The sequence below is a fragment of the Neofelis nebulosa genome, chromosome 14 (genome assembly GCF_028018385.1).
Source record: "Neofelis nebulosa isolate mNeoNeb1 chromosome 14, mNeoNeb1.pri, whole genome shotgun sequence".
Taxonomy (NCBI): domain Eukaryota; kingdom Metazoa; phylum Chordata; class Mammalia; order Carnivora; family Felidae; genus Neofelis; species Neofelis nebulosa.
Genome location: NC_080795.1, coordinates 5,811,633 through 5,883,721, shown reverse-complemented (window position 1 = coordinate 5,883,721; position 72,089 = coordinate 5,811,633). Strand labels below are relative to the sequence as shown.

Sequence of the window (72,089 nt, the reverse complement as noted above, 5' to 3'; positions counted from 1 at the left end):
AGGGAGCATTTAAGTTCCGAAACACCTTCCCTTTCAGATGTACCCAATTTGTGCGTCATTTTCTGGGAAGCCATGGCTCATGCATCCAAAGATTCTGCACTTATTTGCCACAAACAATCCTAGGCCAGGAACATGGTGCTGAAAGCATTTAATAAACAAGGGTGTTTACCCTAGCTGTTTCCATTAGTTTATTTTCTACAGCATCTCTTATGGCACGGTTACAAGTACTTAGATGGCCATCTGACTCCATATGACACAGGGGAGTCCTCCAAATCCTATAACTGAAGAGACATGAATTGCAGGCCAACTGCTTAACTTCTTCTATCCTGGATGTTAATGTCAGACAACATGAAATACAGGACAGAAAGAACTACATTAATGTTAGTAAGTTAAATTTCCAAGGAAAGCAGAATAGTGGTAAATAACAATGAATAACAGCGCATCAGAAATACGGAAGTAACATCCATGAAACAGAAATTACAAAAACACAAGGAGAAAAAGAAAGAAACACACTTGTGGCAGGGAAATTTAATTCACCTTTCACATAATACATCAGGATGATGGTGAAGAAATCAGAATATAAAAGACTAAAACCACACGGTTAGTTAAGTACCTCTGATTGACTTTTTAAAGCCTGTATTTTTAAATTGGAGAAATTTTTTTGTTTCGAAAGTTCGAGGAACATTCACATTTACCTTCCACTAAGTCACAGAAACAAATTACAATATATTCCAACAAGGAGAAAAAGGAAGAAAGAAGAAAAAGTTCAGACAACCCTTATTCAACGTTTCACATTTTAATGATGGCAATACGTAACAATTATTGAAGTAAGGAGTAAAATTTCTTTAAATTCCACCTTGATATGTGTCACTAAAAAATAAAATAAGTTTCTGGAGCAAAGTCATTTTACATAATACTTGTACATTCCTTAAATTTTATTCATAATATAACTAGGCAGATCCATTTAAGTTGGGCAAAGAGGAGGAGACAAAAGTGAATCCTACATTGCATGTTTTCTGGGATTCTTTTGGCAATCCTTTGGATGCAAGGAGACTATAGTTTTAAATTTAATTATTTTCTATTAAGGTAGAATTGACAAGTAAAATTTTAAGATATTTAAAATACAGTTGGATAATTTGATATACATAGACAGGGTGCCCGGTGGCTCAGTGGGGGTTAAGTGTCTGACTTTGGCTCAGGTCATGATCTCACAGTTCCTGAGTTTGAACCTTGCATCAGGCTCTGTGCCGGTAGCTCAGAGCCTGGATCTGGCTTTGGATTCTGTCTCCCTCTCTCTCTGCTCTCCCTCACCCCTTCCCCCCCCCCCCCCACACACACACTCTCTCTCTCTCTCTCTATCTCTCTCTCTCTCTCAAAAATAAGCATTAAAAAAATTGGGTATTGGGGTGCCCGGGTGGATCAGTCGGTTGAGTGTTCAAATTTGGCTCAGGTCATGATTTCGTGGCTCGTGGGTTCAAGCCCTGAGTCGGGCTCTGTGCTGACAGCTCGGAGCCTGGAGCCTGCTTCCGATTCTGTGTCTTCCTCTCTCTCTGTCCCTCCCCCGCTCACGCTCTGCCTCTCTCTCTTTCAAAAATAAATCAACGTTAAAAAAATAAAAAAAAAATTGGGTATACGCATACATTGTGCAAGGACCCCACCACATCGATTTAACACATCCATCACCTCCTTGTGTGTGAAAACATTTAAGTTCTCTCTTTGCAAGTTGCTGTTGTAAATTTCAGTTAACCGTATAGTCTTCACATTCCATCCTCAGATCTCATTCATCTCATAACTGAAAATGTGTACCTGTTGCCAAAACTCCCTACTTCCCCATCTCCCAGCATTTGGCAACTGCTTTTCTACTCTCTGTTTCCATGAAGTCAACTTTTTTTTTCTTCTAAACTTTACGCTTTAGTGTCACTATAGAGTGTTTGGCTTTTATGTCTGGCTTATTTCACTTAGCACCATGCTTCCACACTGTCATAAATGGCAGGGCTTCCTTCTTTCTTTAAAAAAAATTTTTTTTTAACGTTTATTTATTTTTGAGACAGAGAGAGACAGAGCATGAATGGGGGAGGGGCAGAGAGAGAGGGAGACAGAGAATCTGAAGCAGGCTCCAGGCTCCGAGCCGTCAGCACAGAGCCCGACGTGGGGCTCGAACCCACAGACCGTGAGATCATGACCTGAGCCGAAGTCGGGTGCTTAACCGACTGAGCCACCCAGGCGCCCCTAGGGCTTCTTTCTTTCTTAAGGCTGAATAATATTTCACATTTTCTGTATTCCTTTACCCACTAATGGACACTAAAAGTTATTTCTACTCTTTGCCTATTGCAAGTAATGCTGCCTTGAACTTAGCAGATGTACTCTATCTCTTCAAGATGATGGTTTTGTTTCTTTGGATATATACCCAGAACTGGGATTTCTGGATCATATGGAAGTTCTATTTTTAATTTCTTGAAGAACCTCCATACTGTTCACCACAGAGTTTACCAGAAACAAATTACTCTCGTTGTAGATATTTTTAAGTTTTGTCCTTTAAACTTCACACTAGAGTTATAAACCATTTACCTACCTCCAGTACAATATTAGAGGGCTCTGAATTTAACTATATATTTACCTTTATCATAAGTGAGATTTATACTTTCATAATATGTTTTCATAATACATCCTTGCATTTCAGCACGAAGAACTACCTTTAACAGTTTTTTGTGATGTTAATGAATTCTTTTAGCTTTCTTTGAAGCTAAAAGACTATTCCTTTTAGCTTAATTTTAATTTTAATTTTAATTTTAATTTGTCTTAATTTAAAAGACAATCCCTTCAGCAATTGAAGGACAACTTTACCAGGTGGAGCATTCTTGGATGGCAGGTTTTTTGGTTTTTGGGTTTTGGTTTTTGTTTTTTCCTTTCAGCACTTTGAATACATTATCCCACTTCTGCTGGTCTGCAAAGTTTCTGCTAAAAAAATCTTCTAGTCTTAGGGGCCTTCCCTTGTTTGTAAAAGTTGTGTTTTCTCTTGCTGCTTTTAAGATTCTCTCCTTGCCTTTAATTTTTGACAATTTAATTCTAATGTGTTTTGGTGTGAGTGTCTCCAGAGTCATCTTGTTTAAAATTTTCTGGAATTTCTTTAGCTGGATGCTTGTTCCCATCCCCAGGTTAGAAAAATTTTCTTCCATTATTTCTTTGAATAAGCTTTCTGCCCTTTTTCTCTCTTTTTGCCTTCTAGCACCCTTATAATGTGTATTTGACCACTTCATAGTATCCCTTTATCTTTATTCTTTTTTCATTTTTGCTCTTTTAATTGGATGAATTCCACTGCCCTGTCTTCATGTTGGCTGATCCTTTCTTCATTGGATCTAGTCTGATATTTATCCTCTATATTGCAGTTTTCAGTTTAATTGCTGTATTCTTTAGCTTTGTAGTTTTTGTTTGGTATGTTTTAATATTTTTTATCTCTTTGTTGAAATTCTCACTTTGTTCATGCCTTGTTCACACTCTGGGGTGTCTGCATAGCCTTTCTTGGGGCATCCAATGGTAAGGCAGAAAGCACCTGTTCAGAGATCAAAGAGCCCCTCAGTTCCTGGGAAACCAGTTATCTTCCAAAGTAACAGCTGGTCCATTCCTCAATGGACAGTGTCTTGGTAAATTTGCCCTCATATCCTTGCTTGCTAAATTGTGCATAATTAGTTACGGTTATCCTGAATTAAAAGCTCCTGGCCTTCTTGCTGTCCCTTGAAACAGAGGGGAGAAAGAGATAACATGGGCAGGAGCAAAACTTCTCAATACCTTTGTAAGTAGTTTGGACATTTGGTTCATATTACCAAAGCAAGTAACAATCTTTGTAAGCCAATAAAAAGAGATCTTTGTCTATCTTAAACTATAAATGATATTTTCTGCTTTTTAAACATTTACTTATTTGTTTTGAGAGAGAGAAGGGGTGCAGAAGGGGTAGAGAGAGAGAGAGAGAGAGAGAGAATCCCAGGCAGGCTCCTCACCGGCAGCACGGAGCCTGACACAAAGCTTGAACTCATGTGCCTTGAGATCATGACCTGAGCCAAAATCAAGAGCCAGTCACTTAACGGACTGAGCCACCCAGGCACCCCGATAAATGACATTTTCTTACTTACCACCTAAACTTGATACATCGCACTATATTTTTAACTATATTACTTCCACGTGTGTGATGTAATCCTGTTGTATCAATACTTTTCTTCAAATAAACATATCTGCAGTATTCACATAGTCAGTGTCTTTCATTGACTTTACTGTGGAATTGACCAGTCTTTCCTTCTACTTCCTTTAGTTGTCTAAATATACTTCTTTTTTAGGGGAGTTTAACATACTAACATTGATGAAATTTTTCAAAATAATTTCAGTCGTAACCATTTGCCTGTTTCACAATACATAACTAAGTAGCTCTTGCACAACAGACAACGAGGCCACAGTTCACGCTTCGATGTCAAGGCAAAGACTTGCCATTCTTCTCACATTTTAATTTTACTCCTACGACTCATCTCTGCTTTCATTCAAACCAAAACTTTTGTGCATCCTGAGAAGGTGAAAAGATCACTGGGTGGGATTCAAAAGAACGATTCTATTTCTGGTTCCTCTGCTTACTAAATGATCACAGTTATGTGGCTTAAACGCTCAGAGCTTGTGTTTTGATTATAAAACAGGGACAGGGTTATTCTGCATAAAGTACATGGAAGTTATCACAACCCGATGAAATATCATCGTGTGAAGTACTTTGACCAAATCAAAGCTTCGTGCAAATTTATGACACGGTTATTGCCATCAGTACAAGGAGATGCTTTGATATACTGCAAAGATTTTGAAATCCGCAAAAAAATAGGTCCTTTGAAGCAAAAACTAGGTTCCAATCTTGCAGTATTGTTGAAAATTTTTGTATGGGAATTCTATTTTTATTTACTTTTATCTTTTTACCCAAAGTACTATTTTATAGCACCTACTCCCTCTGCTGTTCAAATGTTTTTGTTTTTACTTTCTGTTAAACGGGGGTCGAGGGAACGGAGAAGAAGAAATCAGGAATAAAAGACAAAATTCACTGCTGTGTCACCTGAAATAGTATTGCAATTATCCCTTTCTTTCTTAGGGTATTCAAATATTCTGTACCTTCTTTTTGGTAGTTTGTAGAACTAGGCTTTGATCTTCTTGTTAAATGTCACTCTGTGAGTGTAGTCCGCAGCCTTTGAATTGAATGGCATGTGCTGTAAAAAATGCTAGAAAATGGAGATCTTTTTCTTAAAAGACAAAGGATTCAGTCAGGGATGGTATTATTAGATGTCATGAGTTATTGTGGCTTCCCCACTCAGGGGATTTTGTTTCTAGACTCTGAGCGCTAACTGAATAATTGTAAAACTCATTGCAAAATATGTGACATTTTTGGCAAGCACTGCCTTCAATTACAAAGCTAATGCTGCGTCTGAACCTTTTGGAGTCATGAACTTCTAAATTCTGTTAAGCTCAGTGAGTTTATTGATTTTTTTTTAATGTTTATTTATTTTTGAGACAGAGACAGAGCATGAACGGGGGAGGGGCAGAGAGAGAGGGAGACACAGAATCGGAAGCAGGCTCCAGGCTCTGAGCCATCAGCCCAGAGCCGACGCGGGGCTCCAACTCATGGACCGCGAGATCGTGACCTGAGCTGAAGTCCGACGCTCAACCGACTGAGCCACCCAGGCGCCCCATGATCTTAATAAATGTACACACGCTGCCTAAGATTCAAAGGAAGCTACCGGCTTGTTTTTTCCAAATTGATTAACCTTTGAGTTCTATCACTTTGCTCATAATTTTCCTTTAAGAAGTATGTAAGAAAAAGGGAGAGAAAATGCTATTATAGAAGGTAAATCAACTGTAACCGTTGTCTTGAGTTAACACATGCTACATGTTACCGTTCAAACACATGCTGAGATTATATCAACCCGTTTTCTGGTCTCAAGCCTATCCAACCACTTTTGTGTCTTCACTGTGAAATGTAACATGTAACCTGCCATTATTTATTTTAAATTTTTAATGTTTATTTATTTTTGAGAGAGAGAGAGAGAGAGAGAGAGAGAGAGAGAGAGAGCACGAGTAGGGGAGGGGCAGAGAGAGAGGGAGACACAGAATCCAAAGCAGGTTCCAGGCTCTGAGCCGGCAGCACAGAGCCCAATGCGGGGCTCAAACTCGTGGACTGCGAGATCATGACCTGAGCCGAAGTCCGACGCTTAACTGACTGAGCCACCCAGGCGCCCCAAACCTGCCACTCTCCTTAATTCTTGCAGTTAGTATATGTTTTTATAGATGCCAGACACTATTGGGAATGTGAGTACTAATATTATTACAAATATTTATTCAATCAAAATACTTTCCACTCTTTGCATATGGTAGTGAGTTTGGTGGGGTTGAGTGATCCGGATGAGTGGGGAGGAGGAGGGTTTGTGTTCGTGGCATGCCCTGGCTACACTCTGGGGTGTCTGTTCAGCTTCTCCTGAGCCATTCAAGGGGAAGGCAGAAAGCGGCTATTCTGGGATCAACGATTTCCTCAGTTCTTGGGAAACCAGTTATCTTTCAAACTAGTTGTTGGCCAATTCCTCAATCGACAGGCTTTTGTAAACCTGCTCTACATGTCCTTGCTTGCTACGTTGTGCATCAGTAGTTATGATTATCTCTAAATGAAAATCTCCTGACCTTGCTCTCCCTTGAAACTCATGTTTTTATGCATAAAGTGAAATCATACGATAATTGTACGAACCATGAACCGCACCAGTAATGTGCTCATGTTTTTAAAACGGCTCTTCCGAGTCAGCTCTCGGAAGTTTAAGATCTGAAGTGCCTTCAGCTATACTCCAGACCAGGGTTTTCAAGTAGAGAGGGGGCAGTAAAGGTGGAAGTGGAGGGACACCCTCCTCTTCTCTAGACCCATTTGGGGTAGATTGCATCAGAGATGAAGAGACAGTTCAGGAGATATCCATGAAAAGGGTCCCCTGCGAGGATTCCCTTTTTACTGTGTGCCTTCTAAGCCAAATGAGGAGCATGCAAACACTGAGCATAATTCCCAGAATAGCAGGCCTGGTGACAATTTTTTTTTTTAATGTTTTATTTATTTTTGAGACAGGGAGAGACAGAGCATGAACAGGGGAGGGTCAGAGAGAGGGAGACACAGAATCTGAAACAGGCTCCAGGCTCTGAGCTGTCAGCACAGAGACCGACGAGGGGCTCGAACTCACGGACCGCGAGATCATGACCTGAGCTGAAGTCAGACGCTTAACCGACTGAGCCACCCAGGCGCCCCAGGTGACAATTAATGTAAGGTGTTAATTGGGCGGTGCTGGAGATCGGCAATCCTATTAGTTTGACAGAAAACACACCGACCAAAGGAAGAAAAAAGAAAGAATCCCTTAAGTTCTAACATGTTTCTGTAAGAAGCTTGAGGCAAAATTATATGAGATATGATGTTACTGGGAACCACATAAAAATGTTCTAATTTCTCCAGATAATTCACATAGCGTCTAATCAGCTGAGCCACAATGTGGCTTCAACACGTGTGGCCCCATGGCCTGTCAGCGTTGGATCAGTTGGCCACGTCTCTCCACAACAGCCAGTGAGGACACCCTTTGGCCAACCCCCAGTTTGGTCGGGACCTACAGGGTGTGGAGCCGGACTATGTTTTAACCTCAATGGAAACATGTCCAATGTTGATGGTTAAAAGGGAGAGGAAATCTCTCGCTTGGGGTGCCTCCGTGTTGATGGTGTTTTGTGGTATTAATGCACTGGCTCTTCCATTCTAAGACAACTCAGAAGGTGAGCTCTTCCCAAGGAAGTCAAGGCTGGGCCAGACAGTATCTTTTCAGTTCCACGAGAGCCTGAGGGAAGACAGATCATCAAACACAAAAGTGTCATCTTCCAAAATGAGCTGAAAGAAAGGCAACCAACTCCTTCTCTCTGAGTGAGGGTGGGTCAAGTGTGACGGGGTGCCTCTGCCCAGCTCCTTGCAGCAGGGTGCCTGTGACCAGCAAAGGCCCTGCATGAATTAGGGCATGTGGGTCCTACGAGTTACCTTAAACTTAAGAACCGAGAGAATTTGTTTATTTATTTTTTGTTTTTGTTTGAATTCCATTTGGTTAACATACAGTGTTATATTAATTTCGGCTGTACGATACAGTCACTTAACACTTCCACACGTCACCCTGTGCTCACCACCACAAGTGCCCTCCCAACGAAAAGGTATCTATAAGGTGTGGAAAGAGCTGAGGGAACCGAGAGGAAGATGAATTGAGTACTTCAGTGGGAGAAGCAGGAGGGGGGGGCGGTTCTTCTACCTTTTGGCTAAAGCTGCAAAAAGAAGGAGGACTTCTTGCTAGGACTTCAGTTTCCACCCACCCTGTGATCTCTTACCGGGGTACCTTCCATACCTGGACTTGACCAGTACTTTCCGGACACAGAGCAGAGTGAGGAAGACAGAGAGTGGAGGTATGGGGCAAACAGAGGTTATCCACAAGGTTCTGGGAGACAGGAAGGCTGGTATTCTCGTGCCTCAGAGCTGGGTCCTCGACTCCTAAAGACCACCCAAGATGGCAGCCTGGGACCTCATCCAATACAGAGAGGGCAGCCCTCACCATGCAGTGTGCACAGTTCTCCCTCCTGGTGGCTGGCCCGGCAGGTGGGTCTTTCTGTGGCCACAGTGAGATACCAAGTGAGGAACGGCCGTGGGCAGGGCAGAGGCAGGTGCATTTTCCACGAGCCAGGTGACATAGTCCTCTTCTCCAGACTAAGCGTTCCTTCAACAGAGGACCCTAACATCAAGTGGCTCCTCAGACCGTCATTATGTCTTATTGTCTGTTCCCTTCCGTTCTAATGCACAGACAGCAAAGCGCAATTTTAATGACACATCATTGCCAGGCCCCCAGTGACTTTTTTTCTTTGGCAGGTATCTTATGTCACATTCTCTGTCGTGCGGACACTCATCACCTCTCCTTGAAGTGCTCCCTTCCCTAGATCTCCCTGACACTGTGTCTCTTTCTCCTCCTTCATTCATGCCCGTTTTATCAGTCCTCTTTGTGAGATCCCTGTGAAAGGGTGTGGCTTCTCGGCATTGTCTCATCAGCTCGACTTCCTTGCCATGTTACCCTTGGCACCCTTATTCCCTCCTTGGTTCTAACGGCCCTCCACCTCTCCAGCACTGACTCTCCCCAGCGTTAGAGACTCCCCCCTGCACCACATACGCAAATGCCTCCCTGGGGCCTCAAACGCAGCTTTGCCAACTCCGGGCTCATTACGTTCTCCTCCAAGCTTGCTGTGACTTCTTCTGTATTTCCTATTTCAGTTAATGGTGTCGTCCTCCACTTGGTCACCCAAGCATAAGCCTAAAGTAGTTCTAGGCTCTTCCTCCTCCCTAACTTCTATATTCATTCAAACTACAAGTCTTGCCAATTTAATTTCCTAAATGGTTCTCAAAACCATCATGTTCCCTATTTGCTCAGCAATTACCTTGCTGTAGGGTCGGATCCTCTCTCACCTCGACCATCGCAATAGTTTTACGGCTGCTTTCTCTCCAAACGCTCCCTCCTCAAACCCATCAGCCACCACCTCGACCTTGCGATCCACTCATAACCCCTCAGACTGTGCATTCTTCACTTAGGTCTCCCTCCATCCTCCACCCTACCCTCACTGCCGCACCCCTGCACCTCCTGCGAACACTGCAAACATGCCATAAAACGCCCTTTATTGCCTTGTGTTGCCCCAATCTCTCTCCCTCCCCATCCTAGTGCCCGTCATGGGACCAGCACTGAATTTTCAAAGCGGTGGACTCAAGTCAATCAAGTTGGTCAGGGTAAGAAGTTTCAGGCTTAAGCCTCAGCTCCAGGACCATGAGAAAGTCCTCCATTTACCCTTCATGTATATACCGTGCAGGCATGCATCACACTAAGATGACTTGTAGGGGCAACAGTACATGATGTGGATTCAATCAGGAGCTTCTCACATCTGCTCTTGTCTCTTCCAGTACGGCCTACAAATGAAAGATAAGCGAGGTTTCGAGAATCCCATGTCCGAGCGTGTTGTTCTGCCTGAGATTCTTCATGCGTCTTACACCGAGATGCAAAACCTTCACCATCTGTCTCTTAGGACTCAGTGTAATCTTGACCCTGACTGCCATTTTATCTTGGGCCACACTTCCCTGGGCCCCCAGGCTTGGGTTCCTTGGACTCCCCTTAGTTCCACAAATGTGCCCCACTCCTGCTCGTGTATGTTCTTTACATACGCTGTTCCCTGCCTGGAAGGGTCCCTTTTTCCCTTTTCACCTGGAGAACTACCACGGTCTTTAAGCGTCAGCTTCAATACCACTTGGCCCTGAGGGGCTTCTCTGATGCTTTTGTAGTAACTAAGGTTCCCTGACATCTGGGCTGAGGGCCCTCAAAACACACGCAGGTGCAGGTTGTACGCCTACAATAACTCACGGGATGCCTTCGCGACAGAGACACGAAAGGGGCTTAAATCTTTATTATGGCAACTTGCAGATAGGTGTTAGTCAAGTGTCTCGAAGAAGGGGGGCCCTTTTTTATTGTGCACAAACTTGTTGCCTTGGCTTCTGGCTACCTTGTTTCCTTAAACATGTTTCCTATAAAACCCCTGCCAGGGTTCACGGTACTTGTTATTAATTTTTCATAACGTTTGAAAAAACAATTAGATTCTCTCACACTAGATTGCGCAACCCGATCGGGAAAGGACTGCCTTTGTCTTGTTTACTGTTACTCCCTCAAGTCCGGCCTTCTTGCCTGCCACTTGGGGACACACGTGACGACATCCGATGCGTGAAGAGCGAAGTGACTCGGAGCATTCTGGCTCTTCATAGGCCGCCCTGGCCACACCCGGCGTCTTAGGCAAACGTAACTGTACCCTTCAGCTACACACTCATTGCAGGTTGTTAGAGCCACGAAAAAGCGAGCTGATCACAGGGTACCGGTGGGCTCCCCAGTCTACACAACAGAAGTGCCAAAGCACCCATCACCCAAGACATTCAGCCACAAGAATGCCTGAAAACCCATTTTCAGCCTTAAAAGGGCTTTCCGTGCGGTTGCAGGCACAGTGTTTGCATTGAGCAGAGTGGCGGGTAGGAGAAAGCGGTAGTCAGTTGAATAGCCCGGGCTGCATCTCAGTGCATAATAGTTTACAGCATTTGAGCAGTTTATTTTGTCCTCACTATTTTCTAAGCTCTTCTCCGAAGTTATGATAAAATCTCATAAGCCTGACAACCTGAGCACGCATAAGCAGCCTTCCCCACTGTATTCAGAGACACCGGCCACGTTCCCCCGGCAACCGCCGCTGCCTGAAGGTTTCTTAATGCTCGGCCCATTTTGGGTTCACTTTATTTGGGCCATTAGTTCGGTAAAAAAAAGGGCAAAAAAAACCACCATAGGACTATTCAAATGAAACAAAACTGCTTTTACCATAATTAGCAATCCTTTGCCTTCAAAACACTGTCCCAACTACCAGAGGTTTCTTATTAATGATCGGAATGAGAACATCATCTTATTAGAAGTCCCAGAATGAGTTGTGCTTTCATTTTAGAAGGGCCCAGCAAACCTCTCCACACACATAACTGTGTATATTTATGAGACACACGGGGAAGCCAAAAGTTCAAATCAGTGGAATTAATTGTATCACCTAAATCTTTTCAAGTAATAACCTTTCTTTTCCTTATTTTATTTATTTTATTTTTTTTTTTGGTCCTTGACAAATAACCCCTCCTCTATATGTTTTGTTTTGTCTTTTGGGAAAGAGTGGCTCCACATTTGCTCCCTTACATGAAGTCATTCTGTGTCATCAGCTTGTTTACACAGGGCCAGAAATACCTGTGTTTACAAGGGCCAGAAATACCTGTGTTTGAGCCCAACGCAGAAAAGTTACCAGTTGTGTGAGCCCCCTGTGTGCTAAATACAACAGCAAAAACTAACCAAGTGGTGGGTGCAAGAGGAAGATTAAGTATTGTAAATACCCTTTCAAAAGTATGTTGTACAGAGACAGTTGTATATATCTTTAATGCATGAAGTCATAGATAGATAGATGGATAGATAGATAGATAATTCTGCCTTTCCCAGCTAATTTTCCTTTAACATACCTCTTTTAATTTCTTTCTTACTTAGACACTGCTTACTTTTCAAACAAAACGTCTTCCTGGGTTGCTTTGGTGGTAGTCTGGGATCCCTGTGGCAAGAAGCGAGCCCCCAGACATCTGGAAAAGACCGTCTGCCATCTTCCTATCAGAGACGGACCCTCAGACACACGGAGAGCCCACGGTTCTGATGTTCTGTGAAAGCAAGTGTCATCTTTTAGTGACGATCTGCAACCAAACCCCAAAACACGTAAGATTTGGTAAATTTCAAAACTCCTATGGTGCCCGCCCGGGGTTGGAGGGATTCTGCTGGGCAAAAGAGAGCTTCCTTGTGCTTCTTTGAAGCACACTCCTCAAAGAGCTCTGCGTTTCCAGGCTGTGATGAGACTCTGGTGGTCAAATCCCTCTTTAGGGGTCACCGTATCTTGAACCAGGTTGCAGCTCTCTTCGGCTGTCAGCTGATGAATGGAATGACTGTATGCGCCATTATGGTGCTCTGAGCTGGGGGGAAGCCGTGGAGGGTCATGTTTGTCTCCAGAAGTCAGTCAGCCTTGGAGGAGGGATCTACTTAGGAAACTCAGGCACCCTGGTCTCCTGGCGTCCTGGCTCCCATATCCCGATGGGAAAGGGGAACTTCCCCACTCTTGCTTCGGGACCTTCACTTCGGAGCTGAGTCCTGGCTCCCTTGCTGCAGCCCACCCTAGTCTGCCTTCCTCTTCCTCACTGTGCCCGGGGTCCCATTGCCCGAGGGCCTCTTTCCCCCAGCAGAATCCGACCGCCATCCTTGGACTGGCAGCGTGATGCACGGAAATGATGATGACCGAATTTCCCTATGGGGGTTCAGGTTCTTGGGGGTTTCCTAGAGAAGGCACCCTAGTGATGGAAAGGTGAGGAGAATGTGATGGTTGCAGGGATTCATAAAAGAGGTAGAGACAGTTTGTCAACTCCTGGACCAACAGTGAGGCCTGCGTAAGGAGAGTTACTCATCCGCAGGTAAGTAACACCTGTCACGTGTCGTCCGTGTCATCTCAGAGAAGACTAGAAGGAACCGAATGCACAGAAATATTCTATTGATGTATTTTTTTTTTAACGTTTATTTATTTTTGAGACAGAGAGAGACAGAGCATGAACAGGGGAGGGGCAGAGAGAGGGAGACACAGAATCTGAAACAGGCTCGAGGCTCTGAGCTGTCAGCACAGAGCCCGACGCGGGGCTTGAACTCACGGACCGCGAGATCATGACTTGAGCTGAAGTCGGCCGTTCAACCGACTGAGCCACCCAGGCGCCCCTGTTTATTCCTTTTTGAGAGAGAGAGACAGAGAGTGTGAGCAGGGGAGGGGCAGAGTCAGAGGGAGACACAGAATCTGAAACAGGCTCCAGGCTCTGAGCTTTCAGCACAGGGCCCGACGCTGGGCTCGAACTCACGGACCGTGAGATCATGATCTGAGCCGAAGCCGACGCTCAACCCACTGAGCCACCCAGGCGCCCCTCTATTGATGTATTTTTAAGTCATCAGTATTTTACGATCTGGCCTAACTGGATTACTTTGCTATTTGGATGGGTCCTCCAAATACACAGAAGTACACTTTTTGTCCCCGGGAACGAAGGCGACAGTAGTTCGAGACTCTTCTGAATACTCCAGATGCGTACTCGCCCTGAGGGGGCAGCCCCTTCCTTACCACTAAAGCTCAGTGGCACAGCGGCTCTGTCCTAGGGGCATCCAAGAGCTGCTGAGACCCGGGGCGAGCCTCGGTGGTGGTGGGAAGGGGGGCCCGGGGCTGGGCCCGCCCCCGCCGAGTGGGCGGGGCCGGGGGCGGGGCGGAGCGCCCCCGCGCGCTCGGTGCGCCCCCGGGCCGGCAAGCCGGCCGAGTTCCGGGCCGCGTCCTCCCGGCTGAGCCGCCGCGCGTCGCGGGAGCCGCGGGGACGGCGCTGGGCTGAGCGCGGGGCTGCGGGTGCGCGGCGACCGCGAGCGCCGAGCCGGCCCCGGGAGCGCGCCGTGCCGCCCCGGCCAGGACCTGCCCCGGACCGCCGCGCGCGCCTCCGGGACCCGGGGGTGAGCTTTGGGCTTCCGACTTCCGAGGAGCGGGGCCGGCGAGCGCGGGCTGTGTGCTCCAGGGCTCTCTGGTCCCTAGGGGCCCAGAGCGGCCGGGTGGGGACCGTGCCGCCGCGACGGGGGTGGGGGGAGGGGGCGTGCCCAGGAAGGGTTGGGGGCGGGTTTCAGGAGCCGGGGACCGGGAGCGAGCGCGGGACGAGCGCCGGGGGCGGGGTGGGGGGCCTTCGGCGGGGCCCGGGCTCCCCGCGCTGGCCCGTGGGCGGCAAAGTTTGCCTCTCCGGGTCCAGCCGGTTCTCGCGCTCCCGCAGCCCCGCAGGTGCCGCCCCTCCTCGCCGCCAACCATGGAGCCCCCGGTCCAGATCTTCCGCGGGGAGCCGGGTCCCACCTGCCCCCCGAGCACCTGCCTGCCCCCCAACGGCAGCGGCTGGCCGCCGGGCTGGGCCGAGAGCGACGGCAACAGCAGCGGGGGCTCCGAGGGCGCGCCGCTGGAGCCCGCGCACATCTCTCCTGCCATCCCGGTCATCATCACCGCGGTCTACTCGGTGGTGTTCGTCGTGGGCTTGGTGGGCAACTCCCTGGTCATGTTCGTGATCATCCGGTGAGTGCGGGGTCTGGGCGCCGTCGCGGCTGGAGTGGGAGGCGGGGTGGGGGTGGGGGGAGTGAGGCTCCCGGGGGTGGGTGGGGGTGGTCCAGTCACCCGGACGCCGGGTGGGGCGCCAAGCGGGTGGCGGGGATTCTAACCCGTCCTTGCCGGGCTCCGGAGAGTCTCAGAGCGTGGCCTCCTTGAAGTAAGGGATTTCCTGGAAGAGTTTTTGGTGGGGGACTGCGAGGCTCGCACTGCGCAGATCGGGCCGCCAGCGGTGTTTTGAGGATTTGAGTGACAGTCCTCTTGCCCCCCAAGCCCTTGCTGAAAACTGTGGTCAGGGAAAGTACTAGGGTGCGCAGCAAGGTCAGCGTCTCCTGGAAAGGGAGCTAAATTCGTTTGCCTGGCCTTTTTGCCTGGTTGCCTGCCCCAGTTTGGAGCGCTTGGTTTTGTCCTCCGTGAATATTTCTTAAGGTAAGATTCAGGCCCATCGAATGCACTGGAGATACTTCAGAATTTCCTGTGACTCATCAGATTGGTGTTACGGTTTATGAAGCAAAAGCCAATATACTATTTAGGGTTGTTGGTATCCACACATGAGCCGTTTTAGTACTGAAATGTCATCTCATTTATTAAGAATATCAGTGATTTTTGTAAATAAGCCATCTGATATTTATCCTCTGAAGTGTGGGTTGTGGAGGTTTTCAAAAATTGCTTTGCTTTTTATTTTCCACCGAGGGAACCTGAAGGTTCTATTACATTGTTCTTTGGTAGAATTACATGGAAGTCGGTTTCTAGTAATGAATACCCAAATACCCACGTATATAGGCTAGTTTTCTGGTAAGTGAAATGATTCTTATTTTGGTCTCTTTCAACAAAGAAAACAAGAAAAGAAAAAAAAAATCTCAACTTTGGCCTGGAGGCCCTTTGAAATATGTGTGTTTTACTTTCTGGAAGATGTAATGCTTTGGAAATGCACCTTGGATAGTGGATAAGGGGTTTCCATTCCTTTGAGATAAAGGACAAAGTCACTCTTTTCAGGGATACTGAAGGATGAAGAAAAACTACTTTAAAAAAAATTCTCACTTTAGCTCCTTATTTATTATGAACCTTAAGAACATTATCTCTAGTAGCATGAGTCTTGAGATATAATCATCATAATAAAATGCCCATGTATTTATCTGTGTATCTAGTCTTCAGAGTTTCAGGTTTTTTATCTTCATCTGTGCTCCGGACCTAAAACTCATCATTTAAGCCTCCAAATATTATAAAGCTCATTTCACCTACAATTAGCGTTTGTACCTTGGTACCCTGGGTTTCCATAATTGTGTATTGTATTTTACAGGAATTCTATCAGTGAGGAGTAAAGGCTACAGAGGGAGGGGAGATTTGAAAAGCACATCGTTTTTTCAAGTCATTAGTAATTTCAGGGCTGTTCTCCATTAGAAAGACGATTATGGCAACTGAAAGCAAAGAAAAGACAGCTGTGTTCTCAATTTCAATTAAAATTTTTAGGAGATCTTTGGTTCAGAGGCTGTGGTTTTGTGAGAAAACACAAAACGAAGATGCTAGGAACAAAAGCAACTCTGTTCCTACTTATGTCAGATGTAAGTGCACCGGTAAAACAAAAACATCTTCTTGATATTTGAATGAGCACCTGAAGTTTTGAGTTTGAGAAGAGCTTCTTAGTTGCTTAACAACTATTTATATAGCCCTGCAGAGTAGGATAAAAAGGAATGAAGAATCTTACAATGTGTGCAAAGACAACTCCGTGGGAGAACAGTAGACAAGAAATAGAAGTAGAGATGAAACATAAATACATTTAACAATTACATGTAATCGTATATAATTAATAATTACCTTTATAAATAGTAATATAGTATACTTATTAATTATCCATATATTTATGTAACATATGTGATATGTAATTGTCTATATGTACGTGTGTGTGTGTGTGTGTGTGTGTGTGTGTGTGTGTATGTATACACATATCTCCAAAAGATATCCAGGAATAAAATTTGCTAGAAGGGAATACATCCAGCTAAACATACACAAAAAGTTAGCTGGTTCACCTAACACCATTCGTCTTCTCACCCCAGCCCCAGCTACTTGGAGATGAAGTATGAAAGGTGAGGGGTTATGCTATCGTCCTGGAATGCCAACGTACGGAAACATTGGTTTGCTTGCATCTATAGCTAAGAGGACTAAGGAGTGTTTAGAATCAGTTCAGACTGGGAGAGGGTCAAAGAATTGAAAAATAAAGCTTCAGAAGAGAAGTTGGTGGCCTCGGGTTTATTTCACTCCGAAGAAGCAGCTGAAGATTTGAAAGGGGGGCGCTGTGGTGTTCACATGGGAACTGAGAGCCCAGGCGGAGTGCAGGTTCAAACGCGGCTTTCATCTTCCGTGCTGAGGACTGAGCGACACTGTTTGAAAAGATTGAGGATCACTTTGGAGAACGACACTTTTAAAATATTATACATTGGAAAGGGTCATGGTTCAGTCACCTGGGACATCATTCTAGAGACAGGATTTAGATGCTTGGATGTCAGGACAGGTACGGGTCTGAAATGGCCAGCTCAGACCTGGGGAGAAAGTTAGGGTTGTGGAAAAAGGCTTGGATTATTTTTTAGACCCGTCTTACAAATAACTTTCCCACCTTGGGTACCTGAACTGTTGCCCAGTATCCTCTGAATGTATTGAAAGCTTCAAGGTTTTCGTCATGTCTTAGTACCAACTGCCTTAACTGCCTCGTGAGGGCACGGTAACTTGTCACCGTGAGCACCTTAAAACGAAGCACCCCAGCCTCCCTTCTCGCCAGGCTTTCTGGTTTGTGGCCCTGGGGTGGGAGGTTCTTACCTTGGCCCTGGATCTACGTCTTTGGCTCCTGCCGACACTTTGGGTGTGCCCACCCACACCCGGGTCTCGCCAGGCGGTCTCACCTGGGACATCTTAAACTTCCATCCTCCCACAACTTCCACACATACAGCTGTCTCCCCCGTAGCAGACAGGACCAAAACTTAAGGGTATCTTAAGCTATCTACTTCGTGTGCGTTACTTCGTTTAATCTTGATGAAATAAACTGACTGAAGTGGCACCTTGCTAACTGCGGAGCCAGCCTGAGCCAGGTCCTTCCTGTGCTTTAGTCCGCTGCTCAGCTCAGCTCCTGCTGTACCATTCTGGAAACCTGTGGATGCCTTCTTGCCCGGCAGCCCTTCGTTTTCTCCCAGACTCTCTTCTTCTGGCCTCACCCGGACCTTGTGAGGCATCAGTCCAACCTCTCTTGCCAATACACTCAACTGCCTTGCCTTCTTGTCCTGCCTCTGTCTTCCACCAGAGCTTCACCCTGGATCAAGCCACGACCTTGTCTTCCTGATTCCTCTACACAGCTAATTGAATTCTGCCGAATAAAGTCACTGTTATCTTTGCCAAGGCCAGGTCGCCGCCTTCCAAGTGTATCTGACCCCAAGTCTTCCTGGTTTTCTGTGTCTCTCTCCTATTTCCAGAAAGAGCCAATTCCTTTTCCCATGTCTCACTTAAAAACAAACAAACAAACAAACAAACAAACAAACAAACACCCAACCCTAATTTAATCAATACTAATGCCTAAGCCCTCTCCCCGACCATAATTCTTCATGGTCAGGGGAATGGTCTGATCCAGTTGTGCACTGTGACTCTAGAATCCAGCTTCTGGGAGCACTTTTCCTACGTATGTGTTTCGGCAGCTGCCCTCCCCTCATTCCTTGCCATCTCAGTGGAGATGTTTCCTTCTTTCTGTCCAGGGTAATTCCCTGCCCCTGTGAGCTGAATCTCCTCACCTGCTCTTCTGGAGTTTCTGCTGTGTCAGGGATCTCCTTCCTACGCTATCTGTAATCTCTTCACTGATTTTGTCTCGTAAGCATCGGGACATCCTCAAACCTCTGTCATCTTACAGGTAATCAATGTCCATGACCCTCCTACTTTTCTGGGTTCCCTTAGCTAATGGCTTCTCATCTTCCTGTGTGTTGTAGGTAAGCTTCTTGGAGGGATAATCCCTCTTGCTCATTTCTTTGTCTGCCATCCATTCCTCAGCCCAGGGCACTTGGGTTCCCTCCCTGATGCTCTTTTACCAAAGTTAGAGCATCATCATGTTTCCGATGCTCATTTTAGGCTGGCTGTCCCCTAACTTATGTGGAGTTTTTTTTTTTTTTTAAGTTTGTTTGTTTATTTGGAGAAAGAGAGAGGGAGAGAGAGAGTGAGGGCACGAGCACACCGGGGAGGGGCAGAGAGAAAGGGAGAGAGAGAATCCCAAGCAGGCTCTCTGCTGACAGCTGCGGGGCTCCATCCCATGAACGGTGAGATCATGACCTGAACTGAAATTGAGAGTCGGACACGTAACCAACTGAGCCACCCAGGCACGCCATTCTGGGGAGATTTGGCACGCTCGACCAATCCTATGCCCGTCGCGTTCTCAGAGAGCACCCTGTCCTTGACTCCCTGCCACGCCTTCTGGGTTTCTCTTGTCTGCATCACGGACCCCTCTTCCTCTCGTGTTTCTCGATTGGTCGTATTTTCCAGAGCCTTCTCGGAGCTTCTGTCCTCACTTTGCATGCTCTCTGTATTAGTCAGGAATCAACCAGAACAGCAGAACCAGTAGGAGATGTACACGTGAAGAGATTCGTTGTAAGGAATTGGGTTACGTGACTGTGGGGCTGGCTGAGCAAGTCTGGAACCCGTGGGGCAGGTGTCAGGAGAGGCAGGCTGCTGGCCCCAGGTGGAACTTCCTTCTCAGGGCGGCCGCTGCTCTGCCCTATGTTAGTGCACTAGGACCTTCATGACGAAGTGCCACCCATGACTGGGTGGTTTGAACAATAGAACTTGTTTTCTCACAGGGAGGACAAAGTCTGAGGTCAAGGTGCTGGCCGGGCTGGTTTCTTTGGAGACCTCTCTCCTTGGCGTGTAGATGGCCCTTTTCTCCCTGTGTCCTCACAGGGTCTTATGTCATGTGTATCTGTGTCCTAATCTCCTCTGATACAGACACCAGCCATATTGGATTAGTGCCCACCCTCACATCCCATTATACCTTGATTTTACCTCACTTTGCCTCTTTAAAGGCCCTGTCTTCAAATACAGTCACATTCTGAGGTACCGGGGTTAGGACTTGACTGCGTGTATCTTGAGGGAACACGATTCCGCTTAAACACTGCCTGTCCCCTCTCTGTGCCCCTTAAGAAAACACCTTCCTCAAGCTTCAATTTCTATGATAGTTTTGTATATACGTTCTCTTTTGTTGAATTTAAAGAAAAGTTTTACTCTTGCGAAGGTCTGCATCTTGTTGAGTAAAATGTAAGGATAAACAAGGGAAAAATTATTAGGGCAAAAATAGAAGGAATCAAAATTGCTTGTTCCTTGGTCTTAAGGTTTGCCTTTTTTTTTCTCATCAGTTTTCCTTGCTTCATTGCTACCACAATAAAGACCTGTAGGGTGTCAATCCTCTGCTATCTTTGCCCTGAGAGTAGAAGACTTTTGTGTCCCTACAGTTCAACCTGGGCAGTGTTGAAGTGTCCTAAAAGGACATTTGTAAGGGCTTGGGAAAACAAAACAAAACAGAAACCAAATCAAAACAACCAACCAAACAACAACAACCAACAACAACCAGAACCACAAAAATATTCTGGATATGGTTCTATTTCCTGAACTCAAATTTCTTCTCCAAAGGCAGCCAACCCACCCGAGCTTACTGGGCACACAGGTTGTTCTTTTTACAAAGGCACCTGTTTTCTTGCTCATAACTTGGGGGACATAGTGTTTCCTCCCCAAGCCCCTGACAGGAGTCCCACTGTGCCGAGACCGTCTTAGGTTACGTGGCATATGCTGACTCCGGTCACCGCTGAGTTCATCTGGGCCCCATGGTTGAACTTGGGTCAGTCCCAGAAAAGGGTGTGGCTGTCACCAAAGTGGGGAAGTATGAGAAGTGAGGCGACACAGAGTGCTGCCGTGCCTGCCTCTTTTCCATCCATCGCTGTAGTTATATGTACACATATTCCAGATTTTCTCAGATGTCACCGTAGCCTACCTTGGATAATATGGCCAGACTACACCTGGAGAGGCGTTGAAGACAAGGCAGAGACTTGTGGGTATAATTAACCTTGTGCTGCCCCCTATCTGACATCAGCCTTACCCCAGGCTTTGATTGAAAAATATGTTCTAGTTTATCCTGAGCCCTCTCTTGGAATCAGCATTAAACGTTTCCTTTCAAGTAAGCCTAGTAAAGATCGGTCCAGAAGTCATTTTCAAAAGTGCCCATCTTGCATTTCTCGGAGTAATTATTACTTGACAAACTCTTAAAAGAGAGAATCGGTTTCGTTGCAATTGGTGATATGGATTAGCAAAATGGAATTAGTTTCTTCCCTGTGGAACGTGATTGTAGCCGAAATCCAAATCCTTGTGGACGGCGGCAGAGATCAGAGACTAACCAGCTGCCCCTCCCCCTGAATACAAAAGAAAAAGAAAGAAAGAAAACCAAGCGGGTCATCAGCTATCCAGGTCCTAACGTTTAGCAGACTCCAGGCACAATTGTACTCTTCAAAATCACTTCCTGTTTCTGTTGACTTTATGAATCTTTACAATTTTCCGTGGTGACAGTCTTATAGTTGGTTTTAGGAGGGACTTCTTTCTGGCTGGGAGGTGTTTGCTCCTCTCCATTAATCACTCGGCTGTATCTCTCGAGCAGCAGTATCTTGGTGGGAACTGTGCAGCTAGCTGGCACCTTCTTCACTGCAGATTAACTTCCAGATGCACTCAATTCCTCTTGCCCCCAGGGGATGCGGGTGGGGGTCTCTGTCCTCAGTGCAAAATCATAACATTGTATGGCTGCAGGGCAGTCTTCTCTCCTTTTCTCTAAGGTTTGGCTTATGTGGTTTGAGTGGTGCAAATAATGCCAGCTCAAAACTGTATTAAAAGATTTATTTATCCCCCCACAGAAAATCAGCCAATTTCTGTTTCTTTCTTTGGAGGGGACGCCAGCTTATGTCTGAGGTAAAGAAAACTTACGTAAGAGAGTAGATTTTAGGAGTAGGGATAATATCGTAAAAGGCTTGTGTGTGTGTGTGTGTGTGTGTGTGTGTACGTGTGTGCATATTTTTATTTAAACGCTTACCTCCTTCCCTGGTCCAGCAGGCCAGACTTTAGATGAAAGAGGAGAAAAGCAGAAAGCATGTGATGACTATGTGATGAATTCAGAGATCCCAAAGGAACTGATCCAAAGGTGGGGAGGGGAAGCTTTCAGATTAACAATGGCTAGAGTTCTGAGCGAGCATTTTCTTTAACAATGGGAACGATTTTCTCAGTATTAACTCGTTTAACTTCACCAGGTGCTAAACTCTCTTCACCTAGTGAAGGGGGTGTTTCCTTCTGGTAGAGGACAGAGCGGGAGGGTTGTCTTCTCTCCTTTCTACCAGCATCCTGTGGCTTACTTTAGCTATGTCAGTTTTCTGTATAAAATTGGAAAAAGTCATTTGAGATATCTGTATACTTCTAAGTATCCAGAGAGCTGACGATTGGTACACGTCAGTCATCTGAGGTCTGTAGTTTTCTACTGGACATTGTTAGGCATGATAGTGCACAGCTGGATACACTAGACCATTCGTTCTGGGAGTCAAGGCCATGCCAACAGAGAATGAGCAGGTCCAGGACACCAGCTATTGTAGTGAAATCACCACTCTGCATTCTCCCACCACACGCATGGACAGCCTTGCCGGCCATGCAACATGACCCATGTCCACCATTCCAGCTGTATCTCACCGCCAGCGTGGTCACTGAGGTGGTGACAGTCGTGGGACGCAGGGACACAGTTTGCTCCACTGACTTCCTATAGCTTTTGCTCTTTGCACGTGGGTGAGTAATTCTGGGGAACTGAAGGGGCGTGACCATCTACATGAATCCGTGTGAGTCTATGAATTCACATAGCGAATTCACATAGTGACTATGTGAATATAGTGAGTATATTCAATTGCAGAGTCAGATCATCGGAGCAAGTGACTGAATTTCCCTTCCTTCCCTTAAATATCAATAAGCTGTTACCCCTGAGGAAAGAACCATAATTTCAATAGTAAATAATCCAAAAACGTGTCGGGTAGCCAATTAATTTCATCGGGATGAACTGAAAGTCATCTGGAGAATTCTCGGGGCAAACTCCTTGTGTTTTCAAATGAACCGTTCTGAAAAGTCACATTGGTAAAGCCATCATTTGTGATCATTTAAAACATAAAATCTGGAATGCTCTAAATCTGGAAAACGAATAAATCATGCTCGTTGGCCACATAGAGAAGAGAGTGTCAAAACACGTCTCTCATTGTGCTAGTCTTCCGCTGTTGGTTTCACAGGACTCTCCAGAGAAATGTCCTTCTCCTGAGCCTGGTGTGTTGGGGGTCTTGAGACCCTAGTGCCTACAGCCCCAGGGTTGTAATATGGCGGCCAGCTTCCTGTGGGTCAGGAGCCATTGGTTCACCAGACCAACAGCCATTCTTCAGGTGCATTCTGTTGGCCCTTAGGTGTCTGCTGTAGTAAAGGGATCCATTCAGAAAAATGACCACTCGGGTGTGTGTTTCATTCTGTTGGTGCTGTGGTTTCATGGCTACTCAGAAGGCTCAGCTCTTACTTCCCACTGTCTCACTCGTTTGTGGTCTGAGGCAAGCCATTTACATCCTCCTTACTGTTTCCTCACCCAAACAATGGGTATTGCTTGTGGAAAAACTCCCAACACGATAAAGTACCCGACGGCCTTTGTCCAGAGGGGGGCATGCTAATGTCCTATATTCCTGTCGCCTGAATCATGCCCCATTTGCTCATCTCAAAGGTTTTTTTTTTTTTTATTATTATTTTTACCCTCATGATGCTTACTTAACCACACTTACCAGAATGTTTTTCAATCTTGAGCTGCTGGAAGAAGCAGAATTCACAGAACCACATGATTTCTCTGATAAAATCTCTGCCTCCTGGAGAAACTTTGGAATGACAGCTCCGACTTCCTTTACTCGTGAGGTGTGCACTCCACGAACCCCTGAGAAACAGCGAAGCGCAAGATCCTGTCCAGGTCTTCTCTTCTTTAAAATGTGCCCCGATCTCTTCCCCACACACTGATCCTTCCCTTCCGTCTGTCCCTCTAGTTCCTGTGGTAATTTTTGACTCCACTGGTTGAAAAGCTCCCCGGGGGCTCGGTCTGTATATTGAGTCTTTCAGTCACGCTCAATGGCCAGTATGTTGCTGGGTATGGAGCACTTAAAAATGTGTTGAAATAATGAAACGATAAAGACAGGGGAGGAAGCTTGACTCTAACAGGAGAGAAGAGAGGGTGTGTGTATTGTCAGCGTGGGGGGCAATTGTAGGTAAGAGCTAAAAATGCCTGGAATCCACAAAATGGAAAACCTGTGTGTGTATTTAAAGATGGATGATGATTACCCATCAAGATCCTGGATGTATTATGCTGTCGCAAAGCTAAAAAAAGAGCTCCTGATTGAAGAAGCATCATTTAAATTTCAATTCAAACAGCACTTGGGCAGTGTACCTCAACAGGAAGGGATGCTGCTAACCCAAATATGGGCTCTTCTACCCGTATATTGTCAGGGCACAGGAGGCGCATGGGAAGGACGAGGAACCGTCTTATGACTGCTGAGTTGCAAGGTCAGTGTTCCTCCCGCTCGTGCCTCATTTTTCTCACGGCAGGTGCCCTGCTCTCCCAGAACCCCCGCCTGGTGACGCTGGTTCCTGATGGCTCAGCACAAAACCCTGTTCGTGTATGACTGCCAGTCTAAGAACACCTCCCCTCTCAATTCTCTGTAGGGAACTACAGTAGGAAGGTCTTGAGTTAATGTGTGCCGGGGAGCATTTCTTACTCCCGGAGACACGTTGTGCTTCTTTGCCAGGCGATGGCTTTCTTCATGGCCCGACCCGTGTCCCTTATCGTCATCTCCAGGTTTGTAACATTGGCAAGTGTCGCAGGGACAGCCCACAGACTTTGCTCTCTTCGTGCCATATGCTCCTGTGGGGCGTAAGCTAAAAAGTGCAACCACTCACTGCCAGCCCCCCTCCAGCTTCTCCAGACGAGCCAAAAACTTCCCACCCAGATGGTGCCATTTTACTTGAAATACTCGCAAATTTTTGTAAAGGAGTGTGGAGGAAATGGAACATAATTTCATATCTTCTCATAGTAAGAAAGCTTACTCCACTCCCCCCCCCCCGCCCCGCCCAGGGACATCTGATTGAAAGGACTAACTACTCTCTCCATTTGATGAAATACAAACAATCCCCGAGTCCTCAACCAGACCGCCTTTGACCAAGAGGGTCTTATCGTGCTGTCACAGGATCCAGTCGGGTAACGTGCCTGAAGGACCATCAGCAAATCCTCATTGAACTCGTAGTTTATTCACTACTCAGAATTATACCTGTCAGTTCTCCCTTTCGGTGTGGTAAATGAGATCATGACCTGAGCCAACATCAAGAGTCCTACAGCTCAACCAGCTGAGCCACCCAGGTGCCCCTTGCAGTCCCTTTTACAACCATATGACCTTGAGAAATGCACGGAAGTCTGGTGATTCTCAGTGGCCTCAGCTGTAGAATAGGGATACTGATGCCTGCCACGTGGAGCTGGGGTGAGGACTGGGTGGGGTGCATCTGTGGGACGTACAGCAGAGTCTGATGCAGGGAGTGTTTGAAATAAGTGGGTATCGAGACTGTCATTGTTAACATGGACCAGTTGGAAACCAGAGTGATATGGTGACATCAGCATGCTGGCAGATACGGGGTTGTCCATGGCAGGAGGGCACAGGACCATCTCTAGGTCTCTGGTAGGTGTCTCCGGCCCCTGGGGGTGACAGTGGTAGCTCCCACGTGAATGGTCTGAGAAAAGCTAGTTTCTCAGGGAGCAAGGACTTTTGCTTGGACGAGTCTAGTTAAAATTTTGTGTAATTTGTAGGCATTTCTGTTACAGGTGCTCATCTCTCTTCTTCTGAGATCTGCTGACCAGATCTGAATTCTTTATAAGCTCAAGGCTTAAGCAATTTCATACATTTGCTCGTTGAAAGTCTTTTTGGAAGGCTTAAGAGCAAATCACTCATCATTTTGTGATTGCTTAAAGGTGCACATTATATTTTATGTGTCAGCTTTTTGTTTACATTCTAGGTAGTTAGCATATAGTATAATGTTAGTTTCAGGAGCAGCATTTAGTGATTCATCGCTTATGTACATCACTCATTGCTCATCACAACAAGTGCCCTCTTTAATACCCACCACCCATCTAGCCCAACCCCCACCCACCTCGCCTCCAGCAGCCCTCAGTTTGTTCTCTATAGTTACGAGTCTCTTATGGTTTGCCCCCCTCTCATTTTTTTCCTCCGCCTGTATTCATCTGTTTTGTTTCTTAAATTCCACATATGAGTGGAATCATATGGCGTCTGTCTTTCTCTGACTTATCTCACTTAGCATAATGCGTTCTGGTTCCATCCATGTCAGTGCAAATGGCAGGGTTTCGTTCTTTTTGATGGCTGAGTAATATTCCATCGTGTATTCCGCTCCTTTATCCACTCATCAGTCAGTGGACATTTGGGTCCTTTCCATAATTTGGCGGTTACTGATAAGGACATGTTATATTTTTTCATAACTCCTTTTTCATTCCATTCATATTCTTCCAGCATATAAGGTCCCAGGCATCATTTTTACTATTATCTTTTGTATTCAAGCTAAACCATGGCTCTGACGAAAAACTAGGTTCCTCTCTTCTGGTCGTAACTGATGGCTTCCACATACGTAAAAGAGGGAGAGGAGGTGAAGACCATGGAGTAAATTAGACATATTCTCCGGAGCAGGGGCATTCCGTAGTTATCTCAGGAGCTCTTTAAGATAAGCATTATATTTCTCATTTTAGAGTTGAGAATCCAAAGCCCAGTTTTTAGTGACATGTCCAAAATCTAACAGTTGGAGGGAAACATAAGGACCAGAACCCAGGTCGACCCAACTGTGTAAGGCAGGGGACGTCCGTCTAACTTCATAAAGTAAGAGGAGAATATCAAGGTCACCAAATCCGAGAGCAGAAGTTAAAGGCACTGCTTGCTAAAATCTTTGTTAATATCAGGGATTTGTGGGGGAGAAAATGGAAAGAATAGGAGGTCGGCCTGTAAGATGCACTTTTCAAACATAAAACCGCATCTTAAAGAAGACAGTATTTGAACAGATACTATTTCCGTCTTGCTCCCTTGAAACGTTTGTTCTGTCTCAGCAAGTGGACCTTCCCTAGTTACCTGTGCCTTTATAAAGCCTAAGCCCTGAGCATTGGTCATACACATTTAATCACTTTCTAGAACTTACAGGCCACTTAGTAATATTTGAGTGAAAACTGTAAAGGGAAAATATGACATATTTTAAAGTAAACTCCTCGTTCTCCAGATTAAAGCACTGCTTAGATGGCAGAGCATGAAAATGGAAACCAACCGCTCCTGACTCTGTGGCCGTCTTGACCGTGCCTTCATCCAAGCACTGACAGGCCATTTCCTAGCAAGAAGAGGAGAGACCAGGGGAGGATTGGGGGGGTGGGGAGGGGTGGGACGATGAGAATGAAGTATGATCCTGTGTGTCACACATTTTGAGCCAGGTCATCTACTGCCTTTATGGCCATTTGATTTTATTATCTTTGTGTAACAGGAACTGAAACTCAGGAAAGTTTTACATTGAGCCCAGACGCAGGATGATCTGACTTCACAGAAGACCACTCTGCCTCCCAGGAGAGCCCCGGCTGTTCTGTCACTACACGTTAAAAGACATTTCTTATGTGGATATTTATGTATTGAGAGACACCCTGGCAGTGATCAATAATAACCACTGAGCTTGATTTTGTAGCCAAAGCAGTAGTTCTCCATAAGACATGTCCTTACAAATGCCCTTCAATGAAAGCCAAAGCCATAACATTAAGAAAGGACATGGGGCATGGCTGAATTACTTACGATAAGGTCTGCAAATGGGAGGTGTGTGGAAAGTAATTAACATGGATTTCCCCTACGTATCTTAGCATTTGGCCTCTGAAAACCTGCCGATAGCATTTGGAACATTTCCTGCCCTGTAGATCCCTGAGGGAGTGTTCTCTACGTAAAACAATCCTCTTAATTCCGTTTCAGTTGAAAATGGAATTGTTCTAAACTTCATGTTATGATGGAAAGAATCATTTGGGCTTAAAGGCAATCGTTCTTGACCTGCTTTGAAAATTACCATCCCCTCAGTTGGAAGAGGAAGCAACTTATGTGCTTTAAACATCTCTCAAGATGAGAGTAAAGAAAAACTGAGTTATTTCTCACCTACTGTGCTAGATTACATTGAGTGCCATGATGTGTATAAAGAAGAACTCAATCTGCTTTATGTACATAATGCATTTAAGACAAAAAAACTAGTGGCACACTGGCAAACAAAATCAACAGACTTAGTTGTGTTTTCCATTAAGATGGAAAGTATTTTATTTATTTATTTATTTATTTATTTATTTATTTATTTTATGATTTAAATCCAAGTTAGTTAATATATAGTGTAATAATGATTTCAGGAATAGAATTTAGTGATTCATCACTTACGTATAACTCAGTGCTCATCCCAAAATTGAATGTTATTTTCAAAGTGAAAACTGGAGAAGAGGGTACTGTTGGTGGGAACGCACACTGGTGCAGCTACTTTGGAAAACAGTGTGGAGGTTCCTCAAGAAACTAAAACTAGAACTACCCTACGATCCAGCAATTGCATAATTCAGTATCTACCCAAAGGATACAAAAATACAGATTGGAAGGAGTATGTGTACCCCAGTGTTTATAGCAACATTATCAACAGTAACCAAACTATGGAAAGAGCCCAAGTGTCCATCGACTGATGAATGGATAAAGAAGATGTGGTATGTGTGTGTGTGTGTGTGTGTGTGTGTGTGTGTGTGTGTATACATATATATACATGTATATATATGTACACACACATATATACATATATACATAAAATAGAATATATATAACTATATATATAAATTTTTATTTATATTTATATAAAATAGAATATATATATAAAATAGGATATATAATATACATAGTAGAATATTACTCAGCCATCAAAAAGAATGAAATCTTGCCATTTGCAGTGATGTGGATGGAGCTAGAATGTATTATGCTAGACGAAATAAGTCAATCAGAGGAAGACAAACACCATATATTTCACTCATATGTGGAATTTAAGAGACAAAACATACATGGGGGAAAAAGGGAAGAGAAGGAAACAAACCATAAGAGACTCTTAATGATAGATAGCAAACTATGGGTTGACAGAGGGAGGTGGGTGGGAGATGGGCTAGGTGGGTGAGGGGAGGGCACTTGGGATGAGCACTGGGTGTTGTATGTAAGTGATGAATCACTGAATTCTACAACTGAAACCACTATTGTATTGTATGTTAACTAAAATTTAAATAAACTAAAATTAAATTTAAAAAAGAAGACCATTTTGGATTTTCAAGAGACATAATCACAATGACGGAAGTTGAGTAAGTTTTATCTTTGTTTTATTCAGGGAAAGGGAAGAAATAAATTATGTAAAAAATGCTTAAGGCCAAGCAGCTCCAGGGTTAAAATGAATTGCCAGTCACAAAATAAAGACCTGTGTTATACACAAGTCTGTCCAAAAGATCTATATGTGTATTCACCTATTTATGTATGCTATCCTTTGCCTTTTTTAAATTTAATTATATTTTGAACACAGCACGAGAATAAAAGCTAGGTAGAGTCAGAGACTTTTGCCCATTGTCTTCTACTACTCCTAATGTCTAGAACAGTCCTTTTGCCTATTAGACGCCTAATACGGATTTGACCTGGAGATGAAGAGAAATGACCTTGTTTCTTGTCTTTTAGATACACAAAGATGAAGACAGCAACCAACATTTATATATTTAACCTGGCGTTGGCGGATGCTTTAGTTACTACAACCATGCCCTTCCAGAGCACCGTCTATCTGATGAATTCCTGGCCATTTGGGGACGTGCTGTGCAAGATTGTCATTTCCATTGACTACTATAACATGTTTACCAGCATATTCACCTTGACCATGATGAGTGTGGACCGATACATTGCTGTGTGCCACCCCGTCAAGGCTTTAGACTTTCGCACACCCATGAAAGCAAAGATCATCAACATCTGTATTTGGCTGTTATCGTCATCTGTCGGCATATCCGCGATAGTCCTTGGAGGGACCAAAGTCAGGGAAGGTAAGGACCATCACTGTCACCTCATTTGCAAAAACCTCACTTCTAATGATGTAAACTCCTGATGTGCAAGTGAGTAGGACACACAGCTAGGGGAAAAACCAAAAGCCAGTGGAAATACTATGCCTAAATCCACGGAAGATGAGAAACACAACCATTTGTGCTGTCCGTGTCTACACATAGGATAGGATAAAGACATTACCCAGATACAGATGCCCAGCCTATCTGCTATTCTGGAAGTGCTTATCAGAATCTGGAGGAGTGGGGATGAAACAGGGAACCACAGGCATGTGGATTTTTAGAATACAATTACATTGCATCCTGGCGATTCTAAGATACACCTACTCACTCCTCGTCTTTCTCCCCAAAAGAGGACCCTAAATCATTAGACATCTATGCTGGCTCTTTACTCTTTTTCTTTAGGCGTTAATCTTCGCGTCCCTATCGTAATAGCTTCATCTGGCTATAAGCCATTCAAAATCGGGTTCACAGATGGATGATAGTACACATCAGCAAAACTTAGATTTTGGACATTTTAGTTCTCACCCAATGCAAACAGGATACTTGATGTTTCCCCAGTATTTCTAAGATGGTGGTTCTAACACCTGGGTACTTTAGAAAATACAGTTGATCCTTGAGCCATGTTGGGAGGGCACCAGCACCATGCAGTTAAAAATCTACGTCTGACTTTTGGTTCCCCAAAACTTAACTACTACAAATAGTCTACTGTTGACCCAGAAGCCTTACTGATAACATAAATAGTCAACTAACATGTTTTGTATATGTTCCTATGCTATATTCTTAGGATAAAGTAAGGTAGAGGAAAGAAAATGTTATTAAGAAAATCATAAGGTAGAGAAAATACAATTATAGTACTGTACTGTATTTAGAAAAAAAAATCTGTGTATAAGTGCACCTGTGCATTTCAAACCCATGTTGTTCAAGGGTCATCTGAACTCACGCCCAGGTCTCACCTCTGGAGGGTCTCTGGGTTAATTGACCTGAGGTACCGTCTGGGGGTCAAGATTTTTTAGATGGCCCCAGATGACTCTGACCTGTAGCCTGGGTGAGAATTGCTGCTGGGGAAGTTTTGCTTAGAGATTCCTTGGGAAGAAGGGAGCAGAACCATCACTTTGGACTTTATAAATGCTATTTACTGCTGTAGCAGTTCTCTAAATGTTCTAGTTTATTAGGGAGGCTCATGATACCTGGGAATACAGATAGTTGAATACGTGTAGTGGGGGGCTTGCCAGATCAAAGAGAGGGCAGGTGCTAAAATCCTAGCTTACGTGGCATAGTCCACATTAAAAAATTTTTTTTTGAATGTTTATTTTTTGAGAGACAGAGAGAGAAAGAGCATGAGTGGGGGAGGGGCAGAGAGAGAGAGAGGGAGACACAGAATCCAAAGCAGGTTCCAGGCTCTGAGCTGTCAGCACAGAGCCTGTCGTGGGGCTTGAACTCACGAACCGTGAGATCGTGACCTGAGCCAAAGTCAGACATTCAACTGACCGAGCCCCCCAGACGCCCCTGGCACAGTCCACATTTTTGATGAAATACAATCTTTTCCCTCTTAAACAATAAAATGAACTTCCAACTTTGCCATGGTGGATGTTAAGCTATAATACTTGGGTAAATTTTAAGACCTGTCAAACTTCATCAGAGAAGCATTATAAAATATGATTAATTACACACAGGGTTTTGTTTCTTCCTGCATGCAACAAATGGAAATAAAGTTGCAGGAAACCGTTCTGAGCCTAGGGTGTTGATACATAATAATTGGATTCAAGAAGAGAGGCCATGTAGACACCACCAGGACTAGAAGAATGGGCTAGATAGTCAAAGAAGATGCTGATTTTCCCCATGGCAAATAAAGAACTGATTTTGATATTTCATGACATGCTTGCAGACTTAACCACTACACTCCTCTAATCACTGTCAGAAAATGACGTCCTAGAAGCAATGGATTTCAGTTTGGCTTTTGAAAGAGAAAAATGAAGGTAGATGTAGGTTTTCCAGGAAGGAGCTGCTGTGGATGAGTGTGTGCAGATGTGGTGGAAGAAGGGACCAACCAGTGTTGGGAGAAGATTAACTTGTGCAGGAAATAGAGGAGAAAATGGGAGAAAATTAACGTAGTCTCGTCGGAGGGCTCCGTTCTTTCTTCGTTTCTTTTCTTTTCTAAAGCAGATTTTTATGTGATGAAAGATTGTCTCTGGACTCATTTTGGAGTGCTGGTTGACACTCCATGTCAGGACTCTTGGATCACGAAGAGGACTGTTTTACACCATCTCTGTGCCCTGAATTAGAGCTGAATGGCATTGGTAGTTTATAGTGTTGTGTTTGTGGACAATGCTCACTGAAGGAAATCAGGCGTCAATTTCACGAGACCAGGCTCATCTGGACAAGAAATCTCAGCTAATGTTCTGGGTTTCTTCCTGGCCTCTTTTTTGGTTAAGAGCACAGATTCTGAAAGCAAATTGCCTGGAATCGAATCCTGATTTCCCCATTTATGGACAGTATCACTTTGGAGACATTACTCAGACTCCTGTACCTCAATGTCCTCATTTGCAAAATAGGGGTAGATAACAGTGTCTCCCTCCTAGAGTGTTTTCCAGATCCATAGAGTCCGTGCATGGAAAGCTGGAAAGCAGTGCCTGCGTCTGGGAAGCACTTGATCAATGGTAGCTAGCATCTGACCTGACGTAATGATTTTAACAGGTCCTGCCTTCCTGCTATGTTTACCAACATCCGACAGGGTATTCATTCAATATCGAAGGCTCTTGTGTACAGCAAAATTTTCACTTGCTGGGCATAAGATGTTAAATATAACATTTTACGTAGCATACATGTGCACACCATGTCTTTTGGGAATCATAGTCTGCCTAATATAACGACTAAATAACGAAGTTGTTGTAATGGCTACAAGCAGAAACAAAAATATTCTTAACAAACACCACAAAAGCTTTAGTTTAGATACTAGAACTAACTCTATAATTACGACAGCCTGGAGACGTTGGAACCCATACCAAAAAAGGAAGCCGCGGCCCTCTAATATAAATCTAAAAGCAAAAGAAAGACTATTTTGTAGAAAAATCACTTTATTACGGTTGACGTGCAAAGAGCTGTACGTATTTAATGTAAACAACCCAGTGCATTTGGAGATAGCTGTATACCTGTGAAACCGTTATCCCCTCAAGACCTCAGACCTTTGTCACCTCCCGAAGTTTCTTCTTGCCTTGTTTATTATGTTTCTTGTGTGATAAGAAAATTTAACCGAAGGTCTCCTCCCTCCTAGCAAATGTCAGGTATGTAGTTCAACATTGTCAGTTACAGAATCTATGCTACGTAGTAGATTCCCAGAGCTTACTTACTTGCTGACTGAAACTTTGTACCCTTCCTTTGTCTTATTGTCTCCCCTGTTCCTCCTGCCCCAAGCTCTTGGAAAGCACAATTCTTGTCTCTGCTTCTGTGAATTTGATTATTTTAGATTCCATATATAAGGGAGAGAGCATATAGGATTTGTATTTCTTTGTCTGGCTTATTTCACTTAGCACAGTGTTTACCGGGTCTATCCATGTCGCCACGATTGGCAAGATTTCTTTCTTTTAAAAGACTGAATAATATTCTGCTGTGTGTGTGTGTGTGTGTGTGTGTGTGTGTGTGTGTGTGTCACCAGTTTGCATTCCCACCAACAGGATCCCTTTTCTGCACATCTTTGCTGACACATCTTTTTTTTTTTTTTTTTTAAATAATAGCCACCCTAACAGGTTTGAGGTGATTTTGATTTGCATTGCCCTGTGCTGTTGAGCACCTTTTTATATACCTGTGGGCAATTTGTATGTCTTTTTTGGGGGAGACGTCTATTCAGGTTCTTTGCCCATTTTTAAATCAGATTATTTGCTTTTCCACTATTGAGTTGTATGATCTCCTATATATTTTAGATATTAGCCCCTTATCAGATGCATGATTTGCAGATATTTTCTTCCATTCCGCAGGCTGCCTTTTCAATTTGTTGATTGTGTCCTTGGCTGTGCAGAAGAGGGTTTTTTTTTTCTTCTTCTTTTTTTCTAGGTTGGATTAGTTTGATGCAATCTTGCTTGTTGATTTTTGGTTCTGTTACTTGTGCTTTGGTGTCGCATCCAAAAAAAAATCATTGCCAAGACCACTATCAAGAAGCTTTTCCCCTACGTTTTTTGTAAAAGTTTTATGGTTTTATTTACAGTTAAGTCTTTAATCCACTTTGAGTTGATTTTTGTGTATGGTATAAGGCCCCAAGTGCATTCTTTTGCACGTGGATACCCCATTTTCCCAGCACCATTTATTGAAGAGCCCATTCGTTACCCATTTTCTATTTTTGGCACCTTTATTGGGAGATTACTTGACTGTATAGGCGTGGGTTTATTTCGGGGCTCTCTAATCCATTCCAGTGGAATATGTGTCTGTTTTTTATGCCAGTACCAGACTATTTTGATTACTGTGGCTTTGTAATATAATTCATCATCAGGCAGCGTGATACCTCCAGATTTGTTCTTGCTCAAGATTGCTTTGACTGTTCAGGGTCTTTTGTAGTTCCGTAGGCATTTGAGGATTATTTTGGCTAAGGCTATGCAAAATGCCATTGGGTTTTGATAAAGGTTGCACTGAATTCAGAGATTGTTTTCTGTAGTGTAGACATTTTAACAATGTTAGTTCTTCCGATTCACGCACATAAGATATCTTTGCATTTATTTGTGTCTTCAATTTCTTTCATCAGTGTTTTATAGTAATCAGTATACAGATCTTTTAGGCTTATTTACAAATTTATTTGTGAGTCCTTTATTCTTTTTTGATGGTAACGTAAATGGGATTGTTGTATTTACTTTTCAGATAGCTTATTGTTAGTGTATCGAAATGCAACTCATTTTTCTCGTATGTTGATTTTTGAATTCTGCAACTTTACCGAAAGTGGTTTAGTCGAGTCTTTAGGGTTTTCTCCACGTAAGATTGTGTCCTCCCCAAACAATTTTACTTCTTTCTTTCTGATTTGGATGCCTTTTATTTCCTTTCTTGCCTAAATGCCCTGGCTAGAACTGTCAATACTATGTTGAATAAAAGTGGTGAGAGTGAGCGTCTTTGCCTTGTTCCTGATCTTACAGGAAAAGCGTTCAAATCCTTCACCATTGAATTTGATGTTAGCTGTGGGCTCGCTATACACGGTCTTTATTATGTTGAGCTACGTTCCTTCCATACTTAATATGTTGAGAGTTTTAATCATGAATGGATGTTGAATTTCTGTCAGATATTTTTCTGCATCTATCGACATGATCGTGATTTTTATCTATCATTCTATTGATGTGGTGTCACATTGTTGGATTTGGGGAATCCTCACAGGGATAAATCCTGCTTCCATCGCAGGCATAAATCCTGATATTGGCGTATGATTTTTTTCATGTGCTGTTGAATTTGGTTTGCTAGTGTTTTATAGGATGTTTGCATTTCTGTTCATCAGAGATATTGTGGTGTCTTTGTCTTTGGTGTCCTTGTCTGGCTTTGGTATCAGGTTCATGGTGGCCTTGTAAAATGAGTTTGGAAAGTGGACCCTCCTCTCCAACTTCTGAAAGAGTTTGAAATGGATTGGGATCCTTTTTAAAATTTTTTTTTAATGTTTACTTATTTTTGAGAGAGAGAGAGAGAGAGAGAGAGAGAGAGAGAGAGAGAAAGAGTGCGAGTGGAGGAGGGGCAGAGAGAGGGAGACACAGAATCCGAAGACAGGCTCCAGGCCCTGAGCTGTCAGCATAGTGCCCGACGCAGGGCTGGAACTCATGAACCGTGAGATCATGACCTGAGCTGAGGTCAGATGCCTAACCGACTGAGCCACCCAGGAGCCCCTGGATTGGTACCCTTTTTAAATGCTTGGTAGAAGGTAACCAGTGAAACCATCTGGCGCTTGGCTTTTCTTTGTTAGGAGGTTTTTGATGTAGTCTCAATCTACTTGTTATTGATCTGTCAGACTTTCTATTTCTTTATGATTCAGCCTGGTAGGTTGTATGTTCCTAGAAATGTATCCATTTCTTCTAGATTCTCCAATTTGTTGACACGTAATCGTTCATAGTAGTCTCTTACGATCCCTTGTATTTCTGTGCTACCAGTTATAATGTCTTTCCTTTCGCCTAGTCTTCTGTCTCTTTCTGAGTCTAACTAAGGCTTTGATTTTGTTTATCTTTTCGAAAAGATTTTGTTGGTCGTTTTCTGTTTGTTGTCTGTTTCTGTGTATTGTCTTTTGTTTTCCTGGTCTCTGTTGCATTTGTTTCTTCGTTTTTCTTCATTATTTCCTTCCTTCCACCAACTTTGGGCTTTGTCTGTTCTTCTTTTTCTAGTTCCTTAATACATAAAGGTAGGTTGTTTATTTGAGATCTTTCTTTTTTCTTCACGCGGGGTGGTTATCACTGTGCACTTTCCTCTAAGAACTGCCTCTGCCACCATCCCTAGTTTGGGTATGTTGTATTTGCATTGCCATTCATCTCGAGCGTTTTGTATTTTACTTTGACTTTTTCTTTGACCCACTGGTGGTTCAGGAGTGTTATTTAGTTTCTACATATTTGTTAATTTTCCAGCTTTCCTCCCATTTGATTTCTATTTTGACACGGTCAGCAAAGACACTTAATATGATTTCAGTCCTCTTAAATTTGTGAAGACTTGCTTTGCGGTGTAACGTGTGATCGATACTGGAGAATATTTCATGTGCATTAATATTTAATATTTAAATATTTAATATTTCAATAAATTAAATATTAATATCAATTAATTAACATTAATTAAATATTAATGTAGAATACATTATAATATTAATATTATCATTACATATGAATATTAATTAAATATTTAATAGTTTAATGTGTATTCTGTTGCTCTTGAATGTTTTGTATGTGTCTGTTAAGTCCATTTTATTTATAGTGCTGTTCAGGTCTGCTGTTTCCTTCTTGATTTTATATCTGGAGGATCTATCTATTGTTGAAAGCGGGATATAGAAGTCCCCTATGATTACTATCTATGTCTCCCTTCAGTTCTGTTAATAGATGGCAGATATATTTAGGTCCTCCAATGTTGGGTGCGTATATACTTACAATTATTGCATCCGCTTTGGTGACTTGGCCCTTGTATCATTGTATAGTGACTTCCTTTGCCTCTCAAGACAGTTTCTAAGTTGAAGTCAGTTTTGTCTGATGTAAATACAGCTACTTCTGCTCTCTTTTGGTTTCCATTTGCATGGAATATACTTTTGTATCCTTCACTTTTGGCCTATGTGCATCACGAAGGCTAAAGATGCATTCTTTTCCCCAAAAGAGAACATTTTGTAAAAATGGTGCCCTTGGACTCGAATTTCCTTGTTGATTGCCTCCGTATTCTCCTTTCTCTTTGTTGGGATAAACTTAAATTCATTGACATTTTCGGAGGATGTTTCTAACTCTTATCACTGGATGTTTCCCAAAGTCTTGTAAAAGCAGCTGTAGTTGATTATTTCACCCATTCGGCAAATATTTATTGAGCTCCTACTACGTGCAAGATCATTTGTTCAAGAGGAAGCTGATACTCACAGTTAGAAGATGTATCCAAATTAAACATCAGCTCTTATGTTGCCTGACTTGTCTTAGCAGATTGCTTTTCCATAATAACTACTGTGATCAGTCCCTATTTTCGAGGGTTTCCACGTGATATTCATTTATTCACTTATTTAACAATTTTTACTGCTTCAGCCCCTTATGTTCTTTAAAAAAAATTTTTTTTAACATTTATTTGTTATTGAGAGACAGAGAGAGACAGAACATGAGCAGGGGAGGGGCAGAGAGAGAGGGAGACGCAGAATCCGAAGCAGCTCCAGGCTCTGAGCGGTCAGCACAGAGCCCGACGCAGGGATCGAACTCCCAAACCGCGAGATCATGACCCGAGCCCAAGTCGGTCACTTAACCGGCTGAACCACTGCGGCACCCGGCACTTTATGTTCTTATTTAACAATTTGTATTCCTTAAGCATCTTGTGGTTCTCACCACCCTATCTAGCAGGGATTAAATATTGAATAAAACACCCTGGGTATCTACCCTAAAGTAGTTTGCATTCTGGATGCAGAGAAAAACATCAGGAAAGGTAACATATTATTTATTACAGGAGGGCTTCTGTCTGGCTTCTGTCATTATATGATGATTAAAAATAGGGTGAGTATAATATGTAAACAGAATATAGATTGCAAGGGAGAGGACTGTGGCCTCTGTATAAATGTCTTTGATGTGACATTTAAGCTGAGGCCAACCTCAAGAAAGAGACAATCTTGGAATACACAAAAACTAAGCATGGAAAAAATAAAACAAAAAATTAGACACGTTCCCTACCTTTGAGGAGGCTAGACTCAATAGACAAATCACCTGCAATGTGTCACCTGTCAAAAGTTGTTTAACAAATACTTTTTTCAATGATAATAGGGATGATTTTAAAAAATGATTTTAACTGCTAGTATTCCCATAATCACTAAAAGCAAAAATTAAAAGAGATGCTTATTTTTTTCTAATAGTCTTCATAGTAATAGTGGTTTAAACAATTACTTTTTTTTTTACTTTTTTTTTTTAACGTTTATTTATTTTTGAGACAGAGAGAGACAGAGCATGAACGGGGGAGGGTCAGAGAGAGGGAGACACAGAATCGGAAACAGGCTCCAGGCTCTGAGCCGTCAGCACAGAGCCCGACGCGGGGCTTGAACTCACGGACCGCGAGATCATGACCTGAGCCGAAGTCGGCCGCTTAACTGACTGAGCCACCCAGGCGCCCCAACAATGACTTTTTTTTAGAGAATCAAAAAATCCCAAGTTATTCTGGAAGTTTGCATTTACCAATGAAAGGTTTGATCTGGCATCTAGTTGATGAAAGACATATTTCTATGGAAGTCATCTTTATAATTGGCCAAAATAACTATATTCTTTGTATTTTAAAATATGTCCAATTGAAATTCTAAGATGCTACCTTTTGTTTTTCCTAAGGGATATTTGATTAAGATCACATCCAAACGTTTTAGAAAACATAAATAGAACTGTTTCACCTCTCTAAAAATATTCTTTTGCCATTTTTGACGTAGAGATGCCCAATGTGGGAAGAAAATATTATCATTATGAAAATTACACTCTTATTGCTAATGATTACTCATCGGTAAGGAAGGATCAAGGCCTGCTCTGTGCTCAGTGACTGCTCAGATGGAAGAGGACAAAATGTGGACTCACTGATGCTTGGGGAGAAAGGGAGCCCCCGAGGGGTGAGCAGGCCCCCCGCGGAAGCATCATCAAAGGGCTTATCCTGGGTCTCCGTTCTTTCTGGTCTCCGCTCTTTCCAATCGTAAGGCCATTCCAAAGAGAATGCTGTGCAACAACGAGAACCAGAGCAAATAACTCCATTTTCCAAGTGGCCATCTGAAATATTTGTTTTATCTGTCACAGAGTCAATGTTAGTAAAACGAAAAATGTTTCTTGCTTACAAATTTTCTTGATGACAGTGTTCATGAGGTTTTTCTTCCTCCTTCTTCTCCCCTTCCGTCTTCTGTTTTCTTTTTCTTTTCTTCCCCCTTCTCGTTCTTTTCCAAAAGTTCACTCATGTTTCAACAATGCCCTGAATCAATTGATTTCGTTAAGTCACAATTCCTGGTTCGTCTTTGGACACATTTTTTTTTTTTTTTTATAAATTTTTACTGACACACAATGATTTCTTATAAATCACTTGATGTTTTCAGACAAGTTGACTTTTGCTAAATTGAATGGCTAGACTCGAAATATTTCATCACTTATTACAAATAGATACTAGCTTTTATTGCCAGAGCCGTGGGTCTGGGAGAATTATTAATAAATGGAAATACAAGTAAGGGCTTATGCTATAAACGATCAATTTAGCTCTTCTGAAAGTCGTCCACATTAAACTGGGCTCCACAACTGCATAATTCTTATTGCGAGCTTGTCTTATTTATTCCATAATATTGTGATGTCACCAATAAATGGCTTCATTGTAATAAGCACAAAGATAAGGTAGTTTACATATATAGCATTCATTCCCAATTTGGTGATCTGCTTCAGGTAATATCATCTCACCATAATTGTACCTTTGCACCCAAATGTATTGAAACTCACTTTGAAATTTTTTTAGTGTTTATTTAGTTTTGAAGGAGAGAGAGAGAGGTGGGGGGGGGGAGACAGAGCACGAGCAGGGGAGGGGCAAGGAGAGAGGGAGACAGAATCGGAAGCAGGCTCCAGGCTCTGAGCTGTCAGCACAGAGCCTGTGGGGCTCGAACTCACAGTCCGTGAGATCGTGACCTGAGCAAAGTCGGACGCCCAACCGACTGAGCCCCCCAGCCGCCCCTGACACTCACTTTTAGAATACTCTGCAGCCACGGTCATAAGAAAAGACGTTCTTCTGGTGCTTATGTTTGTTTTGTTCACCTTGTCCAGACGTGGATGTCATCGAGTGCTCCTTGCAGTTCCCAGATGACGAGTACTCCTGGTGGGACCTCTTCATGAAGATCTGTGTCTTCGTCTTCGCCTTCGTGATCCCTGTCCTCATTATCATCATCTGCTACACGCTGATGATCCTGCGCTTGAAGAGCGTCCGTCTCCTCTCTGGCTCCCGAGAGAAAGATCGTAACCTCCGTCGGATCACCAGGCTGGTCCTGGTGGTGGTGGCGGTCTTTATCATCTGTTGGACCCCCATTCACATCTTCATCCTTGTGGAGGCCCTGGGGAATGCTTCTCACAGCACCGCTGCCCTCTCTAGCTATTATTTCTGCATCGCCTTGGGCTATACCAACAGCAGCCTGAACCCCATTCTCTATGCGTTTCTGGATGAAAACTTCAAGCGGTGTTTTAGGGACTTCTGCTTTCCAGTTAACACGAGGACGGAGCGACAGAGCACCAGTAGAGTCCGAAACGCCGTTCAGGATCCTGCTTACGTGAGGGATGTTGATGGGACAAATAAACCAGTATGACTAGTCGTGGAGATGTCTTCCTACAGTTCTTCGGGAGGAGAAGAGTTTAGTGATCTAGGGTTAACTCAGATCAGCACCGAAGTCTGAGATGGAAAGGTAGAATCTTTAACAAACTTTTAGAAGTCTCGTGGTCTGAAGTCCTATGATGCTGGCTGGGTTAGCGACCCAGGTCAGCGGAAGCATCGAGGCCGTAGGGATGGGGTGGAGAAGACTTGAGTAAGCGAATCCAGCCCCTTTCTAGGGCAGGGAAGCACGGCTGATTCTGAGTTCCTTTGATGAACAAAGAAATAAGCCTTTTCTCTTCTGGTTACCTAAATTTAGTCCGGGCCCCACCTGCTGCGGCCTTCCCGTGCAGTGCGGTTCCAAAAGCTCTGTTGAGGAAAAAAGACAGGACAAGACAACACCTTGGTTTCAGAGCTCAGTGGGCCTCCAATCCAGATGCTTGACGTTGACGACGACCACCTGAATACAAACAAGGACCGTTCCTAGGGCACGTGCCCCGCTCGCTTGATGCTTTGTGGACGCCCTTCACGTGGCTGTGCGGTGAGGGTTCCGGCGGAGGCAGGGCTCAGACCCACACCTGAGGTGTCTGCTTACGTATAACAGGAAGTTACCTTGATACGTATGAAGTTACTTTCAACAGACCAAAGGTGGTTTCCAACCGAGTTGAGTTTCTTAGAAGCCACAGTCGGTTTTTCAGCATGCCATTCAGCTAAATAATTTCATGACAATGCGTGTCTTCAAATACCACCGAGAGTGTATATAGCTATACCTGTAAATAATAGTAGATACATGCGAGTACGAAATGGGCTTGCCTTCCAGCCAGCCACTCTCCCGAGGGCATACTAACACGAATCCCCTGAGTTAGTGAGAGCTGATGCTGAGACATTTGGGGACAACGTAAGCTTCTTTCTGGGAGTTGGTCAGGTGCCGTCTTTTTCAGACCCGTGAGTGCCATTTAGTCCTTCAACGGTACTCACAACGCACGTATTAATCAATTATGAAATATGGTACTCATTCCCCGGTTGTTGACTTGGCAGAATCTAATCTACATGCAGCGTCTCTTCGTGAATATATAGCTGCTACCAAATTCTCTCTCTCCGGGGAGGGAGGGGGTTTTGCCCATGTTAATCTTGGGCTAGGATCGTGTGGCCTTCAGCAGGAAGTAGAAACGTTCCGAAGTGTGGGCCGAACGAGGACGTGATGTCCCCCGTGGTGCTTGGACACAACCTTGCACTGTGTTCCGTGAAGAGTGTACCAGCTGAGGATAGTGCTGTGGGCAGCACATTTAGGATAATTTGGCCAAAACTTCCAGATGACATAGTCTCCTTTCTTTCCCCCTGAAACTTACGATTTCAGAGGTAATGGCTTTTTCTGTAATTTGCCTGGGCAGAAGAAATGGATAAGTTAGAAATAACACCCAATCTCTTCTGTGTTCCTAGGGCAGCATCCCCTGGAATTTAGTGGGAAATCAAATGTATCGGCCTACATGCTCATAGGCACCATCACAGCTGTCATTTCTGTTCATGGTGTACTTTCTGTCTTGTGTATATACTCTCTCCTTTTGGAAACAATTCTTGCCCTGAGGGTTTTATATTATGGCTTCAGAATTTTACTACAATGATATTTGTGTATATTCCAGATTTCCATGGCATCTAATAGATGACGTAAGGCAGAAAGGCAAGGTTCCTAATGAACACGAAGTACTCCTTTGAGCGTTTCTTAAATTTCATTGATTTTCTCGGGTGGCTTTGTATTCCTGTAACAAAATGTAGGTAGGAAGGGCTTAAATATTGATTGGCATTCGCCGTATGGTTAAAAATCGTGGCTATCATATGGGAGGGGTATTTATACAGAGAGTAGTTCCAGAAACAAACCCTACTGGTGTGAGAAATATAAAAATCTCTTTATGGAACACTAAGACCCGGGAGGGTTTCTTGAAGGATTCTTAAGAGGTACAAAAATAAAATAGAGACACAATCATGGAATGAAATTACAGTAATGGGTTTTCTTTCAATTAGCACCCCGTGCGCCCTTATGGCATCTATGGCCATTATTGGATTCTGAATTTTAGCCAGATTATCCTGCTCGTTTTTATGTCTAAGTTTGCAGCCCAAGAAGTAGCTCTAAGTGCCCATGAGGGCTGTACAAATTTCTCTATTATTGTGGGCACCAATTTCCGCAAACTAGAAGAGGGGAGAGAGTGGCTTGTCATTTTAGGGCACTACTTTAAAGGATGAAAAAGTGAGTCATATATATTAGGAAAAATACCACTTACACAAAAGTATTTACTTGTCAGAAGTGTGTATGTGTGTACACGTGTGCATGCGTGTGTGAGGAATTACATGGGCGTGTGTGTCTTTGTGTGCTTAAGTGTGTGCATGTGCTTGACGGTGTGTGCATGCATATGTGAAAGTGTGAGTATATCTCTGCATGCCTGCCTGTGTGTGTGCATGTATGTGAATGTGTATCTATGTTTGTGTATGTGAGTGTGTGTGAGTATATGTGCTTGTGTATGCATGTGTGTATGTGTGTTTGTGTGTATGTGTGTTTGTGTGCGTGCGTGTGCACATGCGTGTGTGTGTGACAATGTATGTTTGTGTCCTGCTGTCCCATCACAGCGAGGAGGGCACGCTGTCTGCTGTGTCTCTTTGAGACCAGAATTGTGTGTATCTAATCTCGAGGTCAACTCTACATAAACTCCATCTTCCCACCCTGGTGACTTCTGGAAGTTCAAATCTAGTGAGGGGGTCATAAAAAAAATAGAAATGAAACATCCATGCAGGATGCAGCAAGGAGGGTGAAAACGTAGAATTCTAACTGGAAGGAGACTGGAACCACCATTAATGTCTCAGAAATACTCCAGAATCTAAGGGCTCCCCTTTGCAAAGAACATAAGTCAAAACTCAAAGCATAATACTAAAAAAGAAGCAGTTTGGAAAGCTACTTTTGAAAAACATGAGGGAATATCCACGTAAATCCTAAGAAAGTTGTTCCATTCTGTGATGAATTACCAAGAAATACAAGTTCTTAAGTCTGCAGACCCATTATAAGAGAATTTATAGATGTTTCATCTAGTATTGGGACATAATAAGATAAATGGGCTGGAACAAAAATACATTGGAGGGCGCCTGGGTGGCTCAGTCGTTGAAGCGTCTGATTCTTGATTTTGGCTCAGGTCATGATCTCACGGTTTGTGGGTTTGAGCCCTGTGTTGGGCTCTGCTCTGACAGCAAGGAGCCTGCTTAGGATTCTCTCTCTCTCCTTCTGCCCTTCCCCTGCTTGTGCTTTCTCTGTCTCTCTCAAAATAAATACACTTTTAAAAAAAGGAATACACTGGCTTTAAATGAGATGTTTTAAAGGAAAAACTATGACAAGGCTGTATGTCCATCCAATGAGATTTATTCTCTCAACAAGAGCTGTTTGGAAGATTCAGCATAAATATGAAAATCCCACCCCTAAAGGACATAAACCTGTTTGTCTTAAGGCCGTTTTCTTCTCTGAAACAAAAGTATACTCCTATATTCTTCAGTGTATATTATTTATATCTTGCAATTTTGGAAGGTGATAAGTATGCATTGTATATAAGATTGTGTGCCTTGTGGTAAAATAAAAATTGCACCTGCTCAAAACACAGTGGTCAATTACTGTGATATATCATTTATTCTTTAATGGCTTTGATGATGCTGTACTTCAGAACAATGTTAACTGTTTCTCAAAACTAAAAACAATCGCCTTGATTTTCCATCCATGACAATGTCGTGGATATTTAATGGAAAGGAACAGAATGTAAGAATCTAAACCGTGATCTTAAATTCCAAAACCTACCAATCCCTCAGAATTCATGGCTTTCCACAGTAATGCTGTCAAGATTCCAGAATCAGGGGCGCCTGGGTGGCTTGGTCGGTTAAGCATCTGACTTTGGCTCAGGTCATGATCTCACAGTCCGTGAGTTCGAGCCCCGCGTCGGGCTCTGTGCTGACAGCTCAGAGCCTGGAGCCTGTTTCGGATTCTGTGTGTCTCTCTCTCTCTCTGCCCCTCCCCTGTTCATGCTCTGTCTCTCTCTGTCTCAAAAATAAATAAACGTTAAAAAAAAAAATTAAAAAAAAAAAAAGATTCCAGAATCAGTGTCACACATGGCCTTCCTCATGGAAAACCACTTTTTCATTATGGAAAATGTTCAGAATGAAACTGTCCCATCAATAAAAAAAAGAAGTCAAACTCTCCTTCCTTGCTTCCAAAACAGTATGGCTGCACTACTATCGTGAATTACCTGTTTCTAAACCTCATGGCATATGCACGAATAAACAAAGGTTTGTGTGTGTGTGTGAGTGGAAACACACTTAGGGAAAGGGAGGTAAAAAAAAAAAAGTATGCCTCTAGCTAATTGAGGAGAACACACTAGCAAGTCCTACTTTCATTTAAAATAGCCAATTTCTTTCTAGTATTTATCTTTGATTTGATAACTCAATTTCCTTGGGGATTGGAGCTCAGTATGCAGTAAGTTTCAGGCATTACGATACCTTCTCTCTGTAATTAATTTGCTGCATGATACATTCCTATGGATAGTCGCTAGGTTTGTGGGAACTAGTGATAACACGAAACAAATATTAAAAAATTTTGCGAAAGCTGTTGCTTGAGAGGATGTTTGTATTTATGTCAGGAACTATGCCAGATTCTGCATAGGTATGCAAAACAGATACACCTTTGATAACTTACAGTCTAAGGAAAACACGCCATTAAGGAAATAATTGCAATGTATTGCAACGAGAGCACAAATCAATGAATGCAACCTTTTCTAAAAGGTTTATCTATCCATTTACGTAGACATACTTTTAAAGGTATTTTTTCTATGTCTCTATGTTATACTTGAAATTACTACAATAGTTAGAATAGCAGTATTCTAGTATTTGAAGATCATTAAAATGGCAACTAGTAAATAAGTGACTTTGTGAGTTTCAAATAGTCAGGGAAGGCTATATTTTGAAAGCCACATAATTTGGGAACAATATAGTCTTGGAATTATACCAGAGGATGCGACACTGAGAATTATGAGCTGTGCTAAAAAGGTGTATGTAAAACACAGACGAAACTACAGGGTCTAGTATAGTTACTTTCAACAATGTCTATTGGACATTGGAACGAGGGAGGAGTTAGAACAGCTGGTTTGCAACCAATTCATTCGCCTCGTGCTCTTTACAGGTGGGACAGGAGCAAAGACAGGTGACTACGTAATAGCCTCCACTGGACCTCTGATAAATAATTTTTGGTTGGTGGAAGAGACCTTAGCAGGACAGACTACTAGACTACTAGGCTAGATTATGTGTAATAAACCTGTAATCTATACAGATCTGTGCTTTGGGAGGGCATAAAATGGATACGTTTCAGAACTGAAATACTTTCCTTGCTCTTGGAGGTGGCCTACAACTTCATCAGAAACGTTTCCTCAACTGTTATTTAGGGGAAGAAACTCCACGTCAGATGTGGGAAAGAAGGACTAGTGACCACCTGTGAGGTCTCAGATGACTCTCTAGTTCATCGAAGCCGTAGATTTTCCGTGTCCTTGAAGTTACAAATACAACTTGGTATTTCTAATGTCATAATGTACCTCAACCGGAAATTCACACCCAAAATATGCCTTTCGAGGCTAAGGGTTATTTACTGAAGAAAAGTATCAGCTAACTTTTGATGTAAAAACAACAGTGCTGCTATGGCTATTACAAATCATTATAAAACCTCATGTTTATTGTTATACTGAGTGTTTTTATGTCCTGAGATCATACTCTCAATGAGCCTCTAAGTTAGTTGCATGAGATGGAAAAGTCAAGTTTGCCAGTGCCACTCACAACGTGGCAAGAAGTTGGGGGAAAATGTGATTATTACATGCAGAATGATGGAATTTCTTAGGATCGGTGTTCTGGGAGGTTGGTGAGCAAAAGAAGCTATCAGGGGGACGAACACTAGCAGACACTTGGGAATTAGATGGATGAATTAACTCCCAGTTCCAGTTGAGATTTGTGCGGTCTTGGGCAAGATGGTGATCTTTTCTGCATGACAGTATCCTCTGTAAAATATTGACGAAAAGACTGTCTGTCACATAGAATTACTGGGCTCCTGTAACTGAAGTCCATACTCAACAAGTGTGAGTTAATATAATTACTATTATCCTCAATTGGCCGCACTGCAGAAACACTGGATTCCATTATTTCCACGGTCTCTTCCAATTTTAAAATTGCACGACTCTATATGAGATTCCCTGTGGGCTGCTTCCCACAGCCATGCGACACATTATGGCCACGTGAGATCCAGTAGGTAGTAAAGACACAACTGTGGAAAGAGAAACCCAGTCAAACCTTCGCTCTTTCCTCAGTGGCTCCCTAAGAAGAAAGGGGGAAGAATCTGGTGAGAACAGAAAACTGGGGACAGCAGCTCTGAAAAGAATGTGCATGTGAAAGGTATTCGTGGGTGGAGGTGGACAATGAGGGGAAGTATGGGATGAACAGAGAGTGAGAACAGCAGTGTCATGAACATGGGCTGCCACAGGGTTGGGGGACATGAAGTTCTGACAGCTGTGTTACTTCTCTCCCATTCTGGAAACGGGCCTCCAGATCGATGTAGAGCCAAGAGGAAAACCCACACTAAAGACATTTCTATTCTTGAGTATTGATTCTGGGTAGCAATTAATATTCAAATTTACTAATTTTATCTTAAGAATCATGACATGGTATTACGCTTACTAAAATTTAACGCACAAGCCACAGACCAAGTCATACTTTTGAAGAGTTCTAGCACTGAGAATATTTTATAAATAATACAAGGTGACATCTGTGAGCAAAAAAAGGAGTACTTGCAGATGTTAGAAATAACACTAAAAATGACACTGCTAATAACAATCACAGTGTACAATTGCTTACCACGATGACTGAATCCATCGTTTTCGTACACCCTCCATATCTTCCATATCTTGTTTTTTTAAAAATTTTTTTTAAACGTTTATTTATTTTTGAGACAGAGAGAGACAGAGCATGAATGGGGGAGGGTCAGAGAGAGGGAGACACAGAATCGGAAGCAGGCTCCAGGCTCTGAGCCATCAGCCCAGAGCCCGATGCGGGGCTGGAACTCATGGACCGTGAGATCGTGACCTGAGCTGAAGTCGGAGGCTTAACCGACTGAGCCACCCAGGCGCCCCCATATCTTCCATATCTTATACTTCCTTATGTCTTGCGTAATGGCGAGACTTGGTCACATGGTGGCTATTTATACCCAAAATATATCCTGGAACTCTCAGGGCTAAATTAGATATCATTTGGAGGATGACAGGCATTTCATTGGCATGGGGAAGAGATTATGATCTGGGAGCAATGAGGGGGAAAGACATGAATAGTGTATCTTCAGTCTCCGTACCTATGAATTATGCCATTCCTCTTTGTAACCCCACACAAGACCGTGATGTATGCCAGCTCGAGCATACTTCCATTCCAGTGAAAATTGAGAATGTTCATGTTTTGAAATAATTTGAAGAGTAGTATACCGTGAACACTGAATAGATTTTTTTTTGGCGGGGCGGGGTGGGGGGGGAGCTTTTGGATATTTCCGTAGCCTGTTTTCATTTTGGAGTTCCACTTAGAAGGACACACTACTAAGATGACCTCTGAAGGGTCTTTGCCAGTATGCTTTCTTTATTATAGGATACTGACGCACTTCCAACTTTATTTGCAGATTAAAAAATAAATCTGTGTTTCTTTAAGTTACATTTTGAAATTGTTCCTCAGTACATAAGCGTCTGTTTCTAAGGCCTACTTTTTAAGGAAAAGAGGGTGTTTCCATTGAGATCTATACGCAGGCAAATTTGGTTCTGACTTGTGGAAATTTTCTTGATGATGTCATTCAACTATCAGTTCAACAATAATTAAGGACTTAAACATTCCCCTGCATATGTGGGTGCACACAACCTCAAACATTTTGTCAGATAATAAAAAATAATTTGAAGGTCAACATTGTCTTTATTACTGAATTGTTTTGGTCAAGATTTTCAGCATTTCCCTTTTTGCGATTCAGCTGGTTTTCCAGGCAACGTCCACTTGAATGGGCTTCGTCACTGTCTTTCTTACCACTATCATGGAGCAGGTTAGGAAATGATTGGCAGTCGATGAGCATTAGCTGTCTTACGTCACACTTTCTAGATCATAGGAATACAGAAGGAGCAAAGATCCAGTCATCAAGAATGGGTGTACAATCAACTTTCACTGGTCTGTAGTGAGTGGCCCAGGATATGGGTAGTTTAACTGGCAAATACTCCCAGACCATTGATTCTTTTCATACTTCCACTGTTGGGAAATCAGACAGCTTATAAAACAAAGCATATGTTAAGCTTTGACTCATTGTGGCAGACTGTATTTTCCAAAATGGCATGGCTGTATATCTTTCATTCCAAGTAATCTTCATGCAGTGTGAATACGTTGAAATTCTTCTTATCCCTGTGAGGTTTGTGTCCCTCTTTTGAACCTGGATAAACCAGTGTTACTGTCTCAATCCACAGAATATGGTGGAAATGAAGCCATGCAATTTCTTTTTAAAAAAAATTTTTAACGTTTATTCATTTTTAAGAGACAGAGAGAGACAGAGTGCGAGCAGGGGAGGGGCAGAGAGAGAGGGAGACCCAGAATCCGAAGCGGGCTCCGGGCTCTGAGCTGTCATCGCACAGCCCGATGCGGGGCTCGAACCCAGGAACTGTGAGATCGTGATCTGAGCCGAAGTCGGACGCCTAACCAACTGAGCCACCCAAGCCACCCCGACGCCATGTGATTTCTGAGATTAAATCATAAAACACTACGTAATTCTGCCTCTCTCTCAGGATGCTTGCTCGTGGGGCCAGCTGCCATGTTATAAGGAAGCCCAACAAGCCCCTATAGAGAGGCCACGGGGAGAAGCTATGGGTAAGTGAAAGAGACCAGCTGAGGCCCCAGCCAACGGATGGCTTCAACTGCCAGACAAATGAAGACACCTCCCTGGGAGTCTGGTCGCTAGCTGTAAAGTCACTCCTGGTGAGAACCCAGTCTTTGTGAAGCAGAGTGAGCCATCCGCCCGTCTCCAGATTCCTCACCTGCAGAATCAGTGAGCATAACGAGGTGATTGTTGTACAGCACTGTGTTTGGCAGGACTTTAGTTCTAAGATCACCGTAACACACACGGACAGAAGCAGATTTCACTACCTGCCTCCCCTCAAAACCTCCCTGCCCACCTCTCCGTACAGCAGAAGGGAAAAAACTACCGCTCTTCACTATGAAAAGATTCATCCTGAGAAGTTCGTCTTTCTTCCAAACCTTGTTAACTCACCAATTCTATTCTATTCCTCCGGAATAGAAATATATAAATGCCAGGGCTTCTAAGAAACTCATATTAGATTTCCTTCCCTCCAGCTACCACTGGACCATGAACAGCAGAAAATGGACATAACTAAAAAGGCAGCTGTATACTGACAGATAATACTGTAATGGATTCATTAATGATGCAAACAAGCAACGAGTGTAGACATTTTATAAGAAAACAGAAAATAAGTTTCTTTTAGGTATGGATGGTTTCCCCACCATAACAGTTTATAAAAATTAAATTAATCATTGCATATTATTTCATATTTCTAAATGCTGTACCAAATAATACAAATGTTATTACCGACAATATGGTGGGAACGTTAAAAGGTCATGTTTTTGTGAGCCAGAGAAATGTGGTTTTGGAATCACTTTTATTTCCTGACTTTATGACTTTGAACATTACTTAACAGTTCTTTGTCTTGGTTTTCCTGTGCACTGAAAAAAGAAAGATAGAAGATCTACTTTGATAATCCATTATCAGATCAGGTTGTTTGAAAGATTTAATTTTTAATTTAATTTTGATTTAATTTAATTTTAATTTTAATTTTAATTTTATTTAATATTGAGTTAAAAATAAAAAAAAGCAAATAGATGTATGCACTTTGTTGGGACAATGTTGACTACATTTCCCTTGGCAAATTATATAAAGTTTAATAGGCCAAATAAAGCATCAAAAAGCCCATAATTATGTGCTCTCAGCATTATTTATTTATTTTATTTGTAGTTTATTCTATTTGAATTAGTGGCAAGTGGGGTATTAGATTACATGACTAGGTATAGGAGCAGGCTCGTTAAAGCTTTACAGAAGAAAAACCCAGGAGAGCTTATAGTCAGCTCTTTAAAACTCTAAATGTTTGGACTCTAGTTTACAGTGACTTTCATTCAAGACTTATAATATATGTTTAGACAGAAATATAAGGCAGAGGGGTTGGGGTGGGCAGAAGCTTCTATTTCCACTATTCTCCACAAACAAAAGACTGTAACTGAGTTAAATGCATAGGATCATTTATTTCGTTATCTAACGTACATAGGTATCTGTTATCTGTACACACACACACACACACACACACACGCACACACTCAAACGGTGGCCCTGGTATAGAGGCACAAACTGCAAATTCTTCCATACCATTTGGCAAAGAGCCTAAAAGGATGGCATATTCCCAGCGGAGGCCATGAGCTGGCGTGAAGGCACAGAGGGGAAAGGGTACCGGAAGCATTGAGGGTGACCGCCAACCCAGAAGGAGAACTGAAGGAGGAGGCAGCTGGTGGCGTTGGTGGAGGCACCGTGGGCAGGAACACAGGGCCTGTGAAAGCCACTGCTACCCAAGAGTGGACCCTCACTCCGAGCCATTCCTTCACCACAGCTCGGTCTACACTGGACACCCAGTGATAAGCCAGCAGTATAATGGGCTACATGGAAAAGAAATTCTAAGACTCAATAAATGATTTGGAAATGATTGAAATGGCATGAACTCACCTCATTTGGAAAGCAGTTTTACGCTACATACACACATACAGTTTTGTTTATGTAGAAAATAAAAAGAAATATAGTTTGAATTTTTTTAAGCATTTATTTATTTTTGAGAGACAGAGAGAAATAGAAAGTGAGCGGGGGAGGGGCAGAGAGAGAGAAAGAGACACAGAATCCGAAGCAGGCTCCAGGCTCTGAGCTGTTAGCACAGAGCCCGACACGGGGCTCGAACTTGCGAACTGTGAGCTCATGACCTGAGCTGGAGTGGGAGGCTCAACCAACTGAGCCACCCAGACTCCCGGAAATATAGTTTTAAATATTTTGCATTGGATGGTAAATTTTCATATTAATTTACAATACTTTTATTAAATACTTCTCGATAACAACTCTCCATATATGTACATATCCATACACAGATATATGAGAGAGCCAGAGAACAATTTCATAAAATACTATCATCTGAGTGGTAACATTGTCCAGTTGTTAAAAAACTGTCAAGAATTAATTTTAATAGCAGGCCACCCATATGGTATCCGAGAGTTACCTCTCTACACCAACCAAAGGCCTGGTTTAAGAAGCGTCTTTTTCAAATGGGATCAAGATTCCTGTTGGCACTTAGTGACTTTTTTTGAGATATAGAAGGCCACTTGTTTACAATGTTCAACTGTGGGATTCTTAACCTTATTGATCACTCCCACAAGAAGAACTTTCTTCATCTTTACTCTTCCTGTGGCATTCTTCTGCTTCATTCATATGATACTTACCTTACACTATCTTCTAGAAACACTTTGGAACGTGTTCCGATCCCTTTCCCTTAGCCACCTGCATACAATTACAAGCTTTTGAGTCCAGCTCTGGAGTCTTACACATAATTTGTATTTCCTCAGAGCCTAGCACGGTGCTTTGAAGTGTAGTTTGGAAACCTTTTAGACAAGCTGAGAGAAAAACTTCCAGAAAATTCCAAATATCACCAGCTTTCTTTCCCAAAAAGTCTCAATTCTTTCTCAATTTTATTGAGATATATTTAACATATAACATTGTACAGCTTTAAAGTATATACTATGTCGATTTGATACACTTTTATATTGTGATATTATTATTACCACCATTATGACCAGGTTAGCTAACACCTCCATCTTGTTGCATAATTACCGTTACTTTTTCTGCGGTCAGAACAATTAAGATCCACTCTTTTACAACTTTCAGGTATATTGTACGATATTGTTATCTTTCATCAAGTTCTTAAATATTTATTTGCTTTTGAGAGAGCGCAAGTGGGGAAGGGGCAGAGAGAGGGAAACAGAAGGTCCAAGGTGGGCTCTGTACAGACAGGCTGACAGCAGCCAGCCGGACGTGGGGCTTGAACCCACGAATAGCGAGATCATGACTGAACCACGCAGGTGCCCCTATCTATAATCAGTTTTAAAAGTCAGTGCATAAACCCCTGGGCTGATGTCGCATGACTGTGCAACATTGAAATATCTGCCACAAACACATCCCACTCAATGCCAGAGATGCGCCAACGAATATTCCTTGAAACGCTGAAAAAGAAAATGAATTCTTAATGACTATTAGCATGAAAATACATTGATTTATTTGCAATCTCTGAGACGGAGTCACAATTGGCACATATTTTACTATGTAAATTTGTTGTTAATCCCAAATACACCAGTTAAGATAAAGTATTAATTCACGGAATACTCTGGAGGGGAGGAATGGTGCTGATATGGTATACCTTGGTTAATGTTCACTATTCCCATATTCATATTTTGTATTTTATTACTATTAACCATTACTATAGAATGCAACTAATGCTACCTTCTGGTAGGATCATAAAACATTGGTGCCAGGAGTCCCTCTTTCTTTTTTTTTTTTTTTTTTTAATTTTTTTTTTTTCAACGTTTATTTATTTATTTTTGGGACAGAGAGAGACAGAGCATGAACGGGGGAGGGACAGAGAGAGAGGGAGACACAGAATCGGAAACAGGCTCCAGGCTCCGAGCCATCAGCCCAGAGCCCGACGCGGGGCTCGAACTCACGGACCGCGAGATCGTGACCTGGCTGAAGTCGGACGCTTAACCGACTGCGCCACCCAGGCGCCCCAAGGAGTCCCTCTTTCTTATGAAGGTAAATACGGTGTTACCACACAAGCCAGCAATCGCAGTCCTAGATATGTACCCAGGTGATTTGAAAACCAGATGCAACCAAAGTATCCCTCAACAGGTGAATGGACAAACAACTATGGTGTATACATATAATGGAATACTCAGCGATAAAAAAAGAGTTATTAAGCCACAAAAAAGATATGGATAAACTTAAATGTATAGTTCCAAGTTAAAGAAGGCCCTCTTAAAAAGCTGCACGGTACGTGACTCCAGTTATATGACATTTTGGAAAAGGCAAGACTACGGAGGCAATAAGAAGATTGCTAACTGCTACGGGTTCCAGGGACAGGAGAGAAGATTAAATGGGTAAAGCATAAGAGACTTGGAGGGCAGTGAAATAATTTCCCTGATACGGTAACGATGGCTGTGTGATAACACGCATACGTCAAAACCCTCGGCACTTTACGTTACAACAAGCGAACCTTAATGTAGACAAATTTTAAGAATGATTTAGGAGGTTGGGGGGTCCCGGGAAGGAATGCAAACCGTGACAAGAGACTCTAACTGTATGACAAACGTATAAAACAAGTTCACCGAAGGGGTGGGGGAAAAGGTGTTGACCAGTCGGAAATGACTAGAGTCTGTACGACTAGAGACAAAGGAACTGCATGTAAGCCCTGCGCTCGGGTTGATAACGTTTTTTTCCCCAAGAGGATAAGAGTTAGCAATGCCCAGAGCGCCACACATGTATACTGGGGTTGAGCAGTTAAGTGCATGGAGGGCCGATGGTGTGAGCCCAGTTTTTTTAGTTGGAGTGGGAGCTTACAGACAAGCAAGGGGAGGACGCTAGAATACCCTATGTGGCAATGAGATGGAGACCGCGGTCTAACCTCATGTTTACGTTCATACAGATACAGAGACAGTTACACATAGAAAAGTGTCGTTATGTGGATATACTTGTATTGTCCTGTGACATCAATGTCCTCACTCTGGCAACGGAGAAAGGCCAAAAGACAGGAAGCCCCGGTAGCAAGGAGCACACCTCGTACCCAGACCACGGTTTCTAATAGCATCCTCAAGCCCAAGTGACCAAGGCTGATTCTAGGACTGAGGAGGGGAATATACAAGAAGGGCCTGGTACGTGAGAAGTGCCGGGAAGTGAGGATGCGCTCCAAATGAATATATAAAGCCATAATTCCGAGGGGATCTCAAAAGAACACTGATGGTTAACTGGGTGGTCTTCCCGTGACTAAAGCTGGAAGAGTTTGAGTAAGAAAAAAAAAGTATTAGATTATAACCTCAAGGGGTAGAACAAACATCCGTGACTCCATACTGGAATACATGACTGGACGCATGCTACATCCATACACAGGAGAGAAGAGACCGACGCTACATAATTTATGTTGCTATTTTTCCCTCAAGGAGGCACTACATAACCCCCCCTCCACTCCTTAGGTACAGGCTGGGCACAGTGACTGCCTTCCAGAAAGTACCGAATGGAAAGGGAGAAAAAGCATAACTTTGCAGTAGAGAAACGTGCCAAACACTGACTACCTCAGCCGGGTGACTGAGGCCAAAATCAATGATATGTCATGTTGATAGTATGCACTCTTGATGATGTGACGAGCCGGAAACACTAGAAAATTCCCAAGGAATACTCCTCCTCAAAACTGTCAGGATCATCCAGAATCATGAAAAGTCGGAGCGACTGTCAACAGTCAAGACGAACCCAAGGAGACGTCACCCCTGAGCAGATCAAATTGCCAGTGAAGATACTTGCGTTTTCTGAGCACTGGCGATGTCCCGTCAGCCTCACAAGAGCCTGGTTCAGATGCGGAGGAAATCCAAATCCCCGGGGTTGTAGGAAGACAATTTGGTGCCCACTCTACTGAATGTGTCCTTTAAAATTGGCTCTAAGCTCAAAGGTCAAGAGTGCTCTGTGTATATAATGCAAGTAGGTGAAAGAAAAGGTCTTCTTATAGTGCACAAATGACCTTTATGTCACTGCTATCAGAAAGCTACAAAACTGGGGCGCCTGTGTGGCTCAGTCGGTTAAGCATCTGACTTCCGACTTCAGCTCAGGTCATGATCTCACGGCTTGTGGATTTGAGCCCCGCATCGGGCTCTGTGCTGACAGCTCAGAGCCTGGAGACTGCTTCAGATCCTGGGTCTCCCTCTCTCTCTGCCCCTCCCCCACTCACTCTCTGTCTCTCAAAAAATAAATAAACATTAAAAATTAAAAAAAAAAAAAAGATTGTAAGCCACAAGGGTGATCTCAGGTTCAGTGTCACAGGCACCATCTCAGAAGACACTGCTGGTCATGGAGGAAGAGGTCCCAGGGCCCTGGTCATGCTCTCTGCCTACCCTTTACCACGGCAAGGCTTTCATGCCTTAAGACACAGCAGTGGAGGGCGACAAATGTCCTGCAGTCGACTAGCTATTGCCTCGGCAAAAACGGTCGTTTCCTTTTTGCATTTAGAGGGTAGCTTGGGAGCAAAAAGAGGAACCCATCGTGTACCTGTGTGGATTTGGTTTCGAATATTTAGTAATAAATCTTCGAAAACGTTATATCTTTACCAGGTGTTTTCTGTACGAGACCCTAGGACTGGCAAACAAAGAAGCCCAAACTGAGTAGCTTCAAACAACAAAGACTATTGTCTCACAGGTTTGGAGACAAGAAGTTTGAAATCAAGGCACTGGCAGAACCAATGGCCAAAGCTTGTCTCTGGAGAAGCCGCTAGGGGAGGCTCCCTCCTTGCCTCTTCCTAGCCTTTGGTGGCTGCTGGAGATCCTTGGTGTTCCTTGAATTGAGGACAATCACATGGCCTTCCTCCTGTGTGTCATTTTGTCTGTGTTTTCTCCTCTTGTAAAAACACCAGGCACAGTGGATTTATGGGTTACTCTAATCCACTTACACCTCATCTTAACTTGACTGCATCTGCAAAAGCCCTATTTTCTTTCTTTTTTAATTTAAATTTTATTTTTTAAATTTACATCCAAGTTAGTTAGCATTTAGTGCCACAACGATTTCAGGAGTAGATTCCTTATTGCTCCTTACCCATTTAGCCCATCCCCCTTCCCACAACCCCTCCAGTAACCCTCTGTTCTCCATATTTAAGAGTCTCTTATCTTTTGTCCCCCTCCCTGTTTTAAATTATTTTTGCTTCCCTTCCCTTGTGTTCATCTGTTCTGTGTCTTAAAGTCCTCATATGAGTGAAGTCATGATTTTTGTCTTTCTCTGACTGACTAATTTCACTTTGCATAATACCCTCCAGTTCCATCCACGGAGTTGCAAATGGCCAGATTTCATTCTTTTTGATTGCTGAGTAATACTCCATTGTGTGTGTGTATATATATATATATATATATATATATATATATATATAATATCTTCTTTCTCCATTCATCCATCGATGGACATTGGGGCTCTTTCCATACTTTGGCTATTGTTGATAGTGCTGCTATAAACATGGGGGTGCATGTGTCCCTTCGAAACAGCACACCCGTAAATAAATACCTAGTGGTGCAATTACTGGGTTGTAGGATAGCTCTATTTTTAATTTTTGAGGAAACTCCATACTGTTTTCCAGAGTGGCTGCACCAGCTTGCATTGCCACCGGCAGTGCAAGAGAGATCCTCTTTCTCCACATCTTTGCCAACATTTGTTGTTGCCTGAGTTGTTAATGTTGGCCATTCTGACAGGTGTGAGGTGGTATCTCATTGTGGGTTTGATTTGTATTTCCCTGAGGATGAGTGATGTTGAGCATCTTTTCATGTGTCTGTTGGCCATCTGGATGTCTTCTTTGGAGAAGTGTCTATTCGTGTCTTTTGGCCATTTCTTCATTGGATTATTTGGTTTTTTAGGTGTGGAGTTTGATAAGTTCTTTATAGATTTTGGATACTAACCCTTTATCTGACATGTCTTTTCTAAATATCTTCTCCCATTCCATCGGTTGCCTTTCAGTTTTGCTGATTGTTTCCTTCGCTGTGCAGAAGCTTTTTATTTTGATGAGGTCCCAATAGTTCATTTTTGCTTTTGTTTCCCTTGCCTCTGGAGATGTGTTGAGTAAGAAGTTGCTGCATATATGAAAGACCCAACACTAATATCATCCTCAATGGGGAAAAACTGAGAGCTTTCCCCCTAAGGTCCGGAACAAGACAGGGATGTCCACTCTCACCACTGTTATTCAACATAGTATTGGAAGTCTTAGCCTCAGCAATCAGACAACACAAAGAAATAAAAGGCACCCAAATCGGCCAGGAGGAGGTCAAACTTTCACTCTTCTCAGATGACATGACACTCTGTATGGAAAACCCAAAAGATTCCACCAAAAAACCTGCTAGAATTGATTCATGAATTCAGCAAAGTTGCAGGATATAAAATCAATGCACAGAAATCGGTTGCATTCCTATACACCAACAATGAAGCAACAGAAAGAGAAATCAAGGAATCGATCCCATTTACAATTACACCAAAACCCATAAAATAACTAGGAATAAATCTAACCAAAGAAATGAAAAAAATCTATACACTGAAAACTATTGAAAGCTTATGAAAGAAATTGAAGAAGACACAAAAGCCCCATTTTCAAATAAGGTCATATTCTGGTGTTGTGGGTAGACATGAAATTTTGGGGGGACACTATGTGGAAGTTGGAGGGTTAAATAAATATTTATCCCTCAGGAATTCTGTGGTAGAGCAGAGCAAAAAGTCTAGGATCCAATTCTATTTTGTCACAGTGACCAAGAGAGCAGACCTTGAGAGCCATGACTGTGGTCAGCGATTATGGTCGTCTCTGAGGACTCAGCTGACCAAAGCTTGCAAAGCAAATCCCGACATCTAACACAAACGGAAGACACTGAGAGCTGTGTCAACACCATCACAAAATGCCACTGGCTTACTCAGGCTCCAGCGGTGAAAATTTTTTAAAGGTTAAGTTGAAGGAGTAAAGTTTGAGAAAGATCTAGAGATCTTTGAAGATTGTACTTTGAAATTTCAAATTGTTGGCTTTTAGCCACTAATATTCAGAAACAACCGCCAATAGTTCTGTCACCAGACTGCTTGCTGGCTTGCAGCCTGCGACTATACATAAAAAAAGTAAAGGTCTGTATTGATTTATTTTCCTATTCAGTGACCTGATAAAGCATAACAAACAGGAAAACAGGAAGGGCATGGTTGAATTTCATGTGCTTCTGTGTTGGTTCCCAAGGCTATTTGATATGACTGGGTACCTTGTTATTTTTTTTTAATGTGAATCTGGCAACCTCAACAATTTCCTAAATGTAACTCCAAGCTGCATGGCATCTGGTAATTAGCAGGCTGCTGGTTAGTACAAGTTCCAGAGACACCACAGTAATGTAATAGGTTTATATGTAAATTTTTCCGCGTCCTGCCTCTTTGTGCATAGGAGAGGATCCGTGTTGTATTTATTCATCGTTATTTCTATGCAATATGGTGAACCTATCAAAATTCTGTCCAGCAAAATACCAGAGGCTGTCTTCTGGCATCCCCATTTTGCATTTTGGGCCCTGTGGGCACCTGCTTCCTTACCAGGAGTTCAGTAAATCAATACACATGGTATATATCAAGTACTGATCTGGGGGGAACAACTCTCTTTTCTGTTATTATCGCTACGGATGAGCTACGACCAAGTGGAGGTCAAGGAGGAAGCTCAATCTTCCCGATTTTGATATGCGTTTTTAGGGGCCGGAGGAAGCTCGGGTCAAAAAAGATGTCAGTGAGCTATATACAACAGATAGGGGACCCCTCCCCCTTCCTAATTATTTAGAGCAACAGTGGCAATAGCGTATGCGCAAAGGTCAGCGCTGCTGATGTCTGAGCCCTCTTCGACCTTCCTCCCAGACACTGGACACCCGGCCCGGCTGACAAGGAGCAGGATTACAAGTCTGCTTCTGGGAATACCAATTTTTGTTTTGACAGGTGATCCTCTGTCGCTGAGTTACGTCACTTGCTTGAAGGAGAAACATTTATTTATCAGTACCTCCTCTCCAAGGAAGGAAGAGGCAGAATTAGTGCAATACTCAGGAGTCTAGACCCTGGAGCCAAAATGCCTGAGTTTGAATCCCAGGGTGACCGCTGAGCTGTCTTACCTGTGGGCTGTGTCCTTATGTGTTAAATAAGGACACTATCAGTACCCACGCGGTAGAATTATACGCAAGTTAGATTGGCACGAACTAAGGCAGTACTCATACACCAATCTCTATCATATAATAAGAAGTATATTTTGAGCTCACAAGAAGTCCAAGACAAATATTTCTGTTAGGCCAGCATTGCTCCTTCAGTGAGTCGGGGCATCACCTGCAACAGAAGGCACCAGGGTTCCGAGGTTTCCATCCAGTCTCATGTGGGAAAGGTGCCTACGGGCCAGGCCTCCTAATGGTAGCCATCGCTTCCACTCCCAGTCCATTGGCCAGGCTCAGTCATGTGACCGCAGGCAAGCACACGCTTGGTTGGAAGCGATCTGCACCAACAGGGAGATGACAAAGTGGATTCGGTGCGCAACTGGCCTCTGTCACATGACTTATGCAAATTGCATGGGTTAACACGTACAAGGTGCCTGAAGTTATGTTAGACACCTTAAACACTGTGGACGTGCACGTACAATTTTTCCCGATACTTAATTATAAAAATTTTCGAATGTACAAAAAGTTGAACCAGTTTTATATCCATCACGTAGGCTCTACATTAATAATTTATTCTATTTGTTTTATTAAATCTATCCATCCTGATCTCCGTCCATCAATCTATCTCATTTTTACGTCTGCCACTATAAGCTGCTTCAGTACATGCCTCCCCTAGATACTTCAACATACATGACATCCATTAAGAGCTCAAGATCTGTTTATGATTTTTTTTCTTTTGAGGTTTTTTTTTTTTTTCCTTTTCTTAAGGGCAGCATGCTTTGAGTTTTGATAAATACATGTCCCAGTGTAACCACACCTCTCTTAATAAATAGAATATTGCTATCACGCTAGAGAGTCCTTCTTGGCCTTTCTCAACTTCCAATCCCTTCAAGGCAATCACTGTTTTATTTTCCACCATAAATTACTTTTGCGTGTTCTAGAACTTCAGAGAAATAGGGTGATTCGGTAGCAGGTTTTTGTGTAATCCCTCTTTCATTTAGCGTAGTGTTTTTTGAGTTTTATTCATGTTGTTATGTGTATCTGTAGTGGTATTGGTGAGCGGGTATTCCATTGTTTGAGTATATCAGGTTGTTGGGTTTTTTTTTTTTCCATTTTCCTTTTCTTGGGCACGTGAGCTATTATTAATTGTCATAAACATTCTTGTGCATGTCCTTTTGTGGACATGTGGATTTATTTGTTTTGAGTAACCCAAGGAGTAAAAGTGCTGGGTGATAGGGCTGGTGTAGGTTTAGTTTTATGAGAAGCTTCATGTAGATGGGGCTTTGAAAAATAAAGAATAGATCGTAAGCAAAATAATTTCCGTGAGGCTAGTGATCCTTTTCACTGGGTGGGTATTGGAATCTTCCATGAGACATAAAAAATAATAGATACCAAGCCCTGTTCCGAAATCAACATGGAGGAATACAGTGAGAGGTCCTTGTATTTCTAAAGCACCACAGGAAATTTTGCAGTGTGGTTGGTGTTAAGGGCTCTGGGTCTCAATGAGTTAAATGATGAGAGGAGGTTTACGCATCTATGTATCTCAGACTAGCATGGTGTAGAATCCATGGAATATGTGTGACAAGTATTTGTTGAACTGACATGTTAAACATTGTGGCTTGAATATTAAATATGCTTACTCTGCTTAAAGGATACATCAAATATTAGGTATGGAAAATATAAGTGCCCAAATAAGTTCAATGAAGAGTCTTATGTGGCACAAGTACTTTATATTTATATTTTCAGGGTTAACAAGCAACAATTAAACTCTTTATTTTCTCCCTAGAACCTGGAAAAGCACCTTGTACTTAGCAGGTGCTAAAAACAAACAAACAAACAAACAAACAAACAAACAAACGACTTCTCTAATGAATAAACAAATAAAATAGAGTGGTTCTTATAATCATTTTAGTATAGAGAATGCACACTTAAATTTTGAGAATGTACAGTTCTTCTAGAACATTAGTATGGTTTTAATTTTAAACAGATTAAAGTCACAAGCCAGAAAAAAGGTCCAAGCTTCATTATATTAATTCCTGTGAGTCTAAAGACCAGGGAGAAATCTTAAAGTTCCAACCAACTAAAAGTCCATGGGTTCAACATTGAATTCAGCCCTGGAGGGTCGATTACATGTCTATGTCAACCACATGTTCTGAATATTTCCAAGAGGGTCTCCATCTTAAATTTCAGGTTAGATCTTATGCTTGTAGATTCAGAGGAGGCGGTCGCTCTTTTCCTGACATGACATGGATCCTGGTGGAATAATCATTGTGAAATCTCATACGTTCAGACCGGCTCTATCGGCCCACCTCCTGCCCTTCCCTTCGTGTTGTCTCCTCCCCAAATTTCTCCGTCCCTAGGAATCTTTCCATCGCATCTCCCACCCAAATCACCTCAGTATTCCAGAAAATATCGCCTTGACACTTTGTATTTATTTTCATTCTGTTTCTTAGTAAAACCAGGCCAGAACTATAATGCCATACCAATAAGCTCCCATTTAGTTTGCTAGAGATATTAGGAGTCATTTTTGGAGGATTATGACTGAGAAGATTCAAACCATTTTTTTTTCTTTTTTTCAAACTATTTGTACAGGAGCTCATTAGGTTGTGCCCAAGGCATGCTTTTTGTATTTCCTTTCTTTGTACTTTCTTTGTACTTTGTTTGTAACAGACAAATGTTTGTTAAATAAATGAACGAACAAGCCAAGGGGTTGTGTGACGGAGAAAATGCACTGGAAAATGAGGATAGTGACTACATCTCAGGATGATTATAAAGAGATAATGAGATGCTTTATATTGAGATGATTTATAAACAATCAAGCTCTATACAAACAAAAAAAGAATCCAAAAAGCAGAAACCAGTTGTTGTGAACTGTCCACGGGTTAGCAACCAAGAAACTTTCCTGAATACCAAAATTAAGACTCCCTATTGTCTTTGTTTTATAGTGAATTAAGGAGCCTGTCAAGGGCCAATTACTGCCTTTTGGAAGGAAACTGTGCTTCAGCTAAAGTCTGTGTGACCTAAGGGAAGAAGTAAATTCAGAAACTCTAATCTCACAGCATTGAGCTCTGTTACCAATATCTGTTCTGATCTGTATGTCAGATACACTCAGTAAATGTTAAACCCAAATCCAGGCAGATTTTCTGGGCTACAGTTCAACAAGTTTTTGTCAAGCCCAAGGTTTTCCTTCTTGAACACAAAACATTTTCTTAATGACATCATCATCTGTGAAAAAGCAATCTTCTTTTTCTGAGAAAATCTTTTTTGGGGTGGGGGGGCAGAAATCTTCTGTTCGTTGTTAAAGGCCCCAGCCCATTAAATGATCTGGATGATCACCTGCTGAGATTTTTCTGCACTGTTTGCCCTTAAATGTGTGCTGCATTGTAGGGCACATAGACTTAAGGTTCGTTTTGCCCGGAACAATTTTATAGTGAAACAGAACACGATAATAAAGAAATTGTGAGCTTTGTCGCTGCCAGCACACCGTCGAAATTCTAGGCTTTTATTGCTCAGTTAAACTTCGTTTCACCTTAAGGTCTGCGAACGTGAAATCTCACGCACACTTTATATATCGAGAGACTGTTGCCTGCCGACTTCATTAGTGGTGAGGAGCAGTGTTATGTAAAGTACGAGGTCCATGCAGCATGTGGATGTGAGCACGTAGGTTTTTGCTAGTCCGTGGTAAATCATAAGCAGTTAACCAAAACCTTGAAATCTTTAAATGCATATTTATCCTCTCCAAAAAGGACTTTCTCGGTTTCCAAGACCCCCCGTGGTCCTGGCTCTCCTGCCTCTCCAGGCTCTAGTGGGTTCGATTCGATTTGCAAGAACCAGAAGGCTTCGCAGAGACTACCCGGGAGAAAGGCTACCCCTCGCTGGGTTCTTTTGCTGATTTTATTCTAGCGTGCCCACCGTTTTCGCATGCTCTATTTCCCCCCTGGAACGCAGGTCAGTACTCTGCGCCTGTGGTCCCTGCCCCCCCAATCCTTTGACTCTACTTGTACAAGTTCCTTTCACCTTAAAAATTCTGGGGGCGCCTGGGTGGCTCAGTCGATTGAGCGTCCGACTTCGGCTCAGGTCACGATCTCGCGGTCCGTGAGTTCGAGCCCCGCGTCGGGCTCTGGGCCGACGGCTCAGAGCCTGGAGCCCGTTTCAGATTCTGTGTCTCCTTCTCTCTCTGCCCCTCCCCCGTTCATGCTCTGTCTCTCTCTGTCTCAAAAATAAATAAACTTAAAAAAAAATTTTAATAATAAAAAAAAAAATTCTGCAAAAGACCGTGTTCCCCCCGCTGCCTTCCATTTAAAGAGCTCTATTATTCTGCACAGCCTGGTTTCTGCCCCACCACTCTGGTTCCACACAGCATATGCCACAGGACAAAAGGCCCTAAGAGACCACTTTGTAGCTCCCCTTTCACTGAAGAGGAAGGTTAAGGCCCGATGGAGGCTGTTTCTTCCACCAGAAGTCAATGTGGGTGATGAGCTCCTGGGCATCCTCAGGACCCACCCGGGCTCACCTACTTAGCTACTTGCTGCTTGATCTGACGGCTTTTTGTCCCTTCCTTGTTCCTGCTGCCCTCCCCGCATGGAGCTGCCCCCTCTCAGTCCCGATTCTGCTCTTCCTTGCCCTGTGTGCTCCCCCCACCTGCAGGCCTTCCCCTCAAGGCTGCTTCTCTGTGTCTCCGTCCCCCTGCCCCCCTACCTGAGCGTCTCTCTCGGCTCTTATGAATGGATCCCCAAACACCACCTGGGGCTTTGACTCGTCTCTGTAGTTTCAAATCCCAGTGTTTCTGACTCACTCTTTTCTTCTTGCCAAACCCTCTCTCCAGAAATACTTCCTATTTCTGGCTCAGTTACCATAACACCCCAGTCAGCAAGGCTTCAATGCTCTGTGGAAGCTTCCACGGGGCCTTTGCTTCTCCACAGCCTGTCACCAAGACCTCTTGACCTGTCCTTTGTTGTGTGACTTCAATCCTCTCTTCTTTTCAAACCCTGTAGTTCAAACTCTCATGTCCTGTTTGCTCACTTTAGGTCCTTCCCGTTGAGCTGCTTAATTCGTGTTACTTCCATCCCCTCTCCCTGTGACACATCTAAGAATTGCCCTTGCACTGCCCAGTTGCTGTGGGACCTCAACACGGTCACCTGCCTGGGGCACCTGTTCGCACACCTCACAGCATCCTGGATACAAACCTGGATGGAACTGTGGCCTATGCTGATTTGTACTTGGCAATGACTCTCCTAAGGACCTCGTCACTCTCCAGCCCTGCTTTACCAGGAACTGATATTACCCTGAGCAGCAGTGAAGATTAGTCAATTATGACAATATCTTCCTCTCTAGTCTCATCCTGGTTGAAATCCTCACCACCTTAGCGAGACTTCCTCAGTAGGTCAGGTCTGGTCCAGCCCCTGGGGCTGCTTTGATCTCCCCTCTCCCTTCCATTTTCCAGCTCTCGGGACGGTCTCCTCACAGCCCCGCAATCTTCCACTCTCTTGTGCACAATGACAGTGATGTATTGTTTTCACCGACTGAATGTGAACCTGCCAGGGTAAAGGATGTGATTTTCAAGCCTGGCTATGTATCGAGCTCACCTGAGAAACCTCAAACTACGGATGACAAGCCTATGCTGACGTCCTACTGAAATGCAGGACCACCAGGCAAGACTCCTTTGAGTCCCCCAGGCTTGTGCATAATGAACAATAATTATTCATGACTCTCCTGGTTTCCTTTTTCAAGTCTCCAATGAACTCTTAAATTACTAGGCTGTGTAAACCACCTGGCCCAATGCCTGACACATAACAGGTATTCGGTGAATGTGAATTAATTTCCCTCTTCCTTATTTTAGTCAGCACATGCTTTATAGCCTTCATTTGTTTAAATAAACATTTTAAATAGATTTTTATTTCCTGTGTTTCTTCTTGTTCTGTATATTTATGGCTTCTTCAGCCAAAGGTTCTCTGGCTTACTCTTGACCTTCAATTATCCCTTCCAGACTCTTTCTTTGACATTTTAATATTAAACTCATTTGCCAGCCTTTATATTTCTCAAACTTCTATACAATTATATATTCTGCCACCCACTCTTTTTCTATTTTTAGCCATAATCCTCGCTTCTTTATTTTTTGCTCTAATTTTCTTCCAGTAAGCAGTGAACTAGACCTTGAAATCTCAGAGCCATTGGTTTGCTGTGCTTTTACAAGGTTTTAATGTCTTTAAATTACCTTTGTTGAACATTATTGGAAGACCTTAGAACTTCTTTAGATTTGAGTTTTCTGTCTGGAACAGCCTGTAGAGGTAGAAAAGGTAGATGAGAATTTCAAAGCTAAAAGAGATCTTGGATTTTATCAGCTTACTTGCTTCATTTTACACAGAGAGCAACAGAGATCCCTAGATAAAGTGAGCTACCAAAGGTTACATTAATACCTAGTAACAGACTTGCTTTTTGCAGGATTTGGTAGAGGGGATACTCGCTCGTGTTTAATTGTGACATTTTATGTTTTTAAGTTTATTTGTTAAGTGTATTTTTGACAGAGAGCATGAATGTACATGTGAGCAGAAGAGGGGCAGAGACACAGGGAAACCGATCAGAGAGTTTCACGTGGGGCTTGCACTCACAAGTGAACGAACCGTGAGATCACGACCTGAGCCCAAATTGGACAGTTGGCTTAACCGACTGAGCCACCTGAATGTCTCTTAATTGTGACGTTTTAAAATTATGCACTTGTTTGGATATCTGCCCGCCTTCACCCCTATATTTCATTGCTTAAAGTGACGAGAAAAATACCAAGCAATCAGAGGTTTGGGATTTGAAAAGTTTACTCCTTGAATTTCTATTTATAGCCCCCAGTATTCCTTCGAAATACCAGATAGACCTGGCAGTGGCTGGCAGTTAATTTCCAATTTCCAGCGTTGGAAAAGTTCAGGTTTTCTGAGCATTCTGTGTGCAGTGACGCTGGTACAGAATTGGTGCTTCCCCAAGCTGGGGGATTTTAATTTATTTTAATTTATTTTAATTTTTTAAATATAATTTATTGTCAAGTTAGCTGACATACAGTGTATATGGTGTGTTCTTGGTTTCGGGGGTAGATTCCCATGATTCATCCCTTCCATACAACACCCAGTGCTCATCCCAACAAGTGCCCTCCTTAATGCCTGTCACCCAATTTACCCACCCACCGTCCCACCCCCTTCCACCCTGTTTGTTCTCTGTATTCATTTTTATTTTTTATTAGTAAAAAAAATTTCTTAATGTTTATTTATTTTTGGGAGAGAGACAGAGGATGAGCCAAGGAGGGGCAGAGAGAGAAGGAGGCACAGAATCTGAAACAGGCTCCAGGCTCTGAGCTGTCAGCACAGAGCCCGACGCGGGGCTCGAACCCACGGACTGAACCCCGAGATCATGACGTGAGCTGAAGTCAGACGCTTAACCGACTGAGCCACCCAGGTGCCCCTGTTCTCTGTATTTAAAAATCTCTTATGGTTTGCCTCCCTCTTTGTTTGTAACTATATATATTTGTTTCTTTCCCTTCCCCCATGGTCTTCGGTTAAGTTTCTCAACTTCCACATATGAGTGGAAACATATGATATCTGTCTTTCTCTGACTGACTTATTTCACTTAGCATAATACCTTCCAGTTCCATCCACGTTGCTGCAAATGGCAAGAGTTCATTGTTTTTCACGGCCGAGTAGTATTCCATTCTTTATCCATTCATCAGTTGATGGACATTGGAGAATTCTAAATGCATGAGTGAGAACACCTTTTCTCCTTCCAGGAGAAGCAAGAAAATCATTCCTCAAAATCTAGCAGATCTCTCTGTGAGGAGGCTTTTTTTCGTGTTCCACCTCCTCGGGCTGCTTCCCACCCCTGCCCCAGTGGACCAAGGGAGACCAGACGCTAACCCGAGTTACACGCGTCTAGCAACAACTGAGATACTCCTCGCTCCCCACATCCAGTGTATGGACTTCACAGTGTCAGAGAAGAAGAATTTCCTCTGCCCCTTAAGGTCCTTCTAGCTGAACTAAGCATCAAATTGACATGAGACAGATGAACAGAAGACCGAACTTAATTTCGTAGGTACCAGGAATCCACCCAGAATTTCATGTGTGTGTGGATTCCTAGTACATATGAAATTATGGGTGGAAAGATAGGCAGAATGAAGTATATGTGTCATTCTGAGCTGAAGAGAAAGGGGGCAGGGGTCTGGAACTTCAAGGAAAGGAAAGGAGAGCGCTTCAGTGGAAGGTGCGAGAGAGGAAATGTGTGGTAAACAAAAGTTTGCTGGGCCAGTTGGCAACAATACGACACAGAGGACGTTGACCAAACAGGCCTTGCTGGGTTCCTCCAGCCTGCCTACCTGGTTCAGACTGCAATGCAGTTATCTATGGTGACAGAGTTGCGGGATTGTGGCCCGCAACGCTAAGAAAGAGTTCTTGAGATGTTTCACGGTGCCGCTTCGTAAGTTTACTTTAGTAGCACGAGCAGAAACAACTGCACTTTTGCTGTGCGAGGCTGGTGGTTATATGCCTAGTGCTCAAGGTGGGTGGGAGGGGGGATGTACAAGGAGTATTAAACCATAAATGTCTCCTGCAAATTTCGACTCGTAAAAATACTTTTGCAAGATTTCTCATTCAGTTTGTTGTTAACGATCGGTGAGATGTACAGGCAGTCGTGAGGCCCTTTAAGAAGGTAGCAACCAGCGCGTATATGATCCTTTTGGAAGTTATTCAGGCTGTAGGTCAGCCTTCTGGGCTAAAGGTGAACATTTGTCTGCTTGTATCCCACGCTCTCTTCCTGGAGCAAACCCTTGGCCTAAATTCTCTGGAGGCAGTTGAGAAGGAAATAAAAATCTTTTCATGAATCTGCTGCATTTTGATTGTTTTTTTTTTTAATTTATTTATTTTTTAATTTACACATAGCTAGCATATAGTGCAACAATGATTTCAGGAGCAGATGCCTTAGTGCCCCTTCCCCATTTAGCCCCTCCCCCCTCCCACAACCCCTCCAGTAACCCTCTGTTTGTTCCCCATATTTAAGAGTCTCTTCTGTTTTGTCCCCCTCCCTGTTTTTATATTATTTTCACTTCCCTTCCCTTATGTTCACCTATTTTGTATCTTAAAGTTCTCCTATGAGTGAAGTCATGTGATATTTGTCCTCCTATGAGTGAAGTCCTCCTATGAGTGAAGTCTGACTGACTAATTTCACTTAGCATAATACCCTCTAGCTCCATCCACATAGCTGCAAATGGCAAGATTTCATTCTTTTTGATTGCTGAGTAATACTCCATTGTCTATATATACCATATCTTCTTTCTCCATTCATCCATCGACGGACATTGGGGCTCTTTCCATACTTTGGCTATTGTTGATGGTGCTGCTATAAACTTTGGGGTACATGTGTCCCTTTGAAACAGCACACCTGTATCCCTCAGATAAATACCGAGTAGTGCAATTGCTGGGTCGTAGTGTAGTTCTAGTTTTAATCTTTTGAGGAACCTTCATACTGTTTCCAGAGTGGTTGCACCAGTTTGCATTCCCACCAACAATGCAAAAGAGATCCTCTTTCTCCACATCCTCACCAACATCTGTTGTTGCCTGAGTTGTTAATGTGAGCCATTCTGACCAGTGTCAGGTGGTATCTCCTTGTGGTTTTGATTTGTATTTCCCCAATGATGAGTGACGTGGAGCATTTTATCATGTGTCAGTTGGCCATCTGGATGTCTTCTTTGGAGAAGTGTCTATTCGTGTCTTTTGGCCATTTCTTCGCTGGATTATTTGTTTTTTTGGGTGTTGAGTTTGACAAGTTCTTTATAGATTTTGGATACTAACCCTTTATCTGATATGCCATTTGCAAATATCTTCTCCCGTCGGTTGCCTTTTAGTTTTGCCAATTGTTTCCTTCGCTGTGCAGAAGCTTTTTATTTTGATGAGGTCCCAATAGTTCATTTTTGCTTTTGTTTCCTTTGCCTCTGGAGACGTGTTGAGTAAGAAGTTGCTGTGACCAAGATCAAAGAGGTTTTTGCCTGCTTTCTCCTTGAGGATTCTGATGGCTTCCTGTCTTACATGGAGGTCTTTCATCCATTTTGAGGTTTTTTTTGGGTATGGTGTAAGAAAGTGGCCCAGGTTCATTCTTCTACAAGTCACTGTCCAGTTTTCCCAGCACCACTTGCTGAAGAGACTGACTTCATTCCACTGGATCTTCTTTCCTCCTTTGTCAAAGATGAGTTGGCCATATGTTTGTGGGTCCATTTCTGGGTTCTCTATTTTGTTCCATTGATCTGAGTGTCTGTTTTTGTGCCAGTACCATGCTGTCTTGCTTTTTAACTTAAAATCATCTTCATCCCAAAGTGGCCTGTCTTGGGGCAGTCTGCCCTCAGCCCTTATAACAGAAAACCAACAGAAATAAAAAATGTATGGAATGAAATGGCTTGAACTACAAAGTCCATTCATCCAAGGGTGGTGGGGGGTAGGAAGGGGAGGTGGGGCAGCAAATGGCATAGGGAGAGAAACAAGGTGTCATATCGGTCTAGACACAGAGGCCAGCAAATGTTAGAAAAGTGTTGGGGGAAACCTGGGACCTTTTCAGGTTCAGGGTGGTGTTAAAAATCCACATACGGGTGTCAGGAAGATTGTGCCTCGTGGTCAACAGAGACAAAAATCCCAGTTCCTCCGGAAGAAGGGAATATGCAGAGGGCCCTAGGCAGAGTGGAGTGAGGTAAACAGGGAGACGAGCTGCCACAGGGTCCTTCCAATACAACCCCTCCCCTTTGGATGCAGGTGGCTCAGGAGTCAGCAGATCCACTTAATGAAAGGGACCCTTCGGAAGAGGAGCAGGGCTCGGGCAGACTGAAGGTAGAAGGTCCTGTGGACTTTCCAAGGAGACCACCAACAAGATGTATGGCTGGCTCTTTGCCATGCATTAAGTTGACAAGAGTAAATGAAGGAGGATAGAGAGGTAATGTACAGGGACTGTGTTCCTATGAGGAAAGCCAAGGGCAAGCCACATCCAAGCTAGTAAGGCAACGACTTTCTGACCGATAGCCACTGGTGGATTTTGATTCCTTTATTGAACTAGGATACCCAAAGCAGCTTAGTGAGTAGAGACAGACATATGCAGAAGACTAACCAGGGGACCAAAAATATGGTTGGGAAAGAGACTCACAACATCCCTTGCATGAAGAAGAGAGTCAACAGAAAACTGTTGAAGAACACGTGAGCAACTGTTTTGCTGAAACCAGGGAATGGGGAACACTTTCTCCCTGATACCTCAAAAGCCAGATCAATTTTATCCTGAAACCAGATGACACTGGAAACTCTGCTAAGCACAGATGGGGAGAACCCAAAGAACACTGGAAACTGATGCAAGAAAGAACTCCAGCCACGACCACGCATCTCCACGTAGCCGTGGATCACCGATAACCTGTGCTGTTACTGGCTGAAGCCCAGGAATAAACACTTGATGAAACAAGTGGAGAACACATGAGAATACTCTGCCATTCCAAACAGAGCACTGGAAAATTCCAGTAACAATACCTGGTTCCCTCTCCTGCTCGTGCACCATACCTGCTCCTCTACTGCGCCAAGGTACTATTTGCCTTTCTTCAATACTGCTCCTCTCTTTTGTCCTGGATTTGAGCATCTAGCTTCGAGATGGCACAAATAGCCCAGACGGACACTTCAGTTCCCTTGGCAAGGTCCTGGAGAAAGGTTTTGATGCTGCTGGCCATCTCTTCACACCAACACCATCAACTACACAGAAAAGAGAGAAGAGTCCCTCAACCTCTCATCATGAACAACATTGGAGCCCTGTTGGCAGGACCCCAGCCTGGACCCTCACCCACTGCAGGCTGCTCACTTTCTCTCCACTTGGTGGCTTCTCCTGACACCATGTTCCCAGGGTCACACCCCCCGTCTAATGGTGGAGTGTCCTGGGTTTGGTCATTGGACTTCCTCCCTTTTCTATCTCTACTTGTTCTCCTACTGATCACACCAAGTACTGCACACTACATTAGCGTCATATACACTGATCA

At 43.2% G+C, this 72,089-nt stretch overlaps 1 protein-coding gene and 1 pseudogene across 2 annotated transcripts; one reads left to right on the top strand and one right to left on the bottom strand.

The window, feature by feature from the left end:
* Positions 1-13,815: 13,815 nt before the first annotated feature.
* OPRK1 (opioid receptor kappa 1) lies at positions 13,816-44,612 on the top strand. Of its 2 annotated transcripts, XM_058699560.1 has the most exons (4): positions 13,816-14,165; positions 14,474-14,763; positions 29,643-29,995; positions 40,444-44,612. In XM_058699560.1, the coding sequence occupies exons 2-4, from the start codon at positions 14,507-14,509 to the stop codon at positions 40,974-40,976; spliced, it is 1,143 nt and encodes a 380-aa protein (XP_058555543.1). In that variant the 5' UTR covers positions 13,816-14,165; positions 14,474-14,506; the 3' UTR covers positions 40,977-44,612. The 2 variants fall into 2 exon arrangements, with proteins under 2 accessions (XP_058555543.1, XP_058555544.1); XM_058699561.1 differs by lacking the exon at positions 13,816-14,165 and having other exon boundaries at positions 14,389-14,763.
* Positions 44,613-70,965: 26,353 nt separating this feature from the next.
* LOC131494846 (etoposide-induced protein 2.4 homolog) lies at positions 70,966-71,884 on the bottom strand (annotated as a pseudogene).
* Positions 71,885-72,089: the final 205 nt, after the last annotated feature.

Bases quoted from the DNA above. Each gene is read 5' to 3' on its own strand.
- OPRK1 (XM_058699560.1), top strand. From the start codon at position 14,507: ATGGAGCCCCCGGTCCAGATCTTCCGCGGGGAGCCGGGTCCCACCTGC. The intron at 14,764-29,642 runs GTGAGTGCGGGG...CTTGTCTTTTAG, and splicing joins GTCATGTTCGTGATCATCCG to ATACACAAAGATGAAGACAG. The intron at 29,996-40,443 runs GTAAGGACCATC...CACCTTGTCCAG, and splicing joins AGGGACCAAAGTCAGGGAAG to ACGTGGATGTCATCGAGTGC.